This window comes from Ochotona curzoniae, unplaced genomic scaffold (genome assembly GCF_017591425.1).
Source record: "Ochotona curzoniae isolate NIBS_2020 unplaced genomic scaffold, NIBS_Ocur_1.0 contig_2294, whole genome shotgun sequence".
Taxonomy (NCBI): domain Eukaryota; kingdom Metazoa; phylum Chordata; class Mammalia; order Lagomorpha; family Ochotonidae; genus Ochotona; species Ochotona curzoniae.
The window spans coordinates 3104568-3174391 of record NW_024465405.1 but is presented as its reverse complement, the minus strand read 5'-3'; the positions used below and the strand labels follow the sequence as shown (position 1 = coordinate 3174391).

The 69824-nt window shown below is 58.6% G+C and overlaps 1 protein-coding gene and 1 long non-coding RNA gene across 2 annotated transcripts; one reads left to right on the top strand and one right to left on the bottom strand.

Moving 5' to 3' along the window:
• Window positions 1-11407: 11407 nt before the first annotated feature.
• LOC121151125 lies at window positions 11408-35603 on the top strand. Its single transcript, XR_005883123.1, has 4 exons — window positions 11408-11838; window positions 20209-20214; window positions 20591-20593; window positions 35593-35603. It is a non-coding gene; the product is annotated as an uncharacterized LOC121151125 (long non-coding RNA).
• Window positions 11824-22884, bottom strand: SH3BP4 (SH3 domain binding protein 4). Its single transcript, XM_040972345.1, has 4 exons — window positions 22662-22884; window positions 17672-20025; window positions 13074-13262; window positions 11824-12334 (listed from the first exon to the last, which is right to left on the bottom strand). The coding sequence occupies exons 1-4, from the start codon at window positions 22777-22779 to the stop codon at window positions 12110-12112; spliced, it is 2886 nt and encodes a 961-aa protein (XP_040828279.1). The 5' UTR covers window positions 22780-22884; the 3' UTR covers window positions 11824-12109.
• Window positions 35604-69824: the final 34221 nt, after the last annotated feature.

The window sequence follows — 69824 nt, the reverse complement described above, 5'->3', positions numbered from 1 at the left end:
AGATGAGTCTCCCTTCCTTCAGGAATTCCTGCATGACGTCCCAGATGCCATTTTGGGGATTAAAGCTGCAGAGCGAAAGCTCCTCACGCAATCACTGTATTTGTTTTGGACGCCGGGATGACTCGGGCCTGGCCACTGGCTTCCAACCTCCAGCTGCCCTTTCATAAGGAGCATTAGGCCAGCTTTCAGGCCCAATTGATCTGCTAATCCCAGCATGCCAGCTCATCAGGAAAACAAACGCAGGCTCGCACACACCCATGCATAGTGATTCCTCTGCAAGGTTCCTTCAGCCCCAACCCCAATTCCACCCTCTGGAAACACTACACAGGCAGCCCTGCCCACTCTCCAGGCTCCTTACCACCTAAGGGGTGGCCACGGGCCACCCTCCTGGCCAACGTAATGCAAGAGAATCCTACAGAATTTTTTACGGAAAGAGGCAGACAGGGGAAGGGCTGAGTTCTTCCCTTTGTCCTGCCTGCAAAGTGGAGCCATTGTTGGCAGTGCTACAGCTGTCTCAGCTGTGGGGCCAAGGCACAGCCAGGGTGGCTGAGCTGGGATAGACAGGAGGCTGGGTGACACGGTGATTCCAGGTCAGGCCTCTACTGCAACCAACCATGTGGAACCCCGTAGATCAGTGGCGTGACCGGAACTGCAGATCCATACACGTAGGTGCTTGATGCCTGTTTGCTAAGAATCTTTGGACAGGATGAGCTGTGGGTGCTGGCCACCAAGGCAGCCCGGGGGTCGGTCCCTGCAGGGCGGGCTGTGGGTGCAGGCCGCCAAGGCAGCCCAAGGGGTGGGCCCTGCTGGTGGGCAGTTTGCTCCTGACATTCCTGAGCTTTTTGCTAGCTGGGAACAGCAGGAGGGGATTCAGCAAGTCATGGGAAAATGGAATGAAAAGGTAACTTAATTTTGGTGCAGAAATATTTCTAAATCCATACATAGCTTTCTCTAAATGTGAATTTTTTTCTCAGAGGAACTTTTGAAGATCCCTCTGTGTGCATGGATTTCAACTATTTTGGGAGAGGGGCGGCAAGAACCTGCTAGACTCCATTTTCCAGGGCCTTTTGAGTGCTCCTAGATCCTCAGACGTCTTTCTCCTATGCTGCTGGCTGTTACGCTTTCCTGGACTGTGAACTAGCGTGACAGCCTGTCAGAGAATCGACCCTGAAGCTGGTACCCCTCCCGACACTGGCACCAAGAGATCACACTGCCTGGGTGAGGCAGCTCCCTGCCAGTGCACCTGGGAGCACGGCAGATGACAGCCCACGGGCTTGGGGCCCTGCCACCCATGTGGGAGACCCAGGCTACTGGCTTCGGTGTGGCTCAATCCTGGCTGTTGAAACCATTTGGGGAAGAACTCAGTGGAAGGAAGGTCTCTTTGTGTGGTCACCTTTCAGATAAATCTTGAAGATGCCCAGATCAACACTAGCATGCCCTTACCAACTATGACTTTCTGCCCAAATATGCCCACTGCGTTGATTAGCAATATGTATATTAGGTACTGGTTTGATTTTTTAATTTTGCAAATTGAGATATTTGTTTTATTCTGGAACTTGTTACTGCCAATTCAGAATTGCTCTCATTTCATAAATTATCTGCAACAAGAATAAAAAACACATGGTGTGCCATGAGACCTGCACTGGTGCCGGCCAAGGTTCCGGGATGGAGCCCCCACAGCCTCGTCTCCAGGCCTCAGCACACCAGCAGGCTCGTGGAGACTTCATCTAGAAAGGTTGTGTGTATGGGCCCTATTTTGTAAACAGCGGGAGATTTTTGCCTTCACTGGTTAGTGTTTGATAGCTGTAATCACAGCCTCATCTTTTCCTGGCTGTGATCGGAGCGTTCCAGTACGTGACCATGCCATGATGGCCAGCCCCACCATGTGTGGGTGAGGAATGTTCCCTGGAGTTCCCCTGGACGTTCCCTGGCACGTCGCTCCTGGTTCAGAGCCCTGTAAGCCTCAGGCCTTCCTCGACAGCATGCACAGTAGGGTCTGCTCAGCCAGAGGGGACGCCAAACTCCCCACATGGAACATCCACTCCAAGGGGAGTCCAAGCCGGGGACACCTGCTGTTGCGCGGTCTGAATGCCGAAGGGCTTCAGTTCCTGCTCTGGCAGAGGTTTCTGACTCACACAAAAGGCATCACCAGGGCACGCTGGGGAGCGCTGCGAGGACTAGCTCTCGGCCCCTGACTCTCGGTACTTCCTGTCTCCTTAGGGTAATGAGGACAGTAACTGTGGTGGCTGCACGAGGTGCTGCCAGCATCCAGTGTGTTAAAACTCGAAAGGTGCTCAGGCATGTGATGGCACAGAGGGAGGACTGGGCAGGGCCGGCTGACATTGCTCCCCGGCCTGGGTGCCCAGCCAAGGGGCAAGGACTGGGGCTGTCTCAGCATTTGCTATGCCCCTGGTGCATACTCCCCTCACCCCACTGTACCTGTTCCCGACACACACACCCTTACCCAGAAAGGCCAGCTGGGCCCACGTGGCTGTGCAGCAGGGACTAGGCCCAGCCCTGTCGGGGGACAGTGCTGGTTGACTGTAAGGACCACAGGTGCTCCCATGTAGGGCCTTCTACTGGGATACCAGTCCCAACTCCACAAACCCAGGGAAGCCACAGGCCTGGGTGGCTGTGAATTGTCCAGCAGGAGTTATGAATTATCCAGTTTGCCAGAAAGCCTGAGACCTACTGGCAGTGAGGTGGCCCTCTTGCTGCTCCTAGCAGGGACAGGCCAGCAAGCCCCGGTATCATGAAAGACTGCTTGGTTCTTAATTAAAGTCCAGCAGGTGTGACTGCAAGTGGGACAGTCCCGGGAGGTGGGAAGCACAGAGGAAGTGGGTCACCGCTGCCACTGTGCTTCTTAGCATAGCCCAGACCTGCCCTCTGTTCCCCCTCCGCTCCCCCTCCAGCCATGAGAATTCAAGACAACTGTACTTCCATCTGAGTGCTGCTGTGATCTGATTGGCTGTAAAACACTACACAAACTAAAATACAAACACGTGAGACTCCTGAGCAGAACGATTCTATTTTAGAGAAACAAATGATGCCAGCAAGGTGGTATGTGGCAAGTGAAGGAGAGCAGCAGGCAGAGCTGTTCATCTGGGAGGCAGAGTGCCTGGCGGCAGCAGAGGGAGCTGCGAATGCTTCGGGCGGAGTTTTGGAACAAGCTACAAGACACCACCAACAGCAAGCGGAGTTCCCTTCCCGCGGCTCTGGATTCTGGGTACAGAGCAGTTGCTGTGCCTAGCTGGAGTTGCCCTAGGCACCGTGTAAGGACACTCGCCACCACAACACCGCCATGTTTTTGTAGAAATCTAATATCTGAAACACAATAGCTCTCTCCCTGGTTTAGGGCAACCTGCTTAAACCTCTAAGGCCTGCGCGAGTTCTGCTTAACTAGGTCAAGTGCCCCGAGTCTCTCCAGCATCCACTGTCACCTTCTCCACCTGCTGTCTCAGCTCATCCGCCACATGGAAAATGTGATAATTAGGAATGTGCAGGGGTGTTGTGCAAAAGTCTTGGAGAGCTGGGGTCTCGTGTTCCTAAGAGGTTTTTGGTGCATGATTCCACCCCACGGATTCATGGCTGCACGTCGCCCACCACCCCGTCCACATGCACGACTGTGTAGTTCAGCGTTGCAGTCATTGTGCCAACTTATCTGCAGGGGGCGGGGGTGGATTTGCAATTCTTCATCTCCTTCATGTTGGCTCTAACCAGGCTCCGAGTCAAAACCGAAAGTGAGCCTGTCTTCCGGCTCTTCCCCTCCTGGAGAAGGCCTGTGAACACAGGGAGTTGCCTGGCAACCCCGACCCCCGTCCTCGCTCCCCCCACTCCATTCAGCTCAGGTGTCAGGCCCACCGCCCTCCCCGGAGGCCTCAGCTGCTCAGGGCCCCCCTCCCCTGCTTTTCTCACCCAGTGGGACGATCAGCACCTTGGCGGGGAGCTGGTTTTGCACTGTCACGGCAGCGGACTCCATGGGCGTGTGAAAAGCAAAGCAGACACTCGAGATGCCGGAGCGTGGGCCCCAGTGGAGCCAAACGTGTGTGATATTGCAGTGGGAGACCAGCAGACGAAGACCATGTGACTTCCCAGAATGCCCGCTGGCACAGAGCTCTCTGGGTGCCCCGCATCTGCCTCCAAGCCCCCAGGGACTCACTCATCCAAGAACTGAGTGTGTTTATACTTACTGAATGCATCGGCCAGTCCATTGCCAGGGACACAGCAGTGAACACACAGACTCAGCACAGAGGGCGTGGGTGACGCTGGAGACCAGCTGGACACCGGGGGAGACTGGCACAGGGGCCAGATTTTCTGAGTTGAACCCCAAGGACGTGAGCAGGTAAGGGCTTCCACACAGGGCACAGTGCATGAAAAATGCCTCTCACTCCATGGTACAGTATCCAAAAATGTCCAGAATGGATGGGGCATGGACTCACTGGGAGCCAGACCAAACCGGCAGGATCACACGTGCCCCTGAATGCCATGGCTGGGTCAGGAGTTCTGCCAAGACCCAGCTAATGCTTCAGCAGGCTGTCTCACCTCCTTGTGCGCATCCAGGCCTCCAAGTCTGAGACCCGTGTGTGTGTGTGTATGTGTGTGTGTGTGTGTGGTGTGGGGCTGGTCATGCAACGATTCAGCTACAAGGGAAGCTGTGAGTTTGCACCTTGTGCACCCCAAATACAGCAGGTGTGCTTCTGAGATGTGGGGGACAGTGGCACAATCGAGGCCTCTGTCACAGGGAGGGAAGCGCAGGCAGAAACTTGGAGCTAGGTGTTTTGCATCTGGTACCTGCCTTGCCAAGCCAAGTCACCAAAGACGCACGGACTGTTGTGACGGGCCAGCCATCGAAGGCAGCTGCCAGCACTACAAGCCACCGTCATTGTCAGCATCGAGAAGGAGCAGAGTGCTTCCTCGGGTGGTCAGGACCTGCTGTGGCTGCATAGACGTGGCTTGGTGAAGGTGCTCCACACGGGGCCCCGCTGTCTTTGCCTGTGCAGGTGAAACACTGTCAGGCCAATGTGCAAGCTGGCACTGGGGAGCCATGCTCATCTGCTCACAGATGGGGCTGGCATTGTGGTGTGATTGAACCACTGCCTGCAATGCCAGCATCCCAAATGGGTGCCAGTTCAAGTCCTGGCTGCTCTACTTCCTATCCAGCTCCCTGCTAAAGTGCCTGGGAGAGCGCTGAAAGATGATGCAAGTGTTTGGGCCCCTGCCATTCTTGTGGGAAACCTGATAATAAAATTCCTGCCTTCTGCCTTCAGCCTGGCCCACCCCTGGCAGCTGTGGCCAACTGGGGAATAAGCCAGAAGATGGGAGACCTCTTCTCTCTTTTTCTCTACTCTGTCCCCCCAATAAAGGGGTGGAGGACTTTGGGAGTGCTCCTGGAAGCCACGGTTAGGCAGGAGGGAACAGGAGCTTGTGTTCCAGGAAGAACGTTCTGGTGGAACATGAGTGGAGCGGAGGGGCAGGGCTGGAGTTGCTGAGGGGAGAGATGGTGGCAGCCAGCACTAAGCCAGCAGCTACAGGGGGAGGGGAAGAGACAAAAGGCAGTGAGTCGGGCTCCTGATTACCAGTGATTGGGGAGCAGATGTGCATGTGGGCCGACCAGCTTTCTATCGTCTTTCCCACCTGATTCCATCCAGACCTTCAGTTCTAAAGTCTACACTCCCATGACCCAGGGAAGCCGTCCATGGATGCCTGGAGCTGCCAGGACGGAGCCCCAGTCACACCAGAGGCTGCCACCTCACCGCCCGACTGGCCACCCTGCTCCTGCCAAATGAAACAGCACCCTGGGCTGGTCCTCCCCTCTGTCCTTCACATCCTGCCCTGCTCTCTCCCCGTTCCTGGGCCTCTTAGGTCAAGTCAGGCCCTCCTGTGAGATGCCCAAGGCCTCCCTTCCTCTGAGCGAACTCGAGGAACTCAAGGCCATGACCTAAATGTGGTCCTCAAGGCCGTGACCACTGACCGCGCTTCATGCCTGTCTAGGTTCGCTGTGCTGAGTTACTCAAGAGCAAGAGCTGCCATTGGTTTCCCATAGTTCTGCAGGCCCCGATAGGTTCTGTTTTCCATCAAGGGCCTGGTCTTCGCCTCCAGGATGGCGCCTTCTACTGTGTCCTCACTTGGGGCAGAAGTGAGCTGATCACTGCATGAGGCCTCTTTATTGAGATGGCTGCAACAGCTGGAGCTAAGCTGCTCTGATGCCAGGAGCCAGTGGACTTCTGGGTCTCCCACATGGGAGCAGGGGCCCAATCACCCGGGCCATCCTCTGTTGCTTTCCCAGGCCTCCAACAGAGAACTGGATCAGAAGTGGAGCAGCTGGGACTCGGACTGGTGTCAATGAAATGCTGGTATCACGTGCAGCGGATTAGCTTGCTATGCCATTGTCCCAGGCCCAGCACATGGACTTTCGAGGGGACACATTCAAATCATAGTGCACTTCACTCCACTCTCCCTTTAAAGAAAAGAGATCTAGCTGTTTATCTCAAAGAAACAGAGGGAGGGAGAGAGAGAGAGTCTTCTACCACTTCACTCCTCAAGTGCCCACAACTGCTGGGCTAGTCCGGGCTGAAGCTGGGGGCAAGAACTCCATCTGGGTCTTCCATGTGATGGGTAGGAGCCCAGGCACCTGGCCCTCCACCTGCCGCCTGCCAGGGCGTGTTAGTGGGAAGCTGGAGCAGAAGTGGAGCGCTTGGGTGTGCACATTCCTGGTCACACACACCCCTCCTCTGACCCGGTAGCACTTTCCCGGCCCTCCACCTTGGCGTCTACCTCGCAGCCTGAGACCCTGACCACAAGCAGCCCTTACTGTGCATCCCCATCACTGTCCTGCCCGTAGCTTCCTCGGGGCCTTGCAGAGCCACCCTGAGGACAGCCCTGCGGCCTCCTTTGCATCCTAGGGTCATGCTCTTGTGTCTGGAGCCCCCAGTTCTAGGCTCCTTTGAAGCTCCAGGCACTCAGGGTACAACCACCACTGGCATTAGCCAATGTGTATCCATGAACACCCACTGCCCTCCTGCCACCAAGGCCTGGGCTGCACCCTTGGCCCTGGTGGTCTCCTGTGGTCCCCTCGGGGTGGAAGTTATAATCTAAGACATGAGAATGCAGATTTTTTTTTAAAGTAAACTTGCTGAAATGGAAAATGAAGGAACTATTCCTTGGATATTTCAAACCTCACACAAAACCACCTATTTATTTCCTTTTGCCTTTACTAGGTAGAATATAAAATCAGAGGCAAAGCTTAAAAAAAAACTGGAGTAGAAAATATGAACACAAGTAATTTTTTAAAAAGTATAGAGTAGGGTTCGCTTTATGGCCTAGCAGGTGAAGCCACTGACTGCAGCATGGGCGTTCTGTGGGGGTGCCCGCTCCTGTCCAGGCCGCTCCTCTGATAATCCAGCACCTGGGACAGCAGCTGAGGATGGCCCAAGTGTTTGTGACCCTGCCACCCAAGTGGCAGACCCGGAAGAAGCCCCTGGTACCCGATTTCAATCTGGCCCAGTCCAGGACATTGAGGCCTTCTGGGGAGGGAACTAGAAGACAGAAAATTGTCTTTCTCTCTGACTTTCAAATGAATCAATAATCTAAAAAAAAAAAATCCATAGAGCAAATCTGAGGATTCCGCTTTCTTTAGGATATGCCTTTTGCTTTAATAAGGAGAAAATTACATCTTTTGCTTTATTAACCTCTAACTACTAATTAGCATTTCTTTCAAGAAGCTTCTGTGGTTTGCCAACAAAAGGCATCCTACTAATTTCACGTCTACTAGTGTTTGGGGCAGATGTCTACATGTGCGTCATTATTTAATATGCGACTCGCTGTTAGATTCTGTTATTTAATGCCTAAGGAAGCACACACGCATGCTACATCATCGTGTTAAATAAAAACTTCTTTGGTAACTAGGCATTTGCTTTCATTTGTCTTATTTTGTGCAATTCCACAATTCTGGGCAGTCCACCACCGTTGTCGAATTGTCTAAGGGATCCAGAACCCAGAAGGAGTTAATGGGTTCATTTTCACCTGTTACACATAAAGGCAGATTTTACTGAAGCTTAAATCATGGCTACACTGACAATGGCTCCCTCCTGCCAGACGGTGAGGTGTTAAGAGACGTTCTTGAACTTGGCACATCTGCTAGCTCTCCAGGCTCCTCTTTACCTTGTTTTTTTTTAAAATTTATTTTTTATTTTAAAGGTAGATTTACAGACAGAAGGACAGGGAGGGAGAGAAAGAGAGAGACCCTTAATGGCCTCATTGGCTGCAGCTGAGTCGGGAGCGCCTTCCAGGTGGGTGCAGGTTCACAAGGATTCAGTCATCCTCTGCTGCCTTCCCAGGCCACAAGCAGGGAGCTGGAAGGGAAGTGGAGTAGCTGGGATGCCTGTGCTCACAGGAGGATTGGCAAATGAGCCATCGCACCAGGCTCCTGCTCTCTGAAGCTTCCATGGCTGGGTAAGTGTCCCCGTCAGCCAGACACAGCAGGAAGTCTGCTCTCCTCTGTTGCCTCCTATTTGGAGGTGAAGACAGAATCCATGGCTTCTGCACCAGGTCTTGAGGCTTTGGCAGAGTCAAGTGAAGGAGCTCAGTATGTGGGGTCCCCACCCCACGACTCCCCCAAAGGTGAAGAAAGGAGTCCCCGCCCAGGATGCAGCTGAGAGTAAGGTGGAGTGTGGGAGCAGGAGAGGGGCTGAGTGTATCACACAGGAAGGTTCTGGGGAAGGAACGGGAAGGAAGAGGCAGGGGGATCAGAGGAGGCCAGGGCAGAGCTGAGTCTGTTGCCCTGTGGACACCAGGCACGACTGCCTGCCCGGCTCACTGGACTGGATGACAGTCGGGGAAGGCCAAGGCAGGGACTTAGCAGCAAGAACGCCAACCTTCCCTTGGGACTGCAGAGCATGGTTCTTCTCGGAACCTTTCCCCTTTAATACCCGATTCCGCAAAATGTCTACAAACGCCGTAACTTTGTGAGTCAATTACTGTTAGCAACAGCACTGAGGTCAAAGTCTGTGTGGGTAACAGACTGCAGCTTAGAAAGTGTCCTGGCATGTCGGGCAGGAGGACAGTTCATGTCCACATGGGAAGTGGCCTCTCCAGCGTATGTCAAGGTCGCCCGGATTTTTCTTTGTCTAAGTTGAGGATTGCCTGGAAGAGTCCTTCATTCTGAGCTGGAAGACAGCCCGTGTCACCCACATCTCACTGCAAGGGAGGCTGGGGTGGCAGACTTGTAGCCTGCCCAGGAGAGAAATGGCTCTGGTGGGACTCAGAAGACCCCAGCAGCAGGGGCTCCCAGCCTTGTGTTGGCAGAGGTAGACAGAGGGCATGGAGATGGCCCAGCTGGCTTCCTTCCCCACATGACAGTCCAACAAGCCACACCTGGAGGCCCAGGGAGGGGAGGCTGTGTGTTGAGTGAACTGTGGCCCTCACAGCGGCTTGCTGTGAACATGACCTGGCTGGCAAACAGGATCTATGTTGACATGGCCAAGTTAAGACAATGTCACACATCAGTGCAGGCCCCAAGTCCACAGACGGTGGTCTGAGGACAGAACGGGACATGGCCAGACACATGGGGCCCTGTGACATGACAGTTGTTCTAAGACCAAGCTCCCATCCCTTCCCCCAGGCATGTCTGTGGCCAGGAGCCTTTGGGGGGTGGGGAGTGGGTAAAATCCCTGCTTTTCCTATTAGCTGTTGTTTGAGGACCACACAGAGCCTGTTTCCAAATAGAAGACAGGTGCAGGCAGAGCTGTGGGTGTGGGCACGGCTGTAGGTACCTGGGACTGCTAGGTGCGGGCAGGGCTGTGGAGCTAGGGATGAGGACTGGGCTGGTGGCTGCGGGCAAAGTTGTGGGTGCAGGTGGGGTCAGCATGAACACGCAGAGGGTTGGCTGGCTTGAGCTCACACAGGGCCCTTGGCCGTGGATGAGCCCCTGGTGCGTGGATGAGCCCTTGGCCATGGATGAGCCCTTGGCGGTGGATGAGCCCCTGGTGCGTGGATGAGCCCTTGGCCATGGATGAGCCCCTTGGCCGTGAATGAGCCCCTTGGTGGTGGATGAGCCCCTGGCACTTGGGGCCGACTCCATGCTCACGCGTCCTGCGTGAATGCAGCAGCTGCGCCGTCCCCAGGCCTGTCATTTTGGTGAGGCTGCTTCCTCCTAAGACTGAAGCTGTTTCTCCACAGGTTTCCCCAAGCACCTGCTCCTGCCCACGCCCCTGGCTGGGCTTGCTCTGCACTGAGCGCATGGCAGCCCCTCCAGGAAGATTCTTGGCACCCAGCAGTAGCTTGGCCCTCCCCTGTGGGTGGAGGCTGTCAGTTCCAGGAGCAGGGAGTGAGGGAAGGTGCAGGCAGAGGCCCGCTTCCCCTAGGATGCCGTACAGCCGGTCTCCACGTCACAGGCAGGGATTGTACCAGTTCTGTGCCCACAGCCAGGACAAGGGGCATGTGCCGCTGGCCTCTGGGCAGCCACGGGCCCGGGAACCGTGGGGTCTGCACGCTAGGGTTCACTTTCACTGAAGTTTGGATGTCTACAGAACACACACACACACACGCTGAACAGGTTAAAATATCCACATAAAATTTACTGCAACTTTCGTAGAATTTGATTTGTGCTACAAGAAGAGTTGCATAGGAAACTATGTAAAGCCCCTGAGGAGAAACATTGGTGGTTTAAGGTGCGACTGGTTTTGCTTTTTCTTTGGGGACCAGGTGAGAGGGTGCGTCTTGGGAGCAGTGTGGCGGAGGGTGGGGAGTGTCATGTCTGGAATCTTCCGTGCCAGGGTGGGTGGTTCCGGGACAGTGTCTTAGCCCTGCACAGGGAATGCTTCCACTGGACCAGGAGATGCACGTATTTTGAGGCCGTATTTTAGCAAATGAGATTCAGGAACCCCAGTTGGGGTCACTGTGCCCTGGACAAGCACACGGCATTTCCAGGCATATCTCGGGTGTCTTCCTCCGTGCACCTGCCGGGCATCACTTCTGCCTCTTGCTCTTTCCACAGGCACCTCAAGCACAAGCAGGTGCAAGGTTCAGCCCAGCAGGCTCCAAGCTGACCTGCCCACCATGCAGCAGCCCTTCCCAGAGGCCCCTGCTTCTCCGTGGGGATGCACTCTCAGGGGATGCTCGCCCGGCTCAGGTGATGTTTACAGATGGTGGTACTTTCAGGGACACGTGAGGGGGGGAGCAGCTGAACTGGGATGACACCCGGGGTGGAGGGCGGCAAACATGGCTGGCACGTTGGTGCATCAGCATGCGATGACACCCGGGGTTAGCCAGGACACCTGTCGGGGCCTGCCATGAGTAGGAAGCCACCAGGGCTTGCACTAAGCCACCTCCATTGGGTGTGGGGGAAGTAGTGCCTGGCCCCCGAGGGGGAGAACAGTGCCCTGGCCTTCTGGCGCCACGTGGGTCCCAGGTCTCAGGCTGTTGCTTCCTGCGTGTTTGGCGGGGCCACCTTAGGTTGGCTGATCACTCACGCGGGAGCCGAGATCTCGCTGAAGTGGTCACTGAGCAGAGGGGGAGGCCCAGACCAGAGCGGGGGGCAGGGCCCGTGCTCTCAGAATAGAGGGACATGACTGCACCCCGAACCTCTTCTCAGGGGCTCATGGGGCGCAGTCCGTCCAGCACACCCACAGGTGTCGGCTTGTGCTAGGGGTGGGGCTGAAATGCAGAGTGTGGCCATGACCTGGACTGCCCAGTGGCCCTTAAATACCTATATACACCTGTCACATAATTTAAAAAGGCCTTTTGGACAACATAAAAATCAACAGCATCTGCCCCTGATTTTTTTTTAAAACCTTTATGATCTATTAAAAAAAAAAAACAAAAATGGACACCACCTTTCTTGTTTGTGTCCCCCTCCCCACAGTCATTAAAAAAAAAAAACAAAAAAAAATGAATTTCCATTTAAATTTACACCAAACAGATAGAAAGCTATTTGATTGGCAATGACCTGCAGTATAAAACCCCCTGGGGCCGTCCCAGGAGAGAGGCGGGGAGCAGGGCGGTCCTGGGTGTGTCTGAGTCTCCCCAAGACCCCCAGCTGCAGCTCCATGGTAACGACTGCTCAGGCTCCCAGGACCCCGGGGCGGGCAGGGCTGGCACAGGAGGGCACCGCTCAGATGACCAGGTCCTCGGGGTCTGTGGGGCTGAAGGCGGCCGCCCTGAGCACGTCCAGGGAGTTGACCAGGATGAGGGTGCCCGTGAGGTGCTTCCAGCGCTTGGTGATGGGGTTCCTCATCCTGTCCAGGCCCGTGTGCAGCTCCTGGATGACGTCGCGGTAGCTGTCCCCGACCTGCTGGCTCCAGGTGAGCAGGAAGTCATACGCGGGTTTCCACATGGCCTGGGTGGAGGGGGAACGAGTTAGGGCACGGAGCGCCTTACCTGCACTCTTCCTGGGGAAGCACGGACCCCAGAGAGGTCCTGCTAGGTCCTCGCTCCGGCTCCCGACCCCGGCTTTCTGCCAACGTGCACCCTCGGAGGCAGCTCAAGCAATCGCAGCAGCATTCCTTTTTATGAATTATTTATTTCAAAAGCAGAGAAAGAGTGGCCTACTCCCCAAATAACCGTATTGGAGGAGCTGGGTAGGTCCGAGCCAGGAGCCAGGAGCTTCTGGGCCACGTGGGTGCAGGGACCCAGCCATGTGTGCCATGCCCAGCTGCTTTCCATGCACGCCAGCAGCGAGCAGGACCGGAAGTGGAGCAGCATGTCTGTGACATGCTCACAGCACTCGGCAGTGGTATTGTTCTAGAAACCCGAGTGCACACTTCCTCAGCAAGGCCTCAGCCAGCCTGGCTGGGGAGGACACAGGGTCCTGGGGGCTCTGAGGATGCCACAGCCTCTCTTGCAGGAGACAGCTCAAGGTGGAATTACTGGGGACAGGTGACCTGCAATCCTGGCTAATGCAGGACCGGCCTTGTTATCTTTAGTACCCAGGCCCCCAACTCACAGCCCCGTCCCCTGACCATCACTTGTCACCTCACTTCACCCACTCAGGCATGCCATGGGGTGACCCTTCCCTGCTGCCCCCGGGTGGTTGGGCTGAGGGAGCCCCTCGAAGCCAGGCAGCACTGCTCACCTACCTCACTGTCCACCACCCCGTTCCTGTCCCGGTGGGGAGACTCGTACGCATCCATCTGCTGCCTGGAGACCTTGGCCAGCTTCTCGGCCAGTTCCCGCCAGCGCTGGGCCACCTCGACAGCCGTGGTCAGGAGCACAAAGTCCTGGATGAGCCGGACCACCAGCCCTTGGCAGTCCATCTTCAGTAAGGCCTGAGCGGAGGAAAAGGCATGGTGTGAGGCAGGGCAGGACCGTACTGGCCTCCTGGGATCCCCGCTGCCCCCGACCCCGAGAGCCCCAAGGCCTGGCAGCCAGGCCTGAGCTCCACCTGGTGCTGCACCTAGTGGGGAGGGAGGATGTGGAGGAATTCTGGGCCGGAGGGCAGCCGCGTCCCAAGTTCATGTCCCTCTGGAACCTTAGGGTCTTGTGAAAGCAACTGGTTAGGATGAAGATGTGCAGGACTGAGCGCAACAGGAAGAGGACATGGAGACGCTGAGGGCTGAGAGTGGACGCGCAGACTGGATGGGACGGGATGGCAAAGGGCAAGGCGGGCTGGCACCGGAGTGGGGGAGACACATGGAGGGGGCAGAGGGACAGGACCTGCAGCTGAGGGTCAGAGCAGCGGGCATCCAGAAGGTACAAGAAGCCCCGCCAGGCAGCCCAGTGATGACCACACGGCCGGAGAGGATCCCAGGGTCAGCCCTCCTGGGACAGGCCCCACCCTCAGTGGAACTGCACTTTTGGTAAAGCTGCAAGGACTGACATGGAGCCTCCGGGGCACAAGGACGGACCAGCAAGGGCAGGGATGCCTGGCTCCTGGAGGGAGGGCACACCAGCCCAGACTGCCCTGCAGGGAAGTGTTGGGTCCACAGTCCTCCCACCTGGAGGCAGAGGCTGAATCAGACTGGCATGAGCATGGCTCAGCTTTGGTGTGCAGCTCCATTTCTAGGTGAAAACTACGATTCTCTCCTGGCATGTGCGGGTGAAACCCTCCGGTGCCTGGGGGCACCAAGTTCAGAGCATAAAGACCTGAGGAACAGGCCCTGCCTGGACCCTACCCGGGGAGCCACGCGGGCCTGCCCAACCCTCCTGGGGCAGCCACACGGGCCTGCCCGATCCCTCCCGGGGAGCCACACGGGCCTGCCCGATCCCTCCCGGGGAGCCACGTGGCAGAGAATGAATAGAGGCTGAACGTCCGATGCCAGTGGCTCCCTCCCATGGGCCACACCCTCCACTGAGCTGAGCCGTGTGCTGCTTTCCTACAAAGCTGCCCGCAGTGCCCATGGTGGCAGTCCGTTGTTTTTCTACAGAGAGTAAATTGGGTACTCCCCGGTTTTTAGTGACAGGTTGAACTCCCGTTGGGAGCCCCAGGCTCTGGGGAGCTGCTCCCCGTAGCCTCCTGGGTGATTGCTAGGCACACCCAGACACATAGAGGTGCACTAGAAAGTGCCATGATGAGCCTGGCTGGGATGAGGTTCATCTGAGGGAACTTTGACAGGTTGGGGTGACCACACTGTGTGGACGAGGGAGAGGCCCCCAACTCTGGATGGGGGCTAACAGCAGCCACACACAACACGTAGAGACTGGGGGTTTGGCTGCATGTTTTACCAGCTTTCACTGTCACCACACTGGGACACTGGGAGGAGGGCGCACAGCTGGGGCAGGTGCCTGGCCAGCACCTGGACACCCAGGCCCCCAGGGCACTGCCTGGGTTTGATTATTTCTGGCTGCTGCTTCAGCTTCCTGCTGGGAGGCTCAGTACAGGAGCCAGTCACTATGTGGCACCTAGATGGCCTGACCCTCCGGCCACTGACTGCTGGCTCTGGATTGGAAGTGGGGGTGACAGCCAAGGGGCTGCTTGCACTGACTTGCCAGGTGTCCCCAGCCCAGTAGCACTGCCCAGGAGGAACAGCCTGCTAGCTTCCTGGGAAGGGGTGGGTGAGGGGTGAGAGTCAGTTCTGCTCTCCCACGGGCGGGGGTGGTGGTGCTGACTTGGCCTCTGAGTGGCTCATAGACTGCGGGAAGCGGACAAGGGGTGGGGCACACACATCAGGTCAACTTGGGCGCAAAGCCCACCCATCAAACCTTCCCTCCAACACTGAGCCCCCTCAGATCAGTCCTACACGAAACAGGAGCATCGGCCTGCAGGGCCTGCCAACCCTGGCCTCCTGCTGGGTCTTGGCCAGCTCCACACTCTAGCCCACTGCCCCGGTGATGCCAGCGACTGGCTGAGGCCCTGCCTGCGGCCACTGCTCCCGCCGGCATGCACTCACACACCTCCATTCATGCACCGGAGCCCCAGTGTTCATGTGTCAGGTCCACCGACAGCAGTAGTGAGACACACACACACACCATCTGTGAGGACGGTCACGTGGGGCGAGGTGCTGGACCAACAGGACACGCGGCTGCAGAGGTGGCAGCACTGGCAGGAGAGGAAGCCTTGTCCCAGCAGAGGGGGGCAGGGTGGGCTGGCTTAGAGGCGGCCAGCATGGTGGGGGAGTCAGGAGCTGTCCCAGGGCCTGAGGGGCAGGGAAGGAGTCACCCCTCTGAAGGCAGGAAAGACAGAAAATTCACTTGTTGGGGCTCCTTGTCCTTCCTGACCAACCCCCCCCGCATGCCTGCTGTTGGAACCCTCCCCTTTCCAGCTCATCTGAGCGGGGATTCCAAACCCGGGAGCCTGACAGGTGGCACGGGTGATCTGAAAGCTGGCATGTGGGTGTGCGGCAGGGGTGGGGGAAGGAAGGGTTGGACAGAGCGCAGTTTCCAGGACCCCAACTCCTCTGCTATGGTCTAGTGGCTGGAGATGTGGCAATTCCCAAACCACCTGCCCTGAGACGGTCAGGGGAGCAGTGACACGGTGTCACCAAGGACCACAAGCTGGCTTAGAAGCCTCCAGGTCCAGCTGCGACCCAGGTCAGTCCCACTTCCTCCTCTAGGGCCCCCATCCTTCCTGTGCACTGCAGGAGGGGGACAGAAAGGACTTCCCCCAGGAGTCCGCTCGCTGACACATGGGTGTGCAGAAGCCGCTGGCTCTGCTGCAGGTGAGGGCTCTCAGGTCCTGTCCTGTGCCCAGTCAGCTAGCACTCAGCTGCAGGCAGAGCCCAATCCACTCCAGCCAAGGCCCTGGAAAGCACAGGCTGTGGTGGCCCCGGGCCAGCAGCTCCGCCACGGGGAGCTCACACTCTGCCTCCCTGGACCATCACGCTTTGGGGAAGGAAGCAACAGGTGTTGTCCCTGGAGATGAGCCAACCGAGGGTCCAGGGACGGCCCTGAGGGCTGGCTCTCTACTGTGGCTGCTGCCACGCAGGTTCCTAGGGACCCCGGGTGGTGAGGCTGCCCTTCTAGACCACCACCTGTTCCACATCCCCATGCCTGCCCAGGGAGACCGCAGGCTGTTGTCTGCTCATGTTCCTGTCGGTCACCAGCCACACACACTCTGTGTACACAGTGGCACCGGGTGTGTGCAGGGTGCCAGCCTTGCCCACACACCTGGGTCGACTCCCAGGCAGCCCTGGCTCCTGTGGTCTGAGAGGCACTGGCATAGAAGGGCAGGTACTGGGTAGAGGGAGGGAGGGGATGAGAGTGTGGGCATGGAGTTGCTGCCTGGGGTCGGTGGGACAGGACGGGACAGTGTCTGAAATGCTGCGAGGGTTTCCCCAGGAAGCACTGGAACCAGTGGTGGCCCCAACCAGGAGCTTAGGAGCAGAATCTGCTGCCCTGGGAGACGGTGGACGGACAGCAGGTGTGCTGCAGGTTCCCGCAGGGATGCGAGGTCAGGCGCAGGACGGAGCTGCTCAGGGACACGCTACATTCAGAGCTCGAGCTGCCGGGAAGTGGGGAGTGTCTAGGACGGGCAGTGCGTAGCCTAGAGTGTGACGTGTCACCTCCTGCTTCTTAGAATTCTAACTCCCCGCTGTGTTGTCCTCATTCCCGGCTCAACACCCACAGCGTGGGAAGAGAATACGGCCATGAAGTTGCTGTTATTGGAGGCTCCGAGGAGAACGCATGACCAATAAAGCCGGGCCCTGGGGTGGGGTTTCTAAATGAAAACTTGTAGTCCCGGACCCTATTGAGAATGTGGTAAGGGGCAGATCTCACCCCAAGAGTGCTGTCCCTGGGTGTACCTGCTGCCGCCCCAGGTCCCTGCTGAGCTGGGAGCTCCCAAGGAGGGGAGAGAGGCGTGGACTGCCCCACAGGAGTTCCTGGAATCAAACACACACACTCCCACCCTACACAGGAGCCCACTCTGACCTTGCTTGTGGACGCTGGGGGGCTGAGCAGCAGCTACGGACCAGCCTAGGGCTAAATGCACCCAGGGGCAGCCTGGGCAGCAGCGGCAGCCCCGCCAGGCACTCGCCATCATGAGCTCCTTGTGGTCAGTGCAGCCCCGGGCAGCAGCCGCAGCCCCGCAGCCCCGCCAGGCACTCGCCATCATGAGCTCCTTGTGGTCAGTGCAGCCCCGGGCAGCAGCGGCAACCCCGCCGGGCACTCACCATCATGAGCTCCTTGTGGTCAGTGCAGCCCCGGGCAGCAGCCGCAGCCCCGCCAGGCACTCACCATCATGAGCTCCTTGTGGTCAGTGCAGCCCCGGGCAGCAGCCGCAGCCCCGCCGGGCACTCACCATCATGAGCTCCTTCTGGAAGGACTTGCGATCCTTGTTCTCGGAGTTGTTGCAGTCCTCCTTGAGCTTCTCCAGCACCGAGGCCACGCGCTCAGGCTCGCTGTCCAGCTCGGCCCGGCAGAAGCAGGTGAGCGGCAGGTCAGCGTAGCCCAGGGCGTCTGCAAAGGCGCGCCAGCTGCTGATGTTCTCCATGAGCAGGGTGCGCACCGAGGCGTAGATGTAGGTGAGGAACTTGCACGGCCGCAGGATCTGCTCCAGCAGCACCGCCGTGCTCAGCTCGGGCCCCGAGACCAGGCCCGGCTGGCCCTTGCCCAGCACCAGCACGTTCTTGGCATGCACCAGGCCCACCCGACCCTGGTAGTAGCCGATGTACCACTCCTTGGTCCACAGCTGGCCCTTGAGCCGCACGCGCTCCTCGCTGAGCAGGGCCACCACGTCGCCCTTCCGGTATTCCAGCAGGTAGTGGTTCTTGCTCTGTCGTACCACCGTCTTGAGCAGCTTGCCCAGCTTGAGGCTGGACACAGGGCGGTCCTGGAAGGTGGGGTACTTGGTGGTGGCGGCAGCCAACGGGGACAGGATGATCTTGCCCACCTCATTCTTCTTGAGAAAACGCCGGGGCCCCGACGGCTTGACGGCGCCCTTGGGTGGCGGGGGTGGCGTCTGCACGCAGAACTGCGTCAGGATGGCCTCCTGGTCATCCTTGAGCTGCACTCGCAGCGTGAAGTCTGACAGCTCGCCGGGGTTCTGCGAGGCAATGGGGAAGACAAGCCGGCTCACCCGGCCCAGCTTCATCTGGAAGCCCCGCACCACCTTGGCCTGCTCGCTGGCCTTGACCTCAAAGTTGGTCATGTTGGAGAACAGGCAGACGGTGAGGTCCTGAGGCCTGCACAGCGTGAACTGGTGCCTGCCCCACAGCTGCAGAGCCACGGGGGCGGGGCTGGGAGCCTGGCGGGTGACCTCGCTGACCAGGAGTGTCTTTGGGGCACAGTCGTGCCCGAAGACGGTCACCACCGTCTTGAAGGAGGGGTGGATGTGTTTGGGGCCGTAGAGGCCCACGGTGACCTTCTTGTGGATGAAGTCCCACACGGTGGCAGGGTAGAGGATGCTGGGGCCGTGGGCGACGATGGCCAGGTACATGCAGGGCTCCAGGCTGTCCAGCTGCACCTGGACTGTGTCCCCGTAGCTGTAGGCGAGGGGCAGGGCGGCGTAGGGGCCCTCCTTGGCATCGCTCCGCAGGCACTGCAGGCCCACGGTGCTCTTGCTGACGAGGTCGCTCTTCACCTCGGCCGAGACCTTCATCTCCAGCATGATGAAGGTCTTCACCTCCAGGTTGCTGAGCCGTACCTCCAGCACAGGGCTGATGCTGCTGCACCTGTCGCTGTTGAGCTCCAGGGGAGGGTCCAGCAGGGCCTTCATGGAGATCTGCTGTGTCTCCCCGGGCGCCACGTGGCCCTCCGGCACGTGGATGCTGATGCCGGTGTCGGGCAGCTGCACGGCGCCCCCGGAGCTATCCAGCCGGCACACGGTGCTCGTCTCCACGGCCTGCGTCTGGCCCCACCCCGGGCTCTGGCCGAGCAGATCCAGGTCGTGGCAAGAGCGGGCCAGCTTCCGGTGGTTCAGCCAGGCAGTTCGGAAGTCCTCCCGGCTCTGGAACTGCTCGGGGGCCGGGGACTTGAGGCCCGTGAAGAAGCCGGCGGAGGCGGGGGTGTCGGACTTGGCCTGTAGCACGGACAGTTCCGACAGGCTGTAGGAGCGCTTGCTGCGGAAGAAGGGGTTGTCCCGCCTGGCCGGCAGCTCTGCCTGCTGCCCGTTGGCGGCCGGGAGCTCGTCGAAGATGTTGCCAGTGCTGTTGGTGGTGGCAGAGCTGGATTCAGTGAAGGATGAGGCGCAGGGGTCAAAGAGCAGCAGATCCACCGCGCTCCTGGGGGTTGGCTCGTCCATGCCCGCTACGCTCCCGTCCAGGAACGGGTTTGTCTGGACTCCGTTCCAGAAGGGGTTGTTGCTGTGCGGCCTGCCCGGGCCTCTCTTGTCCTCAGCCCATGTGCCCAGCAGGTCCAGCTCCTGGGCCACCTCGTCAGGGCTGTCGGGCAGGTTGTCGATCATGCCACTGTCGCTCAGGGTAGAGCTGCGGTAGTTGAGAGGTTGAACGTAGGAGGCGGGGATGTAGCCCATCTCAGTGGTGTTGTGTGCGTACCACCACTCACCACCTGACGTGTCCAGCACGTACAGGTGGTCGCCCTTAGAAAACTTGAGCGTGGTGAAGTTGGTTGGGCAGTAGTCCCTGATGGCGACCACTTCCTTGGCATTTCCAAACGGCGTGGGGCTGTCGGCAAGCAAGGCACTGGGGGAAGGCACTGCACGGAACAGAGAGAAGCAGGTGAGGCAAGGCCTGGAGGAGCTGCTGGGCACTGCTGGCCAAAGCCCGGGTCGCGGCTCGCCTGCTCGAGGTGCCGCCCAGCCAGCGGTCTGCCGTGCCGTTGGCTCCCTTCCCGCCCAGACTGCCTTGGCCAGATGGAGGACCACGAAGAAGTGTCCAGCTGCGTGTCTACTCAACATGACTAGCACGTAACTCCACAGAACTGCTACCTGCTCTAGAGAGAGCCCGGCTCCGTCACATGTGTCCTGACTCAGCTGACAGTGCTGTGGGGGCTCAGAAGCTGTCCCCAAGGGCTCTGTCCCTCTGTTCATCATTGCTCTGCAATGTGCACATGGACCCTCCCTTGCTCCCCACTCCGACGCCCGGCCCCTTGGAGGGTCATGTTACTACTGAACAATTACTGACCACGTTAGCAAAATCCTAAGACCTCAGAAAGGGGGGAGTGGGTTAGTTTGGAGTTCTTGGCATTAAACTATTGATGGGACCAACACAACACTTGTAACGGCAACATGAAACCCCTCAGGGTCGGTGTTGTGGCACAGTGAGTTAAGCCACCTGCTCGCCATGTCCAAATCCCGTGAGTGGTAGCTCGAGCCCCAGCTGCTCCACTTTCGATCCAGCTCCCAGCCTGTGCACCTGCGAAAGCAGCATACGATGGCCTTAGTGGTTTGGGAAGGCCCAGGGTGTCCTGCGGATAGACCCTGTGAGCCTGCGATGATGGGTCAAGCAGCTGTGAGCCTGCCACCACGTGAGGCACCCAGTCTGCTCCATGTCTGCATCTAAATAAAAGGGACAAAAGTTCCCTGGCACCTGCTTTGGCCCTGGTTGCGTGGACCCAGCCGTGGGTACACCTTTTGCTGGGTGACTGCCCATCTTCCACAGCAGCCACCAGGGAGGAGCCACACTCACGCTGCCAGAGGCAGGGCTGGGACCCACCCTGGCTGTGCTGTTCTAGTGTCCAGTCACAAGCAAAACACATGATATGCAAGGCAAGGGATGGGAGTGAAAAACAAAGTAAAGAAAAAATGTTTTTAAGGCATGTATAGTTCAAAGTTTCCCTCCAGGGCTTCACTATTTGAGTCGGCTGACTGTGTGAGGGAGGAAGTTAGAAATGAGTCTGTGTGTGAGAGGGGCCTAAGCAGAACCGAGGCACAGCGGAAGCTTCTGGGAGACAGCCGGGTCGTTCACCCCACAAAGTCCTGCCCAGACCCCTGACCTTAGGAGGTCCAGCCTCCCCTCCTCGCCAGGAGAACCCTCTCAGTCCAGCATGACTTGGGGGACCCAGCCCAAGGAAGGCACCCCGGGCAGGGAAGCTCCTCTGCCCAGTGCCAGGCTAGTCACCCAGTCGGCTAGCACTCAACTCACACTCCCTCTGTCCTGGAGAAGAGGGTGGGGTGGGGGGAGGAGAACCGGGACCCACCCCCTTGGCAGCCCCTGTCTGAATACAGATGGTGCACTGAGCTCTCAGCTCTCCCCCTGAACCGCCAGCCTGGACTGCTGCGTGCAAGCTCTTCCCATTAAACAGTGTCACCTTGCTTTCTGCACCCCGAGCGGCCGGGCACCCGTGCTCAGGCTCTGACGGACGCCCTGCCATTACACCCTAACACCTTGCTGAACTCTCCCTGCCCCCCGTCTCATGTCCCAAGTCTTCCCTGCATGGAGACAAGAATGTGTCCTAGCACCTCCACTTAACAAAATGGGACAGCCCAAAAGGAGGAAAAGCTCAGGAATCTACGCAACCACAGCCTGAGTGATCCAGGAGCCACTACTGAGCACCCAAGGTGCAGGGTAGGATGCCGAGGGCCAGTGGGCACAGACAGGGGTGCTGAGAGCTGCCCACTGCTTCCAAAGGGTGCTCTGCAGCAAATCAGGCAAGAATTGGATCTGAGCTCCTTGGGGGTCTCTCCAGTACATGTCTTCCTCCTGGGCCAGTGCAGGGTCCAGGAAATGGGAGATGGGTTTCCTGCGGCCCGGCTGGCACAGTCAGCCAGAGGTTTGGTTTCTGTGATGACGCAGGGGGAGGATGTGGTGCGGGAGAGAGTCAGAGAGACTGGGCCTCAGGAGGGAGCGGTGGATGGGAGGAACAGGGGTGAGCCTTGGCCAAGTGCTCCCTCCCATTTCACTTTGTTTCCTTGCCACTTGTCTACTGGATGCCAAAACAAAGACCAAACAGAGACGCAATAAAGCTTGCTGGCCGCCCAAAAACCTTGTTAGAATCCCTCCAAAGTCACAGCCTAATTACACTGCCTGAATAATTCCTTTACAGTCATACTTTCAAAATTAAAAACCCAAAGCAATTAAGCTTTGCACGAGCTGGGAATGCAAATGAGCACTTGGCACTAGCAGACAGAGGGGTCCAAGCCCTCCTTTTGGAAGACAAGCAGGAAGACATTTCACTCCAAGGCCAGGCATGTCCAGCGGCCAACAGCCTCCTGCCCGTGGGGACCACTGGCAGGCGGGCAGTCCTGTGGCTCTGTCAGCCAGCAGGCACTCCAGCACATGGAGGCGCTCCTCATGCCATCAAATGCCAGGAAGTCCCCGTCCAGTTCCGTGGCCGTTCCGTCTCCCCCAGCCATCTCCCTCTCCCTGCCCACTGCTCCTCCCCCGGCTCACCTTTGACGTCACTGAGGCTGGTCTCAGGGAGGCCGTCGCTCAGGTCCATCAGGGTCCCCTCGGACTTGCACCGCGGGAGGCCGCTGGAGTTGGCCGCTCGAATCCGCTGGGCCGCCATCTCGGTCTCCTCTGGGGCCAGCTGCTAGGGGACCATGCCTCCTCTGCCTGGTACTCCAGCAGGGTTGAGATGTCTGTGTCAGGCACCTGCTCTGCACGGTGACGTCAGCCTGGCTGAGGGCTTGGCCCTGAGAGGGAGGGGAGAGAAGGGCAGGAGTGTTTATTGAGCAAAGGGAACCTGGCTTAGGCAGTCAAGTTGTGGGAAGGGTGAGCCTCTTCCAAGGCTTTCCAGAGATGCAAGCCCTGGACAGTGGAATGGTGGGCGCTGCTGGCACCTGGCCTGTCCATTCACCACAGAGGGACAGACCATGGGACGGTCCCAAGGTCTGCGGGGCTGCTTGGAAGACATGTTCCCACCCACATCCCCAGGAGGCCCCATGGTCAAAAACACCACAGTGTAACCCATGCACATGAACCAATGGCCGACCTCTCGACCCCCATGTTGCTTCCCAGCCTGAGAGGGTTCCCTGTAGAGCCTGTTGCAGAGCCACTGAACACATGACATCCACCACAAATGTGGCATGTCCTCTCTGCTGTGACCCACAGACAGGAAGTCCCGAGCTCAGGTTGGGGACTCAGCACTCCCAACGTGAGCACACAGTGAGGCCAGCAGGACAGGCCTCATTAGGAATCCCACCGACAAGTCCTCACTCCCCAGCCACTGCATCTCACTGTGTTCGGCCTGCGGAGCTTGGTTACGGAAGGACACAGGACAAGAAGTAGCTGTGGTAAAACCGCTGGCGGGGGAGGAGGCGTTTCCTCCCTTGGGCCTAGTGCGATGGCTCATGGCTAAACTTACACCTGCAAGACGGAATATGGTCCCAAATGGTCGCCAGTTTGTGCCCAGCTGCTCTACTTCCCATCTAGCTCCCTGCCTGCCTGTGGCCTGGGAAAGCAGTAGAGGATGGCCCAAAAGCTTGAGACCCTGCACCCAAGTGGGAGACCTGGACGAAGCTCCTGATCGGCTCAGTTCTGGCCGTAACAGCCACTTGGGGAGTGAACCAACAGATGGAAGATCTTTTTCTCTGTCTCTCCTTCTCTCCACAAATCTGCCTTTCCAATAAAAATAATGCTTAAAAAAAAAAAAGGTTACACCCTGAGACCCACACATGTAATCCTCCCCCTGGACTTGCACTCCAAGGTCTCCCTGGGGGCCGGGTGCACACCAGGGCTGACACTGCTGCCTCATGTGGGTCAGCACTTAGCCAGGTGACCACACTGCAGGGACAGGGGAGGTACTGGGGGAGGGGCTCTCCTGAGGTGGCAGCAGGGACTGCACCTCCTCCTCCAGCCCTCTCCCCACCCCTTGTTCCTGGTTCCAGCTGGGACACATTCATCAGAGGCCTTGTACTCCCCCTCCCCTACCTCTTCCAATCAGGCTGGGAGTGCAGGGGGAGTGTGCGGCTGAGCACCTGGGTCTGCAGGCCCACAGGCCCCAGGTCTTGGATGCAGCCATCGCTCCAGGGCACTGTGGCTAACTGCTCACTGCTGACCAAGTGGATAGAAACTGTGCGATCTTCAGGATCCTTTCCCGGAGAAAATCAACAGAGAGGGGATTCCAGCGAGTGGGCGGAAGTGGACAGGGTTAAGACAGTGCCAAGCCCATAGCCTGTCTGCCCAGTAGACATTTCCTGCCTGAGACCCCTGTGGTGGCCTGTGGGGAAGGGAAGCAGCAGACACCAGAGGGGGAGGTACAGTCAGGAGGTGCCAGCCAGCCCTGGGAGCTGGAGGGGCAGGGCTTCCCGCACCCCCTGCCCTCACCAGAGGAAGGATGGTGCAGGCTGCAGCTTTCTAGGAGTGCTGCTGCCAATCACCCAGAGTGTCCCACCCACCGATGGGAGAGCTGCCTCCTCCTGGGTGCCAATCACCCAGTGTCCCGCCCACGGGATGGGAGTTCTGCCTCTCAGCCTCCCTTTGGGAACCCTGATTCCTGCTCAGAGCCAACAGAAGTGACTTTGAGGCAGGTTGAAGACCCCCTGAATGTGCAAAAAACTGGCATCACCACAGAGCTTTAGGGTGGTTGCGCCCCCGTGGGGCTCTCAGCATGGCCTTGCCTATGCTGTACCTCCTGCGCCAAGGGCCTTACCCACCCACTGGACCCCAGCCCAGTTCCTTGTCCCAGAGGAGCCCAGGCAGCTCTGACTCAGACAAGGCAGGGGCTGCAGGTACCACCAGGCCTGGGCGCCGAAGAGCTCCGCTCAGGTTAGAGACTGTGGGAGGTGCTGGTGGCTCTGGCTAGAGATGGGCAATGCCATCTTTCTGGAACAGCATGGATACAGTTTAGGAGAGCAGCCGCCAAGGTAGGGGCAGGTGGAAGTAGGAACATCCGGGAACCATTCAGCTGACCGCAGCTTCCTTGGCAATGGCAGGGAGCAGCGGCATCTCCAGTTGGGTGGTGGGGGCTGGGAGGACAGGGGGAGTAGCCGGGCTGCCAGGGTCAATACTGAGGAGGAGACACGGCCACCACCTCAATCTGTTCCCTCTGCTAAACTCCTCTCAGGTCAGTTTAGGGGGCTCCCCTGGCTACCTGTGGCCACAACTTCCCAGTCTCTCTCCAATGGATCCCTGGCTTCCCCCACTGGGTCTCCTGCACCGGCTGTGCCAGGACCACTACAGAACCACCCCAGTGGACCCTGAGATGAGAGCAGGCACCATGACCTACAGGTTGAAGAGGGTCACACAGCCATGCTCCCCGCTGAGCCTGCCCCAGCCCCCCCAGGGCGTCCTTCCAGGAAGCCTTTGGGTTCCTGTCTCCGCCCAGCACGCATTACCCTGCAGCTCCGTAACTGTCTGCTGCTCGCTGCCCCGCAGAACGCCACGTCTAACTCAGCCAGCCCTGGCACACAACCCTCCCCGAGCCGGTTCTCACAGGGCCTCCAGGCTCCTGGCTCCTGGCCCTCCGCCCCAGCCAATCGCCGAGCTGTTAGCTGCACGGGCCGGGCACCTTCCGCATCTGCCCTTCTCATTCACCTCGGATCAGAACAGCGTAACCCTCACAGGGCTTCCAGGAAAAACCTCATCTCTGCCTGTCCTCTCTCCTGGCTCTGCCCATCTCCCCCTGGCATTGCGAAGTGCCAGAGTAACCTGTTGCTGGCCTCACATCTCCAAGTCACGGGGGGGCCTGGGTGCCACCCCTGGTTTGGGCCTCCCCATGTGTGGCCACATTTAAAGCACCTCTAACACCTGGAGTGGTGGCCGGGCCTGTGGCAGGGCCACATGGCACCTGCTCGCTCGGTTGCTGGGTACAGAGTGCTCGATGAGGGAGCCCCAGGGCCACATGGCAGGTAGAGCCCTGCAAAGCAGCAGACACGTGACTCAGGCCCCTTCCTGCCCACTGAGCCTGGCCCTGCAATGGCTCATGGGCACCTAGAACCTTCTGGCTCTAAACCCAGTCCCTCGGGCTGGTGCTTGTCTAGGTCCTCGGCTCTGCCGTACCGGGCCAGGCCCTCACGCCCCTGTGCGTTCTACGCTCTGGAATGTAACCTGCGGCTGACCTCGCCGCAGCACCTCCAGCCCTCAGCTCAATTACAGTCATGGGCACCTTGGCACCGGGTCGGCTTGCGTCCAAGGCCACCCCTCAATTAGCAGGCAGACGCTGTCCTGGACTCCAAACCCTCCCTGGCCATGCATGTGTGCTGAGCGCTGCTTACGGCATCTCTGCTGTCTAACTGCATTGCCTACAGCACTGCCAAGCCCCTCTGGGCCTCCTGGTGGGGACCTGGGCCCCAGGACCTCCTGACCACAAGGCCGTTGCACACACTCTCCCCAGCCTGCTCAGGCATTCACCAGACTAGAACCCTCCGCCCCAGCACCTGGGACAGGCCTCACTCTTGCTTCCTGCGCCATCTTTCTTACCCCACTCCCGCCCCTACTTATCTCCTGTGTCTGTCCTAGCCCTGGGACTTGCCTCAGCTCTCTCCCTCTGATATGAATGCAGGAATGACTCAGATCTGAACCAAGATGCACACCGTTTGGTGTCGACAGCCACACGCCCAGACAGGAGCCTGAGGGCTGACGGGACTCCAGTGTCCGTGCACGCTGGACCGGTCAGGGCTGCACTGTAGGCCGGACGTCGGTGGAACACAGCGCACTTAAGAAAGCCCAAGGAGAGGATCATCTCAGTGAGTGCAAAAACGCCTTAAAATCCAGGCACGCTTTTGCAGAATACACCGCTTTGGTGAATTACTGGAAGTGCCTTTGTGGATTTGGGAAATACCAGCTGGTTAGCTGGACACACCTGGACAGTCTGGCCAACCCCCGAGTCCACTCACCAGATCTCAGCAGCCACCTCTCCAGTGCAACCCTGCAGCTGGTTCCCCAAGTTGTGTGGTACCTGGAGCTGCAGGTAACAGCCCCAGGTCCTGCTGGGAGACGTGTGCAGTGGGGCAGGAACTGGCATGGGGGTGTCACGTGACTTACTCATAACCCCAAGTTTTTTTCCTCCCTTGTATAAAGGCAGATTCATGAGGCAAGAACAGATCCTGCTCCTGGCTCCTCCCAGGCCCTGGAGGGGGTGGCTGGCCTCCATCCGCACAGACCATGCTGCCGTGTGCAGGCAGCCAGTTCCCAGCGATGCCAGCTGCAAGCTTGGGAACCTGCACACCGGGCTCCAGGCCATGGTTGCCAACCTGCCTGTCCACCCTCTCCAGAATCTCAGGATATACTCGCACAGGCCTGTCCGCCAACAGACTGCCCTGAGGGATAATTCAACAGTAGCAAATCAAGTGAGAAACAAACAAACAAAAACCAGCATAAACGTGCCTGGTGCCTATCCGTGTGCACACCGACCTGGCGTGTTCTGGGGTGGCCATGACCAATGGGGTACACACGGCTGTAGGAGTGTGGCTTTGGGTCCCTCCCTCACCAGTTCCACTCATGCCTTCAGCTGACGCCTTCTTCACACTGATTATAATTGCGGAGTATCACGCGGGTGTTGTCAGAGCTCCTCCAGGCTAGAAAAAACAGTATGAGTTTCGGCCTGTGCCTTGTGCCCTGTCGCTAGCTTCCTGGGCCGGGTGCTAGCCCCATCCGCCTCTTCCACCTGCTCCCTTCAATGCCCAGACAGAAAGGTGCTCGACCCCAGAGTGCCCTCTCCCCAGCACACAGCTCTGGCTGTCCCCACGGAACATGGCCATGTGGGAGGTGACCTGGCTCTTCCAGAGGTGCTGAATAGACAACTGTGGGGTCCACACCCCAAACCCTCTCAAAGGCAAGCAACCACACCTGTGCATCTGGGCAACACCCCAAGTGCAGGGCAGCTGCACCCTCCTGCCCAGGCCAACTTCCAGAGCAGCTGGGAGACACCCACAATGGGGGGATGGAGAGGAGAGCCTGCACAGCAAAGCACCTGGGAAGGGAAGCTCGTCCCAGTGCCCACATGCAGGGTACTTCACTGGAGGGCAGGCTTCAGCTGGGGAGAGCCACCAGAGAGTCCACAGGGCGTAAGCTGGGTGACACAAGCAGGAAAGAAGAGCCACGTGCCCCAGGCCCAAGACAAGGGAAGTGGCACCTCAGCGAGTGTGCACTGACCTTGGGGAGGGAGGCTCTAGGCTTGGCACTGGGGACAGAAACACAGCACCAAGACAGCTGGGACAAAGAGGTGCCACGCGCCACGCCTGCCGGTAGCCAGCACTCACACTCCTGCCTGCTCTGTGTTCCTGGAGCTGACCTTTCACACCTTCCTACACACCGTGCACCCAGGCAAGCCCAGCTTGCACCTGTGCCTTGTTCTCCCCACGCCATCCTACGCTGGCCCCAAGGTGACCCGGCTGATAGGGACCTCTCTGGAGATCCACCCCGACCCTGAGCATCACAGCAGCAGCTCTGCTGCTTCTCCTAGCTCCTGCAGTAGTCTCAGTTCCTTGGCTGTGATACCCAGTAAGGCCCAGGCTGCCCTTGTGGCCAGCTGCAGGATGAGGGTGAGCTCCAGTCAGCACCAGGTGCAAAGCGGGGTACAGGGGGGGACCTTCCATCTCCTGTGTGAGCGTTAACTGGGGAAGCACATACCAGAAAAGGACCAGGCAGGACGGCAAGGGCCAGGCCCCGTGCTCTGTGGCCTCCTCCCGTCCTGTCCTCTGGCTGCTGCAACACAGAGTGAAACACGGCCCCATGTAGCCTCATGAATGCTCGGGGAGCAGAAGAGCTGGGAACGCATGTCATGATGGAGCTGTGCAGGCCTGCCTCTGCCCAACACACCAAGTCACATGTGCAGGCCAGCCCTGTGACCCAGCTGACGGCAGACGGACAGGACCATGTGACCAGTGCCAACCGCAAGTGCTCCAAGCTCTGGGCCCTGGGCCTCGGCTGGCAGTTATCTCTGAGGATGCTGGGCTGTGGCCAGTAGGCAAGGTTGTCCTTGGGACTCGAACACAAACCCAGGGCAGCTTGATGCCAGCACTGGGGGAGCCAACCCCAGGCATGACCGACCGTGAGACTGAAAGCACTGAGTCAGATGTAACCCTTCTTCTTAAACCAGCCCACTGCCATCAGCTTGACACTGCGTTGGAAGCTTTCTACCAGGAGTATGAGGGGTTGTAAGAACTCTGTGGGCTCTCAGAAGCCACTTCAGCACCTTTTCCCAGCTCACATCGGTTTGAAAGAATGGCTCTGTCGGTCTCCCTTGGATACCACTTGGCAGTGCAGCCCTGCCAAGCCCCGCTGACCTCACAGGTGGGGTACCTGAGGCTTGTTGGATGCTGGGTTTGCATGAGCCAGAAGGCACAAAGGTATATCTGGAGTTTAACCCTGCCTGAGTCACACCTGGCGTTCATGTCCAAGATGGGACTGGAACACCCTGGAGGGGCAGGAGCTGCCACGCTACGGTGGACACAGGTGGACAGCAGAGCCGAGCCACCCAACAGCCTGCATGAAAGCTGCTGGATGCACAGCTGGTCCGTGGTGTAGGGGGCAGCCAGTTCGGGGACAATGCCCATGTGGGGACACGGCACCCCAGACTATGGAAGAGGATGGCTTAGTTTCGCCCAGCGATAGACATGCACAAAAGAATCTTGACGCAGTCCCCAGGCTGCACGTGTGGGTTTCCACACTGAAGAGCAGTCATGTCCATGAATGACTCCTCAAGACAACGCAACAGGAGTCCAAGGCCAATCTGGACCTTGACATTCACCAGGGGAAAGAGGACTCTCGTCTCTCCTCTGTCCCTCCTCCCGGCAGGTGCACCTGCCCTTATGCCATCGCAGACATGAAGCCACCTAACAGAACAGGACAGTCACTCAACAAGGTACTGAGAAAAGTTAAAGCCACAAATTGTGCAATGAAACCGTGTTTCACTTTGTTGTTAACCATGCATGGCTGGGAGGCATCATTCGGTGCATGACTAAGGATGTCACTTGACATGCCTGTGTCCCACTGTGAGTCCCGGTCCCCCACTGTGTGCCAGTGCCTGGCTCGAGTCCTGGCTCCACTCCCGACTCCAGCTTCCTATCCAGAGACCGTTGGGATGACTCAGGTAGCTGAGCGCCCCTGCCACTCCCCTGTGGATCTTGGGTTGGGTTCTGACTTCTGGTTTCACCCTGACCCCTCCCAGCTATTAGGGCATTTGGAGAAAGAACCAGCGGCTGGGGTCTCTCTGTCTCACTACCTTTTAAATAAAACACACATCCATGGGCAGTGCTGTGGCATAGCATGTTAGACCTCTACCCTCAGCAATGGCATCCCATGTGGGTGCTGGTTCGAGTCCCAGCTATTCCACTTCTGAACCAGCAGGAGGATGATCCAAGTGCCTGGAGCCCAGCGCCCACATGGGCGACCCAGAGGAGGCTCCTGGCTCCCAGCTTCACATTTCCTCTGCGCTGGCTATTGCGGCCCTTCGTTGAGTGGACTAGAATATGGAAGACAGATTCAGCTCTGATTTTCTCTATATCTCTGCCTTTTAAATAAAAATATTTCATTTATTTAATCTGAGAGGCAGAGAAACAAGACAGAGAGAGGGAAAGACACAGAGCCTTTCTTCTGGTGGGGGCTGGGCCAGGCCCAAAGCAGCAACTTGCAATCTGTCTGGCCTTCCCTGTGGGCGGCAGGGTCCATCTTCCACTGTTCCCCGTGCGCATTAGCAGGGAGCTGGATCAGAAACAGGGCAGCCAGGACTCAAACCAGCTTACCCTGCTGCACTGTACAAATGAAAGCCTTTGAGTGTAGAATTCATAGTAAAAGAAGTGCATTTAAAACAGAACATGTATTTCACTGGGTGTCAGATGTACAAATATTTTCTATAAAACGGTCTTTTTCTCCCTACTTTCCACATTTTATAATTTAAAAAAGGTCCATTCTAGAGCATCCACACCCAACCCCGACATCGAGTCTCCATTCCTGCAGGTTCTGGTAACTCCACCAGGCACACGTCCAGGGGCTCCGAGTTCCCCTCCGCCAGTCAGGACTGCTCATCCTAACATGTAAAGGTGTCCTCGCTTCGCCTGCCTGGTGGCTCTACTACCTGGGAGCCAAGACTCGGAACACCTGACAAGAGGCAGAGGTGGGCCGGCAGCAGGCCTCCCATCCACTGAGTGCGGATGCCGCTGGCCATGCCTCGCTCAGCAGGTGTCCTCCCGCCCAGCGACAGGTGGTGTCACCACCGTTCTGTGGGCGCTCGCCCTGCACCCTGTGCTCATTCCGCCCACCCAGCAATGTCTCCGCGATACTGCCACATCCTTATAACTTCCCGCTCCCTCCCCACGTACGTGCTGCTGCTCAACTCCCTCACCGCATGTGCCCGTCTGCCGTGACGTCATCTTCACGGGATCCCACCGTGTGGAGCTGTGAGGGTCCCCGCCATCTGTCTGCCCACGCCCACAACAAGGACAGCCCTTAATTAACCGTGACAGCTTCGTCAGACTTGCCCATGTGGATGGTCTGGTGTCCACGCATCTTCTGACTTCACAGTCCCACCAGTTATTCTTATTTGTCTTCCTTCCAAATTAACTTGGAAAACAAGCCAAGAAGACATCTCACACCGCCTGACTCTCTGACAAGCACTTCTGCTGTGTTCTGCATGGTGCTGCTCCGCGAGTCTTCCTCCCAGCCCATCCTTCTTCCAGAAGACCCTACTGGATCTTCACTGGACTGGTGTTTGGCTTTGCTGCTTCCCAGAGGAGCACCCCAGTGGGGTTCGAGCCCCACTGTCCCACTTCTGGTTCCAGCTACCCGCAAAAGCACACCTTGAACAGCAGGTGGTGTCTCAGGACGTGGGTCCCCAACACCCACCTGGAAACCTGGAATGAGCTCTCAGCTCCTGGTTTCAGCCTGGCCCAGTCCCAGCTGCATGAGCACTGGGGTCGTGGACCAGTGGGTGGAAGAACTCTCATCCGCCTTTCACATAAACAAGCTTATTTAAACAAAACAAAAACAAGTCCCAGAGCAGTGCAGACCAGAGAACGATCAACTTCTCAAGCACTGAGGGAAAGTCAAGCTTTGCGAACTGTCACACACACACACACACACACACACACACACACACACACACACACCTCCGCCCTGGGTCCAACAGGCAACACAGAGCAAATGGGTGTGCTTGTGCTCTGGTGAAACTTTATTTATAAAAACATCAGCTGGGGGCCACAGTTTGTCTTTGTTGAAGCCACAGTTAGGAGCATGCGAAGCTCTGGCTGGCAGCTCAGAACCTGGCACCCCCCAGTCTCTGGCTGGGTCTCTCAGCACAAACATCTCACCACCTTGCAAACATCGCTTCCATGCAAAGTGGGAACAAGAAAGCACTTTTGATTTTGTTAAACAGTTTATGCATTTGAAAATCCGTGCGAGAGAAAGGATCTTTCAGTAAGGGTTCACTCCCCAAAGGGCCGTGACCTCCAGGGCTGAGCCAGGCTGAAGCCGGCAGCTTCTTCAGGATCTCCCATGTGGGCTCAAGCACTGGGACCATCCTCCACTACTTTCCTAGTCCCAGGCAGAGAGCTGGATGAGAAGCAGAGTAGCTGGGACCCAAAGTGGCACCCCTATGGTATGCTGGTGTGGCAGGCAGTGGCATTACTCATTATGCCCTAAAGCTGACCCCATAAAAACACTTTCTACAGTGCCTGGAGTATGACAGGTGCTGAGACTGGGGGGTGCTGGGGGCATGAGGATATCACACAGCTGTGGCACCAGGAGGGAGTGTCTTCTTCAAAATACCCCAGGAATACTGGGGGAAAAATCACTGATTTCTGTGTCAAGGCATTTCAAGTTCAGGCACTAGGATACAGTTTTACAGGAGTCAGATGGTGCAGGTGCGCTGAGGTGGCATTTGGTGGGCTCGCTGAGATGCCGCTTGGGATCCCATAACCCACATCAAGGTCCAACTCCACTCCTGGGGCTGCGAAGATCTGGGACCAGATCCGTCCCCTACTCACCACGTCCCCTGCTTGTGTGGCTGCCAAGGCTGCTTGGCACCCAGGCAGCGCCCTGTAAGAGGCAGCTCTGGGAAAAGGATGAGGCTCCTGAGCAGGATCTAGCCCTGTCCTGCTCACCATGAATTCCTCCAGCCTGAGTTGGAGGTTGGCAGGCACTTACAGCTGTGTACCCACAGCATGAGGTCACCTACCCTGCCCAGCTGCCTCTACGCTGCCCGCCCAACAGGCACCAGAGAGCCAGGGCTTCAGGACCATGTGACCAGCAACTCTGCCAAGAGCACTGTCCCACCCACAGGGAATGGCAGCAGAGGGCGAGGGTGGCTGAAGGCGAAACCAGCGGGCTGCTATCACTCTGGCTACTCCAAGAACTCTCCAAAGCATGGCCCCTTCCAGTGCGGCACACGCAGGTTGCACAGCACACCCCTTGCACTGGTCATGGAGCACAGCATCGAAGGCAAGCCCTGGACAGCAGTTCCCAGCCCCCCGTGGGGATAGAAGTCCAGCTGAGGGGACACAGAAGGTGCAGTGGACCAGAGGGAGAGATGGCTGTGCAGACAGGACAGGACCAGCAGGCAGCTAATGGACCAGGAGGCCTGTGGTTCCAGCTGACTCCCACCCTGGCATGACACTGTGAGCATCATATCTGGGGCTCCCGAATGCCTTCTGGTACAAACCCCATGTCACCCCCATCTGCGAGACTGGAGGGAAGGCCAGGGGATGCAGCAACGGTGTGGGGACTTGTAGCCTTGTGGTAATCAGATATGCATTGGTCCTGCAGCCAGTGAGATAAGCAGGCCCTGCGGTGGACAAGAGGCCCGCAGGCTGCACGTGTGACAGCGGCTCCGGCCCAAATCCCACACGGCCATCCTAGTAAAAGCTCAGAATTACATCTGGGTCTTCTTCCGTATCCGCAGGCCTGCCCCAGGGACTCAGCTGGGGAGGACCCAGTCAAGGAGTTAGGCTAACAGGCAGACGGGCCAGGTTCTTGATGCAATTTCTTTAAAAATGGACAAGATGCTGGCTTTTCCCCCAAGGCTGCAAGATCACAGTGTGAGTCCATTCCGAGTTCCCAAGTTCCTCATGAGACCAGCAGCCGACTGCTGGGCAGTTTCTCCAAGGTGAATCCTGCTTCTCTGAATTTCCACTTTCATCATAATAGCCAGGAAGTGTCTTTCAGAGAATGCCACCTGCTTATCTCCTCAAAGCCACCTTTGGCCAACGAGCCAACCTTCTCTCCTTGGAGCCTCCAATTTTATCACTGTGAGAACAGAAAGAGATCCCCATTGCACCATTCTGATGGCTTTGTTTCGAGCAAGCTAGACAAGATGATGGATTCTGCCATTCCCTAGCCCTGAAGAGTGTTGGCTCTCATTCTGCTCACCCAAACTGTGCTTAAAAGGCAGCACTTCCACCCTCCTCTCCTGCCTTTCCCTCTTGAAGTTGCCTCCTCCCTTGCTGACCACTGTGGCAGCAGGCTTCTGGCTTAGCACATCTCACTTTTCTCACTGAAACCATGAGCCAAGAACCAACGAGGTCTCCATGCTTTGCAACAAATCCTCCCTAGCATGTGTATGCATAAGACACGCCAGTGTTTGGAGTCAGGTGTGTGTGTGAGCTCTGGGAGAAAGCAGGTGGATCAGAGTAAGGGCCCCAGGCCAGCTAGCAGGGCAAACCCGCCTGTTTGGGCTCATGACCGGGGGTCATGACCGGGCTCATGACCGGGGGTGCCCACAGGGGCCAGGGCCTCTGCTTGGGCAACTCCATGTATCTTAGTTAACACACATGCCTATGGAGACACAAGAACAAGGGGACGGAAACAGCAGGCAATGCAGCAGTGTCTCTCAGCTCCCCCGGAAGAGCTTCAAGGAGTATGCCCTCAGCTGGTGTGACCTGGAAATGGGGCTGGCTCCTGGTCACACTCTGTGGCTTAATCACTGCCCAAGTGTGAGCAGGAAGGAGGCACCCTGGGGACCATGTGCAGAGGCCCTGGGTCTGCACTGTACCTGTTTCCTGCTTCTGGCCACCATCCCTCAGGATACCCCGAGCAGCATTCAGAAGCCATCAGAGTTCACGGACCATCTTCACACCCGCAGGCTGCCCTGTGAGTGGACATAAGGCCTGCACTCACCAGGCCCAGCCCCTAGGCTAGGAGTGATGGCTTTACTTAACAGCAGGGTCAGCTGTGTGACTGCAGCCAGACTGGGAGCTCCAGGACAGGATGCGGGCAGGATGGATCTGTCCTTGTGGCTGGCCAGTACCCCCTGCAGCCACACGGGGGGTCCTGGGCTGCTTCAGTGGCCTCAGGAACCTGCTGGTTTCTCGCAAGCACCGCTCATGTTCACGTTTTCATGTCTGCCCAGCACGGGTGCATGTTCTGGAACCCACAAGGGCAGCAGTGCATGGGGTCTCTCCGTAACTCAAATCAAGCAGCTGGCTCAGGGACACTCGGCAATCAGTACCACTGTTTTCAGCAGGTGCCTGGACGCTGAAGGAGAGGAGCAGCTGGGAGAGGAGCCAGGACCCAAAAAGTGTCAACAGCCATGGCATGGGTTGCCCTGTGAGTGGGGACTCCAGGTGCCTCAGCCCAGAAAGTGGAGGGGCATGCAGATGGGGAACCACAGAGGAGATACGGCCCTGGGGCAGGCACAGGATAGAAGTGGCTATGAGCATTTGAACTGGACTACCAGCCACCCCTAAAGCTGGCTGAGAATCCAGAGCAGTGCAGCCCCATTGACCCTTGAACTTCCAGACTATGAGGGGCTGCTGAGGGGCAGGGCATCTGCCTGCACTGCCTGCCTGGCCCTGGGGCAGCCCCGGCCAGAAGGCGGTCAGAGCCCCTGGGCTCAGATGGATGTGGGCAGGACCTGATATGGAGGAAGTAGGTAACAGAGGCAGCCTTCAGCTCAGGGTACTAGGAGGTTGCCTGTCTCCAGGTTTTGGAGGCACGCTGGGGTAGGAGCACCAAGGAGCAGGGTCTCCAACCTGCTAATCAGGGGTGGGGGTACCCCAGAAGATGAGGGAACCCCCAAAGCCAGCAGAACTTTGAGGAGACTCTGGCACTCACCCAACTGGCCAGGGCTCCGGTGGCAGGGCACATGGCAATCCCAGCAGCCACAGGCTCACCTGCAGAGAACACTCAGCCCTCAACTTCGGGGGACGTACTCTGTGCAAACTGCTGATACCCAGGAAACCCCAACAGGCACTGGGCTCTCCATGTGCCCTCCTGGGCAAGGCTCTGCCCAGCTAGACCAGAGCTGGGCTTCACGGTTGGGGGTGTGGAGGCCCGGCGACGAGTAACTCGTGACTTGGTTTTCCCGGCAGTTCTCCTGATTAACAGGCACTTGGAAAGGGACCCTGGAGCAAAGGGCACAGCCAGAAGCATCTCTCATCTGCCCCAGGAGCCTTTTCGGTGGTACAGAAACCCAGGAGGCGGGAGGGCACAGCCGAAGGTGCCCCTCCCTACAGCAGGTGTCTCCGTTCCCTGGCGCATTTTCCAGCAGTTCTCACCACCCGTCAGGCTGGCTCTTTCTGGCATGTTCTCTCTGGCCTCTAAGAAGCTATGTGGCCACTAAGGCACGGGACCTCCTTTCCCAGGAAAGCTGGGCCAGGGGTTGCAGCAGGGGGCTGCTTTCCTCAGCTCACAAACGCCCAGCTGCCCGCTGCCTGCCCAGTACACCGCCCCCTTCCTCCCTAGGTGTCCCCCCACTGTCCTGTGTCCCCAGCCTACCTTGTCTTGCTCTTCACACGGGGGCATCCTCCTGGGGGTGGCAGGGAGGAGAGGGGAAGGAGTTTGGCCACTTGGGGCTGCACTAAAGGCAGTCCAGCTGATGGCCAAAGCCAACATCTGGGTGGTGACAGTCCCATCCTGCCCAGAGAGAATGTGCCACGCAGGGTTGCCCCAGCACCCCTGGCTCCCCATGCCAACCTCACCCTCCCAGCAAACACCACCCCCAGAAGTCAGTGCAGCAGCCAGTCCCTCAGCAGTGGGAAGCATAGCCCAACCTCAGCCCCTCGGACCTCTTGGGGTGCACATTTATTGTTTTGCATCAGAACCTGGGGGTGGGGGACATCCTCCAGGCTCTCCACCCAGCAGGTGTCAGCAGCAACCAACCAGCCCTTGTGGTGACTAACAAAACTGGGCTGGGGCTGGGGCAGAGCTGTCCAGTGAGAGCCTCAGCTGCCCAGGGTCAGTGAACTTTCTAGATTTGGAGGGCCCTTTGCTCCCAGGGCAGCCACTCAATAATGCTGCCTTCACAGCACAGAAGCAGCCGGAGAGCTTGTGTGGGCGCAGCTGGGTGTCAATCAACTTCATTCACAAAAGCAGAAAACATGCTTGACCCCGGTCCCTGCCTGGCCCACCTCCGGGCAGCAGTTCCCCAGCCAGCCCTGCCTTGCCTTGGCCACTCCCCCAGCTCCCAGGCTTGGGTCCACCCCACCCTGGGGAAATGGCCACCCCTGAGATTCTCACAGGAGATGACACCCACAGCTAAGGCCAGCCACGTGCCAAATGCTTCCCAGGCGTGTTCAGCAACAACAGGGAGTGGTGGTGAGAGCCAGCGTGACCAAGGGTACCCAACATTCACCTGGCTATCTGTCCTTCCTGCCCTCTGCACCCACTGCAGAGCAGGAGCTCCCGGGGCAGCAACAGCAGCACCCTCCAACATTCCTGGTCAGGGCTGGGCCCAGCAGCAAAGCCAAGTGTGTGGGGTGGCATCTTCACCCCGAGAGCCATCACAGGTGTAAGCTCTCTGATCCACCCCCAGGCAGTAAGCACCCCACCCCTGGGAATTCTCAAACACAGCCACTCTACCCCAAAGGCAGAGGACAGCAAGCCAAGAAACCCAAGCATGGGCCTGGCTGGGACAGCGCGGGGAGAGGGGGCTGCCTGGCTGGCCCTGCCTCCCGCCTGTCTGTCCACTGGCTAAGGTCACAGCGGCTCCACTCTAAGGCCACTCCACTCCAGCCTGGCTGGGACTGTGGCGACAGCCCAGGCTTAGCGGCTGGAGCCAAAGGGCTGGGGCATGACAGCTGTAGGGGCCAGGCCTCTCCCCCCGCCCCCCCTGTGAGGCCCCAACCTCCTTGGGAACACAGCCAAGTGTGTGAGTGTGGTAGCCCACCATGTGGCGCTTCAGGATGCCCACTTCTGCCTCTCCTCCCGGTCCCTCTGCTCCTTGTTAGAAGGCGCCGTTTCCCACGGGGTCTGAACAAAGATGAGCCACCACAGGGTCAGGCCAGCAAGGCACTGAGAAAGTCAAGGCAGGTGGACACCAGCTGGGCAAGGCCGGGCGGGAGGCCCAGGCCGCCCCACCCTCCTGAGATAGGGAGCTGTGCTTGTCCTGCTGGCCTGGGTCTGGGTCAGCCCCGTGTTAGCACAGGTGAACCTGCAGGGGCACAGGCCCCTGTGTGACGGTCACTTGTGGTGGGTGGTTGTGGCCAAGGGTGAGCTCAACTCCAAGTGAAGCCCTAGCTCTTGGGGACAGGCGTGGTGGGGTTGGGGGAACAGAGTGGGGTCAAAGGCTGGGAAGGCTCTCAGAGAACTTAGAAATCAGGCTAGAACGCTGACTGCACGGGGGACCCAAGTGCCCACGAGTGTGCAACTGGCAGAGTGGGAGTGACGCAGCCCCCAAGGGGACAGACCCTTGACACCCAGCACGGCCTGTGTGACCCAGGATACTGTGCTGAGTAACAAGGTTCAGACACCTGCTACGGCAGAGATGCTAACACTGAAATCCACCCAGAGAAGGGAGAGGCTGTCGGCACGGAGCCTTGACCTCTTTCACACGGGAATCATGAGCCAAGACCCTCGAGGCCCCATGGACACGGAGCTGTGGCTGGGCACACACAGCCGTCCAGCTGCAGAGGACAAGCTGCCCTGCCACCCTGGAACACACAGGACAGTGAGGAAAAGAACCCCCTGCTCCACTGACCACAATGGACAGCCGCTCCTCCCACTGAGGTCACTCCCGCTGCCCCCGTGCAGCCTGGCCTCACCACCCATCCAGGAGGGCCACACTGACCACCGCATCCCCAGTGTCCTGGTTTCTGCACGTCTCATTCACACTGGGCACCCTGCCCTCCATGTCCATCTGGAGCCTCTGAGGGTCAGACCCTGGCTTCATCCCGGGTGCTGCTTCCCGGACTGCGCTTAAGGAAGGACCAAAACAGGATGGGCCCAGGGCTGACCACACCCCGCCCGTCTCGGTCGGCGGAAGTATGAAGTTCAAAGGGAGCTTGGAAAGCCCACGCATCTGAGGAATTTCTACAGAGACTTGGTGTTGGGCAAGAGCTTCTGGAGTAAGTGACATGCAGGCTGGCCTCCCCACCCTAGCAGATGGAGGCCAGGTTCAAGTTACACCAGGAGATCAAAGACAGACAGATGGGTGCTGTGCCAGCATTCCTGTCCAGATTCCACTACAGTGGAGCCGCTCTGGTCTCCTGCCCCCACTGACCCCAGCCTGGGCCCAGTTTGCTTGCTCTGGGGATTCTGTGTGCAGATGGATCATTCTTGCTCAGCTTCTGACACGAGTTCCTTGACTCACACACCTGCACACAGAGGCTGGTCCAGGCCCCACTCACCTGTCCTTGGGAAGGTAAGGCAAGACGAAGCTGCAGGAGCTTTGCAAAATGGTAAACCCTTTTGGCAACCTGGGCAACAAGCCCCCAGGAACCCTTCAAGTGATAGCATCTCTCGCTCCCCACCTTCCTTCCAGACAAATCCGACCACAGCCCTAGAACCATAGATGGGAAAGAAACGTGCCCAGTGTTGGGAGCCCATGCAACGGTCCCTTTCCAGAGGCCCAGGAAAACCTGCCCCCTAACACGGAGGAGCCCTAAGAGTCAGCAAGGACCACAATGACCCCAGGACTGCCAGGACTTGAACCCTGGGCTGCCACGGACCATGTAGACTGCACTTGTGGTTTCTAGATGTTAGTTCAAGTTCAACAGATCCTCAAAGACAAGTCAACAGTAATACCTTGACTTAACAAAAGCAAACAAAGTGAGAGATAAAAAAACCAGTCCTGCCCTGGTTTCGCCAGGCTGGCCGGGACCTGTGGGCCAGCTGCCCAGTGTGGGCTTCTACCCTGGTTCTTGCAGCTTGTCTCCAGGTTCCCCAAACTTTCCTTAGCACCATGTCCAGGCCCACTCTACATGCAACATCTGATCACAGCAAGGGAAGACCGCTGAGCTGGGTGGTGGCCAGCCCTGGATGGACACAAGTGTTCTGGGGCTAGTAACAGCTGTGCCCACCAGACCAGTGCACAGGCCAAGTCTGTGGGGCCCTGTGCAGGCCACCCTGCCAGCCCACAGCCTCTCACGATGAGCTGGTCCAATGACTGACAGCAGACACACAGTGCCACAAGAGCAGCGTCCAGGCAAGATGGCTAATGAGGGAGGCAGGGAGTAAGCTGTGTCCACGGAAAGCAGTCTGCATCTGGGAGGTGACGTGGAAGCTGCCAGGGTTCCACAAAGGCAGGACCAGGCAGCACCTGCACCAGGCGGACCTGGTGGGTCAGGCACAGTGAACACGGTCAAGCCTCAGTCACTGCCAAGCGCTCACCTTGGCTTCAGGTGAGAGCAGAAAGGAATCCCTGGGCACACATACAGGGCTTCAAGACCTGCCTCTACCCAAAGTGTGGCAAGCATGGCAGCCTGGCACCCAGACCAGGGAACCAGACCAAGGAGGCCCCTACTTGCCCTCTGGGGACAGGGGCTCTGCCCAGTCGCTGCCAACCCCTCCTGTGACCACTGGGACCCCAAGGGCAGCCTTCGGAAAGTGGTGGGACTGAGTGGTCAGGTGCCAGCCCAATACCATGTCTGTAAAGAGGCCACACAATGGCGGTCCTGAGCCCCAGGAAGCATGTGAGCAGATGAGACCTGGAAAAGCTAAATGGTTGGCTTGGGGTGCCAGGGTTGTGGCAAAGACAGGAAGAAGGAAGGAGAAGGACAAGGAAGGAAGGAGCATGCCAGCTACCCCTTGCACTCCTTGGCCCAGTCGCAGCCCCACTGCCCGCCCCCTCCCTGAAGGAGAAGCAACAGGTGCAGTGTAGGTGGCCAACCAAGCCTGGGAGCCTGAGCTGGCAGGGGCGAGGGGCGGGGGGAGAGCGAGCTGGCCTGTCTGATTCCTGAGTGGCAGCCCATGGCAGACCCTGCAGAGCCCTACCACGCGCTGACGAGCAGCCTTTCCTGGGTGAGCAGCAGGGCCTTGGTGACAGGGGACAGGGTCAGAGGCATGGAAGAGGGGCTGGGAGGGTTCCCAGGGCCCAAGCACCGCATCTTCCCAACTGTCTCGCACACCCTTGGGCCCTGCATCTTCCAACAGTCTCCAAAAACCTCCTCCCAATTTCCCTAGTGAGCTCATCCAAGCGCACACTGATTCCTTCTGGCCTCTAAGCTCCGGAGCTCCCACAGACAGGGAGCCAAGCCAGGAGACTCACCCGCCCGTGGAGAAGGCGGCCGAGCCCCGCTGGAGCAGGCTCAGCTGGACCCTGCAGACTCCTGACCCCACCCGAATGGGCTCCTGTCCTTATCTGTGATATGCAACAATGTATGCTGGGTTAGAGACCAAAGCCCCTGCCTGCAGGCAGCTCCCTGATCAGAGTCCCCAGGCCTGTGACCTCAGCCCCTGGGAGCGGTGAGGGAGAGGGGCCCCTCAGGCATTTCAACATCAAGATTCTGAGAGTCCTGGGCATAGCGCCACATTCTGCCCCAGCACAGCCTGGGGGTTCCTTCCAGGGACCCCCCCAAACACCCACTAAAAGCACCTGTAAGCACAGCCTGCAGGCCACCTGGCTGAGACAGCCCAAGCAGCGTGGTAGGTAGTGCTTGGCTCCAAGGTCACTGGAAAGTGACACACAGCTTCGAGACTCTACTAACCAGGGTGCGGGGAGTGGGAGCAGGGAAGCATGGAGGTGTGCCAGAGCGCGGGCTGTGCCCCAGCTGTCAGAACCAAGAGGTAGGGCACGCATTCACGGCCACTGACCTGCACACTCCGTAATGGCCAGGTGGACACCAGAGGATCGCATGTTGGGGCCAAGAGAGACTCAACGTACAATCAGGAGAGCCTGGGCCTGCATGCTGAGCCTGAAGTCAAAGCAGGACCTGTCAGTACCCGGGCAGGGGGCCCAGGCAGGTGGGGGCCTCCCAGCTGGACCAGCTGCCCCGTCCCTTGCCACCCAGGAGGGTGGGTCCAGTCCTCACAGCTCACAGCCCTCCCTTTACAGATCACCCTAACCTATTCCCTTAGCTGAATCCCGGACTTTCAAACAAGGGCACGATTAAAAACAAACAAGAAAGCCATCACTTCGACCTGTTTATTTTCACTTCTTTGTGGCTCATCTTTGCAGTCTGGGCGCGTCTCTACTATCCAGCAGGGAAGTTAGGCCCATGCCCCCTGCCCCCCACCAGGTGCCTGGGGGTAGCAGGGAGGCGTGGGGAGACAGGCTGATCAGACATCAGTCAGCTGCTGGTTAATATGCCTTGGAACTCAAATTTGGACTTGGTCCTTGTGTTTCGATCTGTGAAAGGGACAGGCACTCGTGGCCACCAGGGGATCATGGGCTTTCTCAAGCCTCGGATTCCTGGCTTGCAGCTTGACCCCAGACCTTGCTGGCAGGCACCTGGCTCTGTTCCACCGATGCCTTGGTTCTGTCACTCCTAAGAGATCCGAGTCAGGGGTCACTTCTGCCCCATCACTTGGTCTACTGATTGCAGTGGCAACACCTGAGGGTGTCAGAGGAGACCACTCCGAGGGTGACCACGGAGGGTCGGGAGCAGGCTGACGGAGCTAACTGCTGCTGCAGGAGCCACGTGTAAGTCACTCAGCAGTGGCACTCCGGGGCAGGACGCTCCTCCTCCACAGCCTCGAGTCCGGAGTCACCAGCACTGCGCTCATGTTTCAGGCGCCAAGCCACAAACACTACCAACACTGGTGACCACCCCCGGACCGTTTCAATACCATCAAGAACAACAGGTGTGCACCTGCTCCATTCAAGGCAAGCCAAGGTGGGGGGCCCTCCCTGCCCCAGATGGAGGTAACCAGGTACCCCCTTGGCTCACCTTCAAGGGGCACAGCCCCTTCCATCTCTGTCTCCTCTCCCCAGACACAGCTGGCCCAGCACCAGTAAAGGCAAACTTCATCAAAGCCAGCCAGGGGCCTGGAGGCTGGAGACAGACCGCATCCCCAAGCCATGCACATCTCCCTGCACCAGTCTGCTCAGGAGGGGTCTGCGCTGGCCATGCTGCACCCCAGAGCAGAGGGGCGAGAGCACATGGGTGGAGGCAGAAAGGAGGCAGAGGGTTGCCCAACCCACCAGTATCTGTGGGTTTATCTGGAAGGAACTAGGAGGCTGACTTCAGAAGCCCTGGAGGCTGCTGGCTGGAGATGCCAGGCCAGAGGAATGCGAGGAATGTGGGTGTCTCTGGGTGGATTTCATAGCAACCCAAACAGCCTCCTCCCCAGCAGAGGCTGCACTTATAAGGCAAAGCGCTGCTGGTGGCCACTTCCTGAGCCAAGAACTTGAAGCCAACGCAGGGCTGGTGGAGTTCCTCACCTCTGCATCCTGACCTTTCTGTCCATCTCAGTGCTCAGGCTGATGCTGGAAAACCCAGTAGAGGGGAGGTGGCTGGGATGCCGACCCAGGGACAGTCTAATTCCCTGCCCACCCCAAGGCGTACGGAAAACCCCTGAGGGACCCACCCCACAAAGGAAGCTGGCCTACCTCACACACAGCCCTCCCCACCTTCCGGGATGATCTATCCACCTGGGCTTGCTCTTCCTAAACAAAGCAGCCAGGAACCAGAGCAGCCACTTGCTGCCTGCCAGGGGAGCAGACCAACAGCCAAGACAACCTCACCCCACCCCACCCCGTGGATGCCAGCCCACGCCTCCTGGCATTCTCTGCCACTGTCCCCCTGCAGCCCAGCCTGGGGCCACCTGTGACCCAGGCCCTCCCTGGGCGGCACTGTCACATCAGAAGAAAACCCCTTTGTGCAGACACAAAGGGCAGTGAGCTGCCCATCCGGTTTCCCAGTGGAGCCAAAACGTTCTGTAGGTGGCCACAGACCGGGAATTTCACGACAATCCGCTGAAAGGAAGGGCTGCTCTAGGAACATCCCGGGCCAGCACCGAGCTGCCCCCGACAGATGGCCTTTCCAAGTTGGGGACACTGGGCTGAGGGTATGAGAAGGCCAAGGGGCTGCTTGCAGGGCTTCTGTAAGGTCAGAAGCTTCTGGAAACTTCTGGAAGCTAACTTCTCCCTCCTGTGGCTGATCTGTAATGTAAGAGGTTTCCACCACAAAGTAGTTCCAGGACCAGTGACTGGTTTGAAACACCACATCTGCATTCTCCATCTTGGAGAAGATGTCTCTCAGGGCCCCCTCTGCCTACCATGACAGCAAGGGGCTACCGTGAGAGACAGCGACTCCTTTAGCTGGGAAACCCTCCCAGGTTCCCTCTAGAGCCCCACTGGCGGTGCCGAGCATGACCTGGGAACGTGGTGACACACACCCGATGGCCTGGCAGAAACGAGGCTCACCCCTGTGCAGGGGTCAGGTTCCAAATACATGTGCAAGGCAGGTACAGCGGAGGACGCCGTCACCTGGCCATGGCCTGACCTTCACTGTGAGCCCTATCTGGGCTAGCCAAGGCAGTGGACACCAGCTAGCCGTCCTGCCACACCCAGCCACGCCCACCCCTTGCCAGGACAGCCACTAGGATGACACTCCAGCCTTCCGAGGGACTCCAAGGCCAAGCTGTGGTGGACAGGGCATACCTCACCTGCCACACCCCTCCTATGTCAAGGCCACTCTGTCCACAAGACTCTTACTCAAGACAGACACCAAGGGGTTGCTTACTGTAAGTGACATGCAATTAGTGAGTAATTAAAAGAAGCATGGCCGGTACCCAAGGGGACAAGGGTGATGCGGGGACAGCAGCCCCAGGTTCCCAAGGGGGCCGAGACTTCTAGATGGACAGGCGGGTGTTGAGGGGACACAAGGCGGGCACACAAGAGGGCTGCCACACGCTCACAGAGCGCACACTGAAAGCAACGCACAGGTTTGTGCACCAAAGCCAAGTTAGCACCTGATCCTATTTCCCCGTCACTCTTGTGCAGGGGCCGTGCTTAGCTCACCTCCAGAGAGGCGACCCTACAGAAGCTACCCAAGTCACAAAGGTCAACGAAAAGCTTCATAAAGTTGATGACCTCCGCCAGGGCCCAGCACCACAGCACCTAAGCTGCCTGTATCCCAGTTCAAGCGCTGCGAGCTCCGCTTCCAGTCCAGCTCTCTGCTCATGCTCCTGGGAAGGCAGTGGAGGGCAGGGGAAGTCCTGGGGCCCCTGCCGTTCACACGAGAGAGACTGAGCTGGCTTCAGCCTGGCTCAGTCCTGGCAGTTTTAGGAACGTGAGGCGTGAACCAGTGGATGGAAGATCTGTCTCCCTCCCTCTCTGTCACTTGGTCTTTCAAATAAACACAAAAGCGAAATCCTTTAAGAAACAGACACTACAAGAAAGGACACAGGAAATGACAAAGCACATTCATAAATGGGACGGAAGAGTCTGACCCCCAGAGAGGCGGCGAGGAGTGGGAGGGGCGTCCAGACCTGGAAGGGGAAGGCCACACACCAGGCTTACCACAGTGGCAACAAACGCCAACACAATGCAGTGGGGGACTCTGTCTGGGGGCAGGAGGGACCTGGGGGTGGCCACGGAGGGGTGGGTGTGGCAGAAACGTTTCGTCTTTCTTGCTGATCACATGTCTGCTTTCCATTCCCGAGTCTCAGGTCCTTCCTCAAAGTCACACGCCTGGCAGCCCTGAGAACCCAGAGCTCCCTAGCTCCCGATGCCTCCATCAGGGTCGGGGGTCCCCACCCTGGGCCTCCCCCCATGTCCAAGTCTATCACAAAGGGAGCACGAGGGAGGACCCCACAGTGCCACACCACCCTACCTATGGCTGCGGTTGCCCAAGGGACAAGGTGCAGAGAGGACGGCCACATTGTCCCCGTGCCCTAGCAGCTCTGAGGCTCCCAGACATCTCCAGGCTGCTGGTCTCGGCCTCCAGGGGAGTCAGAGCATGTGCCAGCCCCTGTCCACCAAAGACTGCCCATCGGAGTGGGAGGCAGGACCCAGACTGAAGCCTGCCACACTGCCAGGTCCCTGCCCGGACCCCACAGCTGTCTCTAGGACATTTATATTTTTGTTGTTGTTAAAGATGGATTGATTGATGTGCAAGGTGGAGTTCCAAAGGGAGCGGCAGAGAGCTGCAGTGGAAGTGAGCAGCCAGGACGCAAATCCGCCCGTACGGGATTTTGGTGCCGCAGGTGGTGGCCCTGTCTGCTGCACCACGATGCCTGCCAGGTGCTGTTTTCATATTTGTAAATAGCTGGGAATGGGGTGGAAGGGCAGAAGCTGTAGGACATTCAGGACGCAGCACCTGCTGAAGCAGTTCAGGACACCTTTGTGCTGCTCCAACACAGCTGCAAAGGCAGGGCCCTTATGGTCCACACACCCAGAAACATCTACTGACCATCCCCAGCCAAAGCGGTGGCCCCTGGCTCAAGGCAGAGGGAAGTGGGCATTCACTCACAGCATGCGTGGCTGGGCGCCAGGCGTGTTAGCCAAGAGTGGAGCTGGGACAGCAGGAGCAGGCGAGGGTGAAAACGGGGAGGTGTGGGCAGGAAGGGAGACGGCAATGCTCTCCTTCACCCTGGGCTGGCTCCATCCTCAGACGCGGGCTGCCGGGCAACTCCCAGCTCCTCCGTCCGCAGGCAGCTCGGGTGGGGGACGGCCTGACTGCACTGCACGCGAGGACCTGGCTGCAAACCCAGCAAGCCCAGGCTTTCGGCTGTCTGGAGGGGGGCGATCATTCCACTCTAGAACAGGCGACTGAGAAAACCGGCTGGTCAGCGGCGCCTTTACGGTCACCTCATTGACGCCGTTCAAGCTATCGACAGAACACCTGGGCAGGTGTGGGGCGAGGCGGCCAGGCAGCCCGTCTGCAGTCTCACTGCTCCTACACCTTCCCACGCTCAGCCAGGACTGGCACACTCACTTCTAGAATCACACAAGAACTCGGGGCTGGCACTGTGGCAAAGCCAGGTAACCTGCTGCCTGTGATCCCAGCATTCCATTCTGTAGGGTCCAAGTCCTGGCTGCTTCTGATCCAGCTTGCTGCTCACGCAGCTGGGCCCCTGCCACCAAAGTCGGAGATCTCCATGGAGTTCCTGGCTCCTGGCTTCAGCTTGGCCCAGCCCTAGCCACTATTTGGCCAGGCAGGGAGTGAACTAGGTGGTGGCCAATTTCTATTTCTGCAACTCTGCCTTTCAAGACAATATACCTCATATAAAAATTCAAATTTTATGGAGAACATGCTAAGTACCACCCTGTCCTGACTCACCCTGTGAGAAGCACTAAGCACACATGGGAGTACTAAGCACCAGCACCACACGTGCCACTAAGCTGCTGAGCTATGGCACAAATGGTGGGTACTGAGCACCAGCACCCACATGCTTCACTGAGCTGCTGAGCTGTGGACCTTCTCAGGGTCCTGGCAGAGGAACGAGGGTGGTCAAGTTAATACCACAGGGCTGCCTATCCCAAACAACCCCCAGGCAGAGCAGTGACAGAGGTGGAGGGTGGAGGCTCTGAGTCTGTCCCTTCTCCCTCTGCCACATACACACCTGTCCCACCCCCTCCGCTGTGCCCCAGCAGCCTTTCTCCTCCTCCTTGGGGTTTCTGCTTCAGCTAGTGGTGCTGGAAGCTCCTCATTTACATTAACAAAAGGCGAGAGTGGCAGGCACTGGTCCCTTTGATGCCAACACTTTAAGATCACTCCCCTGCACTCCAACAGGCTTCTGCGGTTTACTGGACACACCCTGGGAACCATGGGCTCAGGACGGGCCGGGGAGGTGGCGTGATGGTGGGCAACAGGGCACACACTCGGTAGATGAGAACAGCAAAGCCTGGCCAGTAGGGGTTTCAGCTGTTCACCTGCCAGCTTGAAAGCTGGAAAATAAAAAAGGTTGTGCTCTGAGCGCAACACGCTGCAAGCCAGCCCCCATGACCTTGGTCGGCAGCCAAGCCCAAAGCAAACAACCCAAAGACAAAAAGGCTGCAAGGGGACAGGATGTCTCCAAGACCGGGCTCCTACGCTGCACTTCCTTCCTGCGCCACTGCGTCCAGCACAGACCATAAACCGGCCCAGTCGCTAGAAGCCAGGAGGAGCCCACGTCAGGTGCCCCTGCTTACTCCTAGGCGGGCCCTCCTGCGTGCTACCACCACAGACCACCTGGACCTGCCTGCTTTTGCCAGGATGGGGCAGGATGGGCAAGAGCCTCTTGTGTGTGTCACCAGGACGGCCAGTGCTGTGGTGCTGGGCACCTCTCCTTCAGAACTGCACTCAGCTGGGCGCATGCTTGGCTAGCTCCCACTGCACACAGAGCTGTCACTGACTGGGTGACACCGCTGGCAGGGCAGCCCAGGCACCTGACCCTGTGCAGTCCAATCTTCCCCCAGGTGTCCGCTCGCTGCCCTTAGCCACCACAGGAAGCCAGGGAGGGAAGAAGGCACTGCGGCCATCCAAGCTGGACTCCCTGGGAGCTCTGAGTCCTTTCCAGCCAAGAGCCGCCAAGGTGCAGCTGGGGGCTCAAACCCTGCTGCTGGGCTGCAGGAATGCCCACTGGGGTCGGGGCTGCGTGGCAAGGAGCAGAGTCTTAGCGCATAAAAGCACCAGGGGTTGCATGTCATGACCGTGAAGACACATCGGGCTGGAAACTTGAACAAAGCCCTAAGCAGACTGCTCTTGCTTCCCCAGAAGTCCTCGGTCTCCAAGCCCCTCACTGGGATGATCGTGTTACCCAGCAAGCCAGGCAGCCCCGAGCACCAGGAATATCTTATCTAGAAAAAAAGGCACTTGTGGGGCTGGCGCTGAGGTGTCACAGCTAAAGCTGCTCCCTGCAGTGCTGGCATCCCATACAGGCACTGGTTCAAGTCCCAGCTGCTCCACTTCCAAACCGGCTCCCTCCAATATGCCTGGGAGAGCAGTGGAGGATGGCCCAGAGCCCTGGGCCCTGCCCCCACATGGGAGTCCTAGATGAAGCTCCAAGCTCCTGCACCAGCTCCAGTCGTTGTGGCCTTTCTGGGAGAGAATCAGCATCCAGAAGATCTCTCTCTTCTCTCTCTGTGTCTCACCTTCCTCTCCTTAAGTTTGCCTTTCAAATAAACGAATCTCCAAAAAACTAAGGGGACACTTGCTGATCCTGTCATGACACAGGGTGGGGTGACAACAACCCCTCCGCCCCAGTCTCGGAGCTAGGCTGGCCAACCCCAGGCTGCTCCCTCGGCGAGCCCACCATCCCCTGGGTGCAGGGAAGAATGTGGCGGCCACGCCTCTTCCACCTCTGACCCTGTCTTACTCTTCCACCTGCTGCTCCCTTTGTGGGGGGAGGCTGAGTGAGGGTCTGTGGGACAATCTAGTGGCCGACCAGTCTCCGGTCCTTCAGGGCCAAGGGAGCACCAGCCATGAAGGTGCCTGCTCTTGTGTTACCCTCTCGTGCCTGAACGGCCTGCGAAGGAGCGGGCTGCCAGGGCCAGCCCCAGCGATTCCCCAGGTTCAGCCAGCCACGGTGGGAGCCAGGGGCTATTTGGCGTCTCACTAGCAGGAAGTGGTTAGATCACTAGTGGAGATGGTTGGGTCCCTAGTAAAGGTGGTTAGGACACTAGTGGAGGCGGTTAGGACGCCAGCAGGAAGTGGTTAGATCACTCACAGGAAGTGGTTAGATCACTCACAGGAAGTGGTTAGCTCACAGCACCACCATTGAATAGGTGGTCTAGTCTGAGAGACCCCTCTTGGCTTCCTCAAGAACGAAGCAAAGCTGCCCCCATGCTGCCCCTGTCAGGTGGGCCCACCATCTCAGGATCCCGAGTCCTTCACCGCTGTGAAGCCCCTCTATGCAGAAGACAGTGCTTCTGGGGCCTGGGGCCTGCCAGTGACCACACAGCTTTCCTGCCCCGTTCACTGTGGCACCCCAACTCTATTCGTCTTTTGGCACCAGAGCATGTGCCCCACAAAGGAGGCAAGGCCTTTGTGCCCCTCCCATCCACAGCCAGGCCCTCGGGGGCTCCTCCCTGCGGGAAGGTCCATGGTTATGCTTCTACGCCCTCCGGCTCCGCAGACCCAGGGCCCAAACCCCAATTGTGGCAAGTACGAGCCACACCTGCTGGGCTCCTGAGCACTCCACATCTACATAAAGGGCACAGCGCCAGATGACAAGTGCACGTTGCCCTCCAGCCTGAACCGGGGCAGGCCATGCCCACCCTGGGAGCCCGAGACCCAGCAGGGCAAAGCGGAGCCTAAGGGCTTAGGGTCTCCACACAAAATTGAAGGCACCGGCAGTGGGAATTTCAGAAATACACAAAACAATGTTTTAGTGTCCACGTGCCCCAACCTCCAGAGGTGCCAGGAGCCCGGTTCTTGCTGTGCCCGCCCCAGGGGCATTCCAAGAAGCCCAGCCAAGCCCAACCTTGGGAAAACCAACAGCAGGTGACCAGGCAGGAGGCGTCGACCCAGCTGCAGAGGTAAAATGGCAAGAAGACACGCTCTGTGCTTCCTGGAAAAAAAAGAGCTGCTTTCCAAAAAAAGTAAATAGAAATGCCACAAAAACCTTCTCCTCACTCTGCAAAGGGCTTGTTTGGGTAACACTTTCCATCCTGGGTCATCGGGTGAGGATTCCTAGGACACAGCAGTTGAGTCCCCAACAAAGGTTGTCATGGAAACAGCTCACCTCCATCCAGAAAACCATGACCTCATCGCACACTCCCCAGATACCCGGGACAGGACAGAGAATCCTTGTGCAAACAAGCCAGCTGTAACTCAGCGGCAGGCAGGAAATGCAACGGTGCTGGCTAACTTTAACTTTCTCCAGGAATGTGCGCCCCAGAGAAGCTCCTGGACCCAGCCCACTCCCACATTCCTTTGCAACGGAGCAGCCACCTCCAAGGAGGTGGCCCCTGGGCTCTCGGTCCCACGCTGACTCATGGCTGGATGGGCTCCAAAGTGACAGAGGGGCTGACGGTACCACTGCGTCAGGAAAGCACTTCTAGGCTGCAGCGTGCACCACAGGGGCCACTGGCCGGCTCCACTCAGGGAAGTGCCAGGCAGGCCTCCACCACAAACAGGAGCCCGTGTCCACAGCCCTGGGATGAGATGGGGGCTCCCGAGTCCAGAGCTGGGATGGCCTCAGAAACGGAATCCCACAAGCCACGCCTTGGGAAGGAAGGCCTCGGCACGTGCCACATCCGATGGAAGAACCTTCTGCGAGGCAAGGGTCACAGTATAAACAAAGGGCTAGGTTCCAGAAAACCCCAAGAACTCTGACAGGTCAGCAAGAAAGATACGGCAGAGCCAAGAGGAAGATCTTCACGCTGCACGGGACACAGAGCATCATCTCGCTCCTGTCCCACACCTGAAGCAGAAAAGGATGGGGGACAGCTCAGGTGACCCTGAACCCTGCAGAGGGATGTGAGGGCAGAGCTGGAGCCACCAGGACTGTGAGCCACCGGTGGTCCCTAAGAGCCATGGTGTGAATGAGCCAGACACGGAGCCACAGCCCAAGACTGTGGTCCCCAAGAGCCACGCTGTAAGTGAGCCAGAGCTGGAACCATGGCCCAGGACTGTGGTCCCCAAGAGCCACACTGTGAGTGAGCCAGACATGGAGCCACAGCCCAAGACTGTGGTCCCCAAGAGCCATGCTGTAAGTGAGCCAGAGCTGGAACCATGGCCCAGGACCGTGAGCCACCAGTCGTCCCCAAGAGCCACGCTGTGAGTGAGCCAGAGCTGGAACCACGACCCAGGACTGTGAGCTACCTACCAGTGGTCCCTGAGAGCCACACTATGACTGAGCCAGACCTGGAGCCACAGCCCAGGACTGTGAGCCACCGGTGGTCCCCAAGAGCCATGCCGTGAGTGAGCCAGGGCAGGGACATGCACAGGAAAGCCACGGGGTGGCAAGGTGGACCAACCATGGCCGCACAAGGTGTCTCTGAGAGGTTTGAGGAAAATGGAATGAAAACGTCAGTTGCTTTGGGTGAAAACACAAAATTGGGGCATGTACACTGTGTTGTCTTGTACCATGCAGGCTCCAGGAGCTTCCAGAAGCCCTTCACACACAGGCGCGGTGGAGGCACCTCTGGGACACAGGCAACCGAGACAGGCTTCGGGGAACACGTGTGGCTACTCAGTGTGGTGTCACACCTGACCACACGGTTTCTGGGGGTGGCTGAGCTGGGCAAGAAGAGGTCTCTTGTTCAGGGTTCCTCAGGGCAGCCATCAAGCTCTGGGACGCATCATGCAAGCTCTTTTGGCCACTATAGGAGACCCTGTCCCTCCCTACTGTGCCATACTCAGGCCTCGAGCTCCACCTGCAGAACGAGGCAGGTCCTTGGAGAGGACTGGCCAGCTCTTGGGGACAGACCCTACTCAGGGCTCCCTGATTGCCTGCCAACTCAGAGGCCACGAAGCACCCGTACGTCCGGGGGGTGATGGAAGGTGGCGATGGTCGACTGGGGGCAGCTGGGAGCTGCCCAAACCACATCCTGCTTGGACACAGCACCAGCTGCTTCTTGCCAATATCACTGAACAAAGCGACTTTCTCACCAGGCGCCAGGGCAGGAGCCCAGCTGGCGGAGGGCTCCCGGCCCCGCTCAGTGACCAGGAAGTGCTCAGTGCCTGACCAGCTTGAGCCCGGGCTGTGTGGGGCACAGCGCCAGGGTTTGTGCCCAGCTGTCTTACCTGCCCTGTGCATACCTGGCACAACCACAGTCAGGATGAATGAACAAATGAACAAAGGACTTCTCTAGCCAAGATGAGGAAACGAAAACTAGAATACAGGTCCTCCGAGTGAGGTGTAACCTGTGCAGGCAGCCGCCATGCCAACAGGCCCGTCAGCCTGACAGAGGAGCACAGGAGACACTCTCCTGGGGCCCCAGGCCTTGCACATCCACGGAGAAGCTCCTCCCCTCACGATCTCCACCGGCCCCTCTGGCCGAGCTGAGGGAGGGACTGGGCATCATGCTCCCCGACACTCACGGAGCTGAGGAGCCCCCACAGCAGCCCTCAGGGTTCCTGCACAGCCATAAAGGTGCCCCCATGCCCACCTTCATCCCGGATTAGAGTGAAGCCAGTTCCACGTGGGCAGGCTGCTACAGAGGCTACATACCCACGGGGCCTTACGGGTGCCATCTGAGTACCCCGAGTCACCGCTGATTGGGTGTCAGACCCAGGTTTGCACCCAGAACAGCCACCCCTGTCTCCTCCTCCTTGGGACGGGCCTGACCATCCTGAGGGCTGCCCAGGCGTTCCATGAAAAGATCCCTCGTCTGGGCACGACCTGGCATCACCTGTCCCCTGGAGGAAGAGCCCAGGCACAGGGCCCCTCTCTTCACATCACACAGTCACTGTCCACGGGGGCTGACCTTGGTGCCTGTACCTGTCCAGGTTCCTGGCTCCTCTCTGCCCCAGCACCCTCCAGCTCAGCCAGCCAAAAGGAGGACCAAGCTCAAAGGACAGAGCCCTGGCTGCACTGCGGGTAACCAGACATGAACAGTGCGTGAGATAAGGCCAGCATGCGAGAGGCCGTCCACCCCAGACACCTGCTCCAGCACCCAGGAAGGCTCTGTGGGCTACTCAGAACTATTACAACACGAGTTACGACAGGAGCCTGGCCTGTATGTAGGTAAAGGTGATTCCGGGAAGGGCGCTCATCCCGCCGCCCTGCTTGGGTCCTCTGGGCACAACCGCTGGATGCCCACAGGCATGGACAGTCTCTCCAGAGACGGACAGCGTATCTGATGGTGATCCCAGGGGGTGCAGATGTCCCCGGCAGGGGTGATGGCAAGAAAGCTGGGGTCCCTCCCTAGAGGATGGCAGCCCCATACAATGTCCTGGGATGTCCACCTCCATGGCGTCATCACTCACTTTCCAAGTAGCTGCTTCCCTGGACAGGAGGATGGCAGACAAGTGGAGGAGCAGCAGGGAAGCCACGGGCGGCGCCCACGGTAAGACTGGATGCTCTGGGTCAAATGGCTTCTCTTTAGATTTTTACCCTGAAAGTGTGGGCAGACTGCTGGGGTCTCCGTCTCCCAACACGGTAAGTAAGGGACCCAGAAAGTCTGCCTCACTGGGCAGGAGCTAGGACTGCCTGCGGGTCTCCTGGCCAGGGGCAGACACAAATGTGGCAGCACGGGGCCTCTGGCTGCAGCCGGATTCCTGACCGAACGCCCCCTGGGCCGGACCTCTGCTGCTCCAAGAGGCAGATGAGCCACGACTCTGGGCAGAGCTCCATGCACCTGCCACTGCTCAGAGGCAGAAAACCAGCTTCGTCACGGGATAAGGTCTCAGCCTGCGGTCCACGTGCTGCGTTCCCCCGCAGCACTGCACAGCCAACCGAGCCCCTCTCCACTTCCTGAAACGGCACTGCGAGACAGCTGCTGGACGGCTCCCGGACGCAGGACTGCGGCCTGTGCCAGGCGGCTGTCATGCTGCCCCAATCAGCATGTCTTTTTAAGATCCCCGGCACAAATTGCCCTGCCCTCCGGCAGGAGAAGCTGGGCCAGCAGTCATGAACTTTATACTCCCTGTCCCCAACAGTAGGGATTCAGAGAAGACTTGTTGAGGGGAGCACTTCATCCCAGCCATGTCACCCAACGGTGTCAGAGGACAGCAAAATGGGTCCAGTTCACGATCTTCAGAGATCTCTGAATGTCTGAATGACAGCTCTGCGAAGTGCTGAACTGCACCACTCCCCTCTACCCCAAAATGACCCCCCAGACCTGCAGAAGCACCTACAAGAGGCAGTGTTTGCTGTTACTGCGGAGCAGGGCCCACCGCATGGGACTCGCCCAGCAAGCAAGGGGCCACGACACAGCTGCCGGCCCAGACAGTGAGCCAGTCTAGCTTCCTTAAGGAGACTGCTGAGATTCCAGCCTTGGAGGGGAACTGCTAAAGCTGGAGTGCGCAGGGCAAGTGCGCGCATACGGTACCTCGCCACAGGAGAGCAGCCTGGCTGCCAAGCCCCACCTCCTGCCTTTGGCTGCAGGGATGGACGCCTGCAAGCACCCCGTGTGCGCCACTCCAAGACAGCTGCTGCCACCAGGCTGCAAATCTGGCCCTACAATAGGACAGGTCCCCTGGGGCCTGCTCTGCCTGAAGTGTTGGCATCCTTATGGGTACTAGGTCAAGTCCACTTCTGATCCAGCTCCTCGCTAATGTGCCTGGGAAGACAGCTGAGGACGGCCCAAAGCCGTGGGACCCTGCACCTGCACCACATGGGAGACTGGAAGAAGCTCCTGGCTCCTGGCTTCGGATCGGCTTAGCTCCAGCTGTTGTAGCCACTTGGAAAGTGAATCAGCAGACGGAAGATCTTTTTCTCTGTAAATCTGCCTTTCCAATAAAAATAAATAAATCTTAAAAAAGAAAAAACAAAACAACAACAACAAGGAGAAATGGTGCTCTATGATTTAGCTCAGACAGGCTCCAATTTCTTGGGCCTCCTTTGCTGCGTCGTCCACCATCAGCAGCCTCCAGGCCCCGGCCGTCCTTGGGCTTCAGCTGTGTGTCACTCAGCGTATCGGCCTTCCTAACTCCAGGGACTCTGCCCTGTCCAGGGTGAAGGTGTCCTCAGGGTGACACAGGGAGGAGGCCACCAGGTCTGTGCGGTCTGTTCTGAAATTAACTGTGGGCACACCAGGACGGCGAGGAAAAGCTGAACAACTACGTTAAAAAAAAAAAAAAAAAAACCTCAATTTGAGTTTTAGCTTGTAGCTAAGTGGTTTTTGCACCCACACCAAAAGGCTTTTAAGGAAAAGCTAAGTAAGTAAATGAGGCTTTGAGAAGGGAGGCCAGGGCTGGCACTGTGGCACAGCCAGTTAAACCACTGCTACTGATGCTGGCACCCCATATGAGCACATGTAGCCCACTCTACTTCCAGTTCAGCCCCATACTAATGGCCTGGGAAAGCAGCAGAGGGCGGTCCATGTGTTTGGGACTCTGCAGCTCATGGCTCCTGCCGCGGTTCAGCAGATGGCCTGCGCCGTCTGTCTCTACTCTAAAAAATGATTCAGGTGGGGTAGGTGGCACAGGCACAGCCCTGGCAGCCTATACTGGTTCTGGCTGATGTCCCGGCTGCTCGGCTTCTGATCCAGCTCCCTGCTAATGCTCCTGGGAGAGCAGTGGAGGATGCTACAGATACTTGGGCCACTGCACCCATGTGGGAGACCCAGAAGAAGCTCCTGGCTTTGTACTGGCACAGCCCTGGCCTCAGCAGCCATTTGGGGGGGTGAACCAGCAGGTGGAAGATATCTCTCCCCATCCCCTTTGTCTGTAACTCTGCGTTTCAAACAGATAAATAAAAAATTTTAAAACAAATACAAGGGAAAGGCTGCAAACATGACTAACTCGTCTGTTCCTGTCGGTCCGTCACTGCAGCTCGGGCAGACCCACAGGGAGGCAAGCCGGCTCTGGATCCAGAGCCAACAAACAAGACGCGCAGGACAAGACCCAGACCTCCAGGACACAGACGGGGCCCCAGAGGCAGCCAGCAGCAGGAGGGTCACACACCCCACTCACAGGGGCTGAGGGAGGCCCATTCAGGGAAGCCACGCTGGCCAGAAGTGACTCACTTCCCCTCGTCCCCTGTGGTGTCAGGAGTTGGAGCAAAGACAGAGTACCCCACCTCCCCGTGAGATGCACCAAGCCCACCCCAGGTTCCCAAGAACCATCTGCCAGGCCCCGGAATGACGCACTCAGGACACCGGCTGCTCTGGGCAGTGTCCCTGGGCATCGCATGGCCGAGACCTGAGCAAAACCTTCCACCCTCGTGGCTGCCCGTGATGAAGGGGCACCTGGGAGGGTCTGAGACAGGCACCTGGGAGTCTGAGACAGGCCTGGACACACCAGGATGCCCTCGGGGCCAGCGGCAGCACCTGCTCTGGGTTCTGACACACAGGCGGGTGGGGAATGCCTGGCCACTACAGGGGCAGGGCCTGGGTCACCTTCTGTCAAAGCCTGGGGAGGAGGGTCCCAGTGCCCAGGGGCAGGCGGGAGGCCAAGGACAGCGGGCCGGATGGCTCCTGTCCCAAAGCTCCGGCTCCTGACAAACCAAGAAGCCCCCAACTCCAGCAATGGCAGGTGGGGAGATGGCCCCAAGGAGTCACAGAAAAGGGCAAAGGTCACACTGGGCTGCAGCAGGCATACCCTGATGTCTGCTGGGCGAATCCACCAATGGCCAGGTGGACAGACAAAGGTTGGGGCCACGGAGCCCCAGAGCCATGGGCGGCTGGAACGTTCCTGACTGCCGAGCCCCACATGGCAAGCTCCTCTGACACCACAGGGCTCTCCCCAGACCCCAACACAGACGCAACATGAGGACATCAGAGCCACGGTCACTCCAGGCTGCGGAGATCCAACTGAGCAGGTCTCGTACGTGACACAGGACACTGAGCAGGACTGGCAGAGTGAACCCTACAACATTGGGACTCGTTGGTGATGCCCTCTCCCCCGCGGGCAGGAGGCTGAGGGAGGGCGGACATTTCTCTGCTCTGTGAAAGGTCCTGCAGAGTCAGCTGGGCGCACCAGAGCCGCGGGAGGTAACCCGACCTCCTGGTGTCGCAGGGCAAGGCGAGAGAGACAAGGTGTCCCCAGAGAGGACAGCAAGGACAGGGCACCCAGCAGAAAACACAGCCGGAGAGCCAGACCTAATCAAAACGACCCAGGGACCCTACAGAAAACATGGCCTCTGGGCGTGTGGCCCCAGAGCCCCCAGCACAGAACCCACTTCTGACTCTGACAACTCCTGCAGGCCCCTGCACAGGGATCTGCTTTGCAGCCCTTATCTCTGCACAATGAATATACATAAACTTTGACTCTGGCAGGAATTCAGCTTACAGCTTAGCTCCAAAAATGACTTTTTCATCGACAAAAGTCATTAAAAACAAATAAAAGGGCCCAGTGAGATAGCCTAGCGGCTAAAGTCCTCGCCTTGAATGCGGTGGAATCCCGTATGGGCACTGGTTCTAATCCCAGCAGCCCCGCTTCTCATCCAGCTCCCTGCTTGTGGCCCGGGAAAGCAGTCAAGGATGGCCCAAAGCCGTGGGACCCTGCACCCACGTGAGAGACCCGGAAGAGGCTCCAGGCTCCTGGCTTCAGTTTGGCTCAGCTCCAGCCGTTGTGGCCACTTGGGGAGTGAATCAACAGACTGAAGATCTTCTCTGTATACCTGACTTGGCAACTAAAAAAAAAAAAAAAAACAAACAAAACAAAAAACTATACAACGGTCACTTTATCAGGAGACAACTGCACAAAAGCCCACTACAGGACCCCATGAGGAACAGGGGCCACCTTGGCAGGTCCCAGGAGCTCGGGGCAGGTCGTGGTCAGGGCACCTCCCCAGTCCATTCCAAGTGACACGCTCAGCAGGCCTCTGGGCACCCTTGGGTAACAGTACCCACCGCCCGCATTCCTCCCAGGTGCTGCCACCTTGTGGGCACCAAACCATCCTCACCAGCTCTACCAACCGCAAACCCCCCAGGACACCCACTGACCCACGGCTTGCCCCCTCACGGGCCACCCACCGACCCCTGGCTTGCCCCCTCACGGGCCACTCACCCACCCCCGGCTTGCCCCCTCACGGGCCACCCACCGACCCCCGGCTTGCCCCCTCACGGGCCACCCACTGACCCCCGACTTGCCCCCCATGGGCCACCCACCGACTCCCGGCTTGCCCCCCATGGGCCACCCACCGACTCCTGGCTTGCCCCCCATGGGCCACCCACCGACCCCCGGCTTGCCCTGTCCCACTGAGCGGGACTCTCTTGGGAATGTGAACTGACCCCAGCACAACCTCGTGAACTCCGATTTCCACCCTCTCCTACTGCATGCCCAACCACCAGGGGCAACACGGCCTCCAGGCATCCCATGCCCTCTGCGTGGCCTGCAGGGGTGCCAGGGTGAGTGAAGGAAGACATGAACCCATGGACACGAGGGCTGCCATGAGATGCAGAGGGCCAGGACCGCCTGCAAGGAGCAGCCAGCGCCCTGCCCTCCCCCGCCCCCAGAGGGCCCCTCTGTGGTCCGGGGCGGATGACTCAAGGCACCACGAGGCCCAAGCGCACCCAGACACAGGCCAAGAGACAGTCTGCCCATCAATTAGTTTTGCTCTCAGGCCGGAAGGTGGAAGGTCAGTGACACCAGCCCGCAACCAGAAATCTCACTCGGGACAGGAGGCAGGCAGAGCTCCGCCCTCTTTGTGAACCCAGGAGTCCCAAACGTGAAACGCGCCATCGCTGGGGCGGGGCCAAACCGCTGCGCATTTAGCCACGGCTGGCCACATGCCACAGCCACAAACCCGACACTCGACAGCACTGGCAAGTAAGGCCAGCTCAAGTCTGTCTCCTGACCCTGACCCTAACTGCTGCTCAAGTCTCTGGGTGCGGGTGGGCACTTCCGTGGCAGCTGCTTGCTCACCAGGACGCGCTTGAACCCGAGCCTGGCCACGCTCACCCAAATCCCTAGAGAGAAGACGCACACCTGAAACCATGGCAACAACAATTCGAGACAAAAAGTTGTTCTTAAAAAGCAAAGGACAGAAGCCCAGCATCGTGCTGCAGCAAGCCAGGCCTCCCCTTGCAATGCCGGCATCCCACCCCGGCACCCCACTGGCTCAGATCCTAATGCCGCTGGGAAAAGCAGCGGAAGACTATCCAAGCGCTTGGGCCCCTGAATCCACACGGGATAGCAGGATGCAGACCTGGGCTCCTGGCTCCGGCCTGGCCCTGGCTGATGCAGTCACCTGGGAGGGTGAACCAATCCAGGAAAGACCTTGGTATCAATTCTGCCTTTCACATAAACAAATCAATCTTAAACAAACAAACAAAAGGCAAAGGGCTCATTCAGCCAGTAGACGCAGAGAAACGACCCTGGGCCAGGGCATGTGCGGTCCCCAGCTCTCCACAGAGAAATGACCCTGGGCCAGGGCATGTGCAGTCCCCAGCTCTCCACACTGCTCCATCCAGGGGTCAGGGCTGCCAATCCCTCAAAGCCCCAGATAAGGCAGGCAGTGAAGGGCCTTAGCAGGCCTCCTGTGCTTGCTGCTGGACCTTGCAGGGTTCCAGCCAGTGCCACCTGGGTCTCCGTTACACCCCTCCCATGTGTCCCCATCACCTCCCAGGGTTGGGTGGGGTCAGACTGAGCTCCAGAAAATAGCAAGTCCCAACTCGCCATTCCTAAAACCTTCCCACCTACTCAACACTTAGGAGCAAACTGGAGGGCCGGCCTCATGCCACAACAAGTTAAACAGCTTGTGATGCTGCCAGCCCATCTTGGAGTGCCAGTTTGAGCCTCAGCTGCTCAGCTTCTGGTCCAGCTCCCAGGAAGATGCCCCAGCTACTCATGTGCGAGAGACTCGGAAGAAGTTCTGGCTCTTGCCTGTGAAGCCATTCGGGAAGTGAACTGGCAGACAAACGTAATAAGCCCGTGCTCACACATACGAGACTCACCCTAAGCAACACAGAAGTCCAAGCTGTGACAGGTTGGAGACCCCCGAACCCACTCCGGTGGAAATGCTGTAGGCAAATCTACAGTGAGCCAAGTGGGGAGGCTTCCCCTAGCCTCTGGGGACCAAGAGCCTTCAAGACCCACTGCAGGTGACAGCAGGCGGCAAACGAAGGCTAAGGGTCACCCACAGACAGGTGTGTGGACTGACAAGCCCCCATTCTCCGTGCAGTTCCCCCACCCTCTGCCACCCTATACCACCCCCCATGGGCCACCAGAGACGCACCTGGAAGAGCGGCCAGCTCGTACCCCTCTCTGCCAGGACGTTTCCGTCACTGTTCCCCAGCACTGGCTGTGCCCACCCCCCCTGCATCACACCAGTTCCACGCATTGTATGAGTCCAGCATGCATGGGACCGGATCTGAACGCATGTAAACGTACAGACGTTGCTAGGGGGTTTGTTCACCTGCTGGTTTCCCAGGGCTGTCAGCAAATCAGCCACTTTTACAAACAGTGTCAGCAGGAAGGTCGGCCTGCCCGGACTCAGTACATCGGGGATGGCCACCACAGGCACATGTGTGCATACAGGCAGGAGTGACGGCAGTCAGGTGTCGTCACATTTAAAGAGAATACTGGTGCTGTGGCAATGTGGGCACAGGAAGCTGCCAGCCTCCATTCTCACTCAGCGACCTTCCTCACTCCAGGGACAGAAGAGGGTTCCCGGGGCATGCAGGATGCGAGGATACAGCTTGGCAGGGAGGAGAGAGGGCCGTGCTAAGTGCAGGACAGAGGCGGACTCTCCATGCAGCGGCTGGCCTTGGCCAGGCCCCATCCCTCTTCGGGATCCTGGACCAGCCCCAAAGCCCTCAGGTGCAGCAGAGGAACAACCTGCCCAGGTTTTTAGGGATGCCATCCTTTGGACACAGCCTGCCTCTCCTCGGCTGGCTGAGCTCAGGGGTGACCCAGAGGGGTCATGTGACCCCATGCCACGTGTGAGCCTTCCACACCTGTGGCTCTGACTCCAGGAAGCGAGAGCAGGCCTGCCCGCTCTCCACGGTCCTGCCGAAGCGGCAGACTCACCTGCAGCATCCGCCCCACGCTAGCTTCCTTGAAGTCAACACCCCAGGGTGTCACTTGTCCCTTCCCAGCCCCAGACATGCCAACCGAGGCTGGTTCTGAACCGCATCACACCCCCCTCCTCCCATACACCTGCTGCCGGCAAAGCAGAGCTGCTCTCATTTGAAATGTTTCCTACTTAGGACTGGGCAACGTCCTCAGCTTCCACAGTGACCACTCAGTGCGGGCCTCTCACCAAGGCCTGGCACTGGCCCTTGAGCTTCCCTTCGCCGCCCTCACCCTCTGCTCTTGGATCTGAGACCAGCTCACCACACCCAGCTGAGCTGCAGCTGGACCATCTTCCATGAGAATCCTTGTTCATGGATCAGCAGAAACAGGGTGCCAACTCCCCCCAGGGAAGCAAGACTGACAGCTGATACAGGGTCGTGGGGAGCCTCCACTGGCTTCTCCCAGAGCCCTCTGCGCGTTCTCCCTCTGAGCCTGAGACACAGGGTCAGCCATGACCAGTCCCTCACTGCCTCACCGGCTTCCCTCCAATGTCAGCCCGCACCTGCTCTCTTTGACACTGCAAGCACCACTCCTGGGCAGACAGGTGCAAATGGAGGGTGGCTACCACCCCCTCCACAGCCCAGAGAGGACTGGCAGCCTGGGCTGGGAACAGGGAAGGGAAAGGCGAAACGTGGGAGATGTTAAATATTTAGTGATGCTGCCAGTCCCAACTGGGATCTCTCAACCAGCGGTGGTGGGAGCCAGGCCCTTTGTCTCCACCCACATAGTAGCAGGGCGCTTGGCACAGCCCTGGTGCAGAAACCTCCGCACAGGCTGCCAGGCTGCACCAGGTGTCCACCACGCAGAGGAGGGGGACTGCCACTTCCTTAGGGAGGGGCGCCTGGGGGTGAGAAAGGAGACTGAGGAAGAATTCTGAATCACTCTGTCCTTACAAACAAAGGATTCCTTCCCTTGGCAGCAGGGCAGATAAGCCTAATCTCATTAGTGTGTCACTGGGGAAGGAAGGTGGGACTCATACATTCACTCAGCAGCCTGTGGGTCAGGGCTCTCCAGGGACCTCATCTGCCCAGCACAACCTCTCCACGGAGGACACACTTCACACCAGACCCCGAACCAGCCATCCCAGCCTCAACAGCACAGCCTCCAAGTAGCCCAGCAGAGCCCTGCAGACAGGAGGCTGGCGGGCCTCAACAGCACAGGCTCCCAAGTAGCCCAGCAGAGCCCTGCAGCCAGGGCCAGGCAGACAGGAGGCTGGCGGGCACCCAGGGGTTCCTCACTCTGCTCTTCACACGCCCCCAGGTGCAGACCTCGGGGCTCTACACCCTTCCTCCAGACAGGCACTGGCACAAAAGCAAGCAGAGCTGGGGACAGCACAAAACTCACCAAGCAATGCCTCGTCAAGCCTTTCAGACACCCCGGATCCCAGGCCCCAGAAGGCACCCCCGCCCCATCCCAGGCCCCAGAAGGCACCCCCGATCCCAGGCCCCAGAAGGCTGCCCTCCTGGCTGTGGGACTTCCTCCCTCTTTGCATCACGCCCTCCTTTTTCTTCTAAAGCTTCTGTGTGCCTTAACTCCAAAGGCTGATACCGTAACTGCTCCCCCCAAGAGCCGATCCCCAAGGCCTCAGGTGCCGAGCTACGTGGCACCAGGTGCGCAGGGTCCCCAGGGAAGTGGCAGATGTGGGCCTCGGGCAATGCACATGCTTGAGGAGCTGGTCAAGGGGCCAGAGGCCCAGCTTGGACCCCAGGAGGCTGGAAGCAAACGGGACACGCCTGGGGTGCCACTGCATTGTGGAAGCAGGTGGGTCAGCCCACTGGGTGAGGTCCAGCCATCTGCCAGGTGATCGGACAGCAGCCTTGGGACAACGAAGAGGCCTTGGGCCCATGTCCAGCTCTCACAAGTAAAGAGCCCACATCCTGGCCATTTCTAGTGTCAAAGAGGCACCCCCTTGCTCACAGCACAGCAGCTTCTTGGTCACAGCACAGCGGGCCCTCTAAGAGGAAGTCCAGAGCCCTAGAGCCACATGAGGTGAGGTGGGAGGAGAGCTGGCAGCCCCTCCCCAGGGAGAGGGAAAGCCCTGGAGCTCCAGGGACCTCAGACCCTGTTCATGGCACAACAGTATCCTCAGTCCCCACCGCGGGTTTCCTTATCACGCTGGAGCAGAAAGCCAGCAGCGAAGGGGGGCTGGGCTCCAGGCTTGGGCTCAGCCCACGGCCAAGACCCCAGCAAGAGCCCCCTCAGCCCTCCTTCCACCAAGAAACTAAACAGCTCAGACAAGGTGCCACCTGCTTTCCAGATCCTTCCAGACCCCACTGTGCTAGCCCTCATCCAAGCCAAAGGCTGTTGGAAAGCCCAGACAACAAGATTGTGACCTGCCTGGTCAAGCCCAACAGAGGCAGTGAGGGAGACACCCACCCTGCCCTGCGCTGGTCCCTAGTCGCTGTGCTGGAAGGACCTTGGTGTGCGGGGCCTGAATTAGGAACAGGAAAGCACACACATATGTACACACAAAGGCTCCTGGAGGCGGCTTGGCGGCAGCCAGGCCTGGCCTGGGAGCGGGTCATTGTTCATTCAGCCGACAACTGCGCCACAAAGCAGGTGCCCGGGAAGCCAGGTCGCTCGGGCACCGGTGCCCCGAGCCAGCTGCTCCTGCTCCCACTTGGGGGACACACGGTCCAGTCCCCGACTTTATGGGGGTTCTACCCACATGCAGAAAGGTGGAGATGGGGTCTGCAGAGGGCGCTGGCACATCCCAAGCTGGCCCCTGAGGACTTGGCCCAGCAGGGTCCCTCCTCCAGCCCGAGGGGGCAGGCTGGCCAGGAGGGAGGCGGCTTGTTTGACCAGCCCTGAACCAAGCACGGGGGTTGTCCTTCCCAGGGTGTCCACGCGCTCCACTAACCACCCATTAATTTTTACAGAGGCCTGGGAAGCGGATGGGGCATCTTAGCTTCGTTTTTACAAGACAAGCAACTAAAAACCACAAGGCAGGCCCCCAGGTCCGGCCTTCCCACTCCCTTCATCCTCACCCAGCAGACCTGGGAGACCCCAGCCCCTGGGGGTGGGAGACCCCCACTTAGAGTGGGTGGGGGGCAGACATGCATGCAGGGATGACGCTGGAGACCCAGAAAACTTCAGCTGTAACTTCATCATATGACCCCCAAGAGGGTGCACAGTGCCAGCCCGGGAGGGGCCCTGGGATCCGGACTAGTTTCTGTTCTGCCACTTCTCCGCGTTATCCGCTCCCAGCACCAGCAGCTTGTGCACAATCCGAACTACTAAAGTTTTGCGAAGTTGCTCCAGATGACCGATAAGGCATACGCACCATGCGCCGTACCAACGTGCAGGAGAACAGCACAAAACACCACGCTCCGAGCCCCCTCTCAGTCTGGTCTCTCTGACCCGCGAGGCTCCACGGAGGCCCTCTGCACAGCCGGCTCCCACCGCTCCTCCGGCGCGGCATCGCCCCGCACCGGCCGCCACCCAGGCTCCACGCACCGCCCGCCCCGGGCGAGCAGCGCCGCCCCCAAGGCCGGGACCCTCCGTCGCGCGCCTCCAGCCCAGAGGGTCTCCGACTGCCGAGCCAGAACCCGAGTTTTTCTTCCCAAGAAGTTCAAACCTGCGGGATCGCCAAGAAGTTCCGCCGGGGAGTGCGCGCCCTGCCCTCCTGCCGGGAGAGCGCCAGAGGGGTGGGGGGGCACCCGACCCTGCGCGCTCTCCCTGGGCGCCCAGCGCGCCCCCAGCCGCGCCCCTGGGCCGTGCCCGGTAGCCCGAGGGCCGCCGCCGTGCAGGGGCCGTCCGCCGGGCAGCAGCCAGGGCCACAGCGAGGGGCCCCCAAGCCGCCCGCGCCAGCCGCGCCCCGGTCCTCAAACGGAGCCGCCAGCCCAGGCAGCGGCGTGGACGGCGCACAGCCCTCGCTGCGAGGCCCGACCGCCAGGGCCCCGCTGCCCGGGGCGCCCTGAGGCCGCCCGCCTGCCTACCTGGCTCGCATGGCGTCCCCGCGGGCTGCTCCGACTCGCCGGGCGGCTCTCCCGGCCGGGGACGCGCGCGGCTCCGGACTCCCCGCGCGGCGGCCGAGACTCGGGCGCGGACCGGGCGCGCCGACACTGCCCGGAGCGCGCGGCCCCCGCCTCCGCCGCCCGGGGGTGGGTGGTCCCTGCCGGGGGCGGGCCCGGGCCGGAGGGGCGGACCGCGCGGCCGGGGCGGGGCCTCGGGCCGGCGGAAGCGCGGGCTGGGGGCGGTGCCGGGGCTCCGGGCTGCGCGGGGTACCCGGCCCTGCGCCCGCGCTGCTCCCCGGGCCGCCAGCTAGGGCCCCCTCGCCGCCCGAGTCCCTCCCGGGACAGCGGTGGGAGGCCGTGCGGTAGGGGCCGAAGTTGAGCGCGAACGCAGGGCGAGGCCTCCGCGCTGGGTTTGCCGACCGAGTGGAATGGGCTCCGGAGCCTGGGGCGCTGCGGGATGGGCCCTGTGTGTGGCGGGCGCTCGGCGGCCTCTTGGCCAAGGGCGGCGGTGTTGCCGTCCGCTGTGGGATGAACACGTGGCGTCCCAGGGAGCCCCACGAAGGGGGTGCTTAGGGGTCCGCAGGTCTCCGGCCTGGGCAGCTCTCAGGGTGTGGTCGCCACGGCGGGAGATGGGTGGGAGCAAAGTTTACACTGAGCCCAGATCCACAGCCTGGCCTCTTGCCATAGCGCCTGCGGCAGGAACCGGGAGCCCGGGGCGAGCAGAGGGCTTGGAGGGTGGGAGAAGCCGACACTGGTTCCAAGGCTGGAGTGGCCTCTATCCGTGGGGGGCTACCTTCAGTGTCTGTGCCCACAGCTCTGCGGGGGAGGTCTCCCTGTCACATCTGTTTTCCTGTTAGCCCCCAGCAGGGGTGCAGGCCCTGGACCCCTGCAGGTCATTTGTTCTCACCCTGCTGAGGCAACTCACAAGGACAGGAAATGGAAATTCACCCCTGGACGGATGATAGGAATACCCACATGGCCCTTGGCACAATACAATGTTGCCCACCCTCCAGTCGGCAGGGCACAATTGTACCACTTGTATAGCTCTCAGAGCGTGCTGTGTGTGGAGAACAACCGGGAGGTTGAAGGATGAGAGGTGGGTTCCGTGCAGAAACCCTGCCCTGTTAGGAGGGGCGCCCATTGCCCTGGCCCAAGTGCACATGTGTCACCAAGGCCCTATGAGGTGTGTTCATGTGTGTCACCGTGGTTCCATGTCTGAATTCAATTTCAGCTTCTTCAGACTCCCAAGCCCTTGCCGCCCGCTGCTTCCTTGCGCGGCGTCCTGCCCGTCAGTGTGAGACCTGCGTGTAGATGGTGGAGCTCCGGGGCATGGGGGCACCTGACATGACCGCTGCAGATTTGCCAAGGAGGCTGTCCCCTGAAAGACCGGCAGGCCTCGGAGCAGAGCAGCTCTTTGGGGTACTGGAGCTGCAAGTGGGGCACCTAGCTGATGTGTGTGCGAATCCCTGGCAGGTTATTTTGTATCTCTGTGACTCGATTTACTAAATGAGTATGAAAATTAAGTGCAGTCAAGCATAGAAAGGTATTACAGCTCTCCCAAACGACCATCTGCACAATGCTAAAAAAAGAAAAAAATCCTATAAAGCATTGTAAAAGACAAGCCAGTTGAACAAGATCAAAAGGTATAAAAAGACAATTGCCGAAGCATCACTGATGGCCCAAAGCAAAGAGGCTTCTTAGCCACGCTAATGAAGGAGTTGAGACCGAACACCCAGACGGAGCCCCAGCCCCATTCATGCCCAGCCCGGCATGCTGCACTGTCAGAGTGGGGCACAGATGCGGAAAAACACACCAGAGCACAGAGGATATGCAGGACCCTTGTGGGCAGGGCTGTGTTCTTGGCTGGGGGCGGGCCGGGGTGGGCGGACACCTGCCTGCTGGTGTCCACAGAGATGGGACTGCACCTGGTACCCGCCTGTCGTGAGCATCCCCAGAGAGGAGAAGGAGGTCAGGATGCTGAAAGCAAGAAGGCAACAGCCCAAGATCACGTCATCTTACATTGAATCTCAGTTTTTGCCTTGGGTGTGAGCTGGGAAGCTGGGACGTCTGGGGTTATGATTGTTCTTTTGTCTGTCAGATGCTTTATCCTGTGTACCCCAGAGGGAAGGAGGTCTCTAGGTGTTACCACTTGCTGTATTTGTGCGTTCTTGTCCTGCCGGTTTTTGTCACTTGCCCTTCTAAAAGGTCTCCAAGACAAAAGAAAAAAAAAAGTGAGCCTTTCATAGCATTTAACTATTCAGTCAGCATCTCCCGAGGGAACATGGCATGAACAAAATCAATCTCTTGTTTTTAAGTGCAAAATACTACATGGTTGATGGGCAGGCTTGAAATGACTAGAGAAACACATGCATGACCAATGTAAGCTGTTCCTCTCATTTCATACCCTCTCTCAAAGGGTGATGGTTTATGGCAGGTCACGTGACCAGGAGCTCTGGCACTTGTGTTAGTATGTAAGCGTGAACATGTGTGAATGAGCGTGTAAGTGTGCATGTGGTGTGAATTCATGCGTGCGTGCTACATATGTGCACACTCACAGATAGAGTGCACTGGAGCGTAAGTCCAGGCTGTATGGAGTCAAACTGCAGCTCCATCCCTTAACTGCCGGGTACAGAAAGCAGGGCTGCAGTGCCCAGCAAGGATTAATTAACATAATGTGTGGAGATGGCTTGGCGAAGCGCTGGGCACTCAAGACATCATTTCTAAATGTAAGCTGCTATTATTTATACGCGTATGTACTTACCAGTTGTTCTTTGGTTCTCATAAACCCGAGAGAGTGAGCCAGATGAAAGCATTTTCTTTTTCACGAGGCTGTCCACATGACTTTCAGGAGAAAGGATTGACAGCACAACCCCGACAGTGATGCTCAGACCTTCTGGAAGGAATCCACTTGCCGTAGGCCCTCTACATTGAGGTGTGCTTAGGGTGTAATTACAATGTTTCAGAGCAGTAGCAGGTAGTCTGGCAGTTAAGATGCCGCTTGTTACGCTCTGCACCTCTCCTGACTCTAGCTTCTTACCAGTGCAGACCCGGGGAGACACTTGTGGTGGCCCAAGTCACTGGGTTCACACCACCCAACTGGGAGACGTGGGTTGAGTTGCCGGCTCTTAGCTCTGGGCCCAGGTGCAGACCCGCCTTTTGGCAAGTTAACCAGTGAGTGGGAGTTGTGTGTGAGACTCCAGATAGATGAAGAGCCTATGACCTGTGTCATTTGCGCAGTCTTTCATTTCTAGGAGAGCAAGATGGATGAAGAAGACAGAGGGAAGGAGTGTGGCATTTTGGGGCTGTCGCTGTGCCTGACTGCTATTAAAACCAGCAGCATTCAGTCCACCCCAACCACTGCCAGCCAGGGCTCCTTCAGAAGGCTTCTCAGGACAGACACAGCACTCCCAGAAAAGGCAGCTCAGTGGAGAATGACCCCCAGGTGGTGTCTATGAGGTCACCTTGGGAGCTTCGTGGAACAGTGACATGAAAAGATTTTTAGGCTTGTTTTGCACACACACAAAAGTAAGGCTCAGGCTTGCTCTTTCCTCATCTCAATTTTCCAAGACTTTTAGCAAAAAGGCCACAAGAATTTCAAAACTTTTCACCCCCAAATAAACTTTGGTATCACCTTTCCACACGTTTCTTTAAGTACACTTGTCCTACCCTGAACTCTGCAGAACTTTGTTCACATGGCATTCCAGCCACGTGAAGAACTGGCCACTCTGAGGTTGCATGAGAGCCGAGGGCACTGGCTCCAGGACACTCCCTCTCCTCCCACGTCAGATGCCCTAGCCTGCAGTGTCCAAGTCGCTTATACAAAATGCAGTAGCATTTGCATATAACCTACACACGTCCTTCCATGTACTTTAAATCATCTCTAGTTACCTGCTGCGGTGCAAATGCTTTGGAGATGGTGTTACACTGCATCACTGAGGGGAATGACAAGAAGGAATCTACATGTGCAGTACAGATGCAATCTTTAAGAAATGCTTTCCCTTGCATGGTTGGTTGAGTCTGCAAATACAGAATCTGCAGATAGCAGAAGGCTGAACACATCTCTTCAT

Bases quoted from the DNA above. Each gene is read 5' to 3' on its own strand.
- SH3BP4 (XM_040972345.1), bottom strand. From the start codon at position 22,779: ATGGCGGCCCAGCGGATTCGAGCGGCCAACTCCAGCGGCCTCCCGCGG. The intron at 20,026-22,661 runs GTGAGCCGGGGG...TGTTCCGTGCAG, and splicing joins CAGCCTCAGTGACGTCAAAG to TGCCTTCCCCCAGTGCCTTG. The intron at 12,335-13,073 runs GTAGGTGAGCAG...CCCTCCACCCAG, and splicing joins ACGGGGTGGTGGACAGTGAG to GCCATGTGGAAACCCGCGTA.